We start from the raw sequence: 50,871 nt of genomic DNA, 5'->3' as shown, positions 1-50,871 counted from the left end.
CTCCACTGACACGAAGGGGGACAGTAAGTAAAGAAGCTTAGACTAGATCAGTTACCTTAAAACTGAGATTGGTATGGATTGGGAGAAAATACACGTATCACAGAGATGTTTTACTGTTTTACTATTTTAACTATACGTTGCACTTTTCACAATGAATAGAACAGTCTACAGTTATGTAGGCAATTATACAGTGACACATGGACGACATGAGAAATAAAGGCTGGCACAGGAGGACTACCAAAACATCAGACAAGGAAACAAAAAGACAGAACTAGGAATCCATAAATAAGTGGTGAATCCAGTTAAAACAATGTACCATAGGGTAACGGAATTACATGATGTGGCTTATTCATCAACCATAGCAGACGCTGATTAAAACTTCCAACAGATGAGTGTATTATGTTAAGACACATAACTTGGTTGAGCAAAAGGTTGAAATGCCCGAGCGTGACCTACTGAACAAGTCGAGCGAAGTTTCCTTATGACTGGTAAAAGTTCGAAACTTGGCACATCTGGCCTTATTAAAAGATCTTTTCTCCAATTTTGGACTGGAAATCCCGACAGACTTCATTTACAGTCGCCATTTGGGATTTTGACTTGGCAGACGATAAGCACTAAACACTTACGTCATGCTTTAGCTGATTTTAAAAGCATCACTCTATCAGCATGCTCGTCAACAGCTTAATATACTTTCTACAAACTGTACAAAGGGGAATAACTCTTAACAGAAAACTCAGCCTCTGTGACCAGTTTTTCTACAGTACACAGAGTCCCTGTCCGTTCTGGGCTATGGTGTTGCTGGGTCCAATTAATAGAGCTGTCAATCACCATCGCCTGTGTGACCATCATCATGTGTACTTGTGTTTTGTGTGCTGTGTCCAAATAACAGATCTGTCAATCAACATTGCCTGAAGATCATCAGTGTGTGAACTGGTGTTTAGAACTCTTTGTCCAAATAACAGAGATGTTATTTACCGCTACTTCTAGTGCAAAGGGGATGGGGAGGCGGAGGGAAGGTGGAAACACTAAACATCTCTCTATCAATGCTGACCATTCAGAAATAACTAGACCCTATGGTAAGGTTGGTCCAAAAAGATAAGCGAAGGGAAGCGAAGGGAAACGTATAAAAGCGACCGTCAATCCGAGAATATATCTTAGATCATTTTCTTGATGGAAATCCCGTGTTTTATTCTTGATCAAATCTAGTTTGTATTTGATTTTGTATTTTGATTAAACACCAACATGATAACTTCATAGGAGTGAAATAGAGACGAAATATGTTGAGATATTACGAATATTTAGTAAGGTACATTAGATTTTATTATCGTCCGTCTTTTTTAATCAATGAACAAATGAAAGGCTATGCGTTAAAACTATCCTGTGTCTATATGTATAATTTTATCTTTTATACATTACTAAAGAGGTTTCTACGTCGCAAATACTGTCAAAGGTAAGCAACACTTGTCATTCGATATAAATTGTGTTTAAGTAACAATTATATCCAGTCACGTCATGGGTGCGATACTCAAGAAACTCAACATTCTGCCAAAATAAATTTCGATGGAATGTTCTGAAAGCCATCCTTTTGTATGTTATGCAGTTTTGTATGTAGAGGGGTCGCAATGAAGAAGATTCGAAATACACGTTCGCTCTCTTTGCTAAATTTGATGTGTTTCCTAGTAACGTTCCCATTAGAGGTCCGAATTATTTTATTTAATAACAAAATCAATAAGTATGAAATAGATAAGATGAAAAACAAGGTCATTTCCCCCCTTACGTTGCAATTCATCATCTGTAATATTTCTTGCTTAAAACGCTATTACTTTTTTCACTTATATTTTGGTAGGTTAACAATTTTATCTACAATAAATACCGAAACGCCATGATTACCGAATTTGTAACCGTGTCTACCAATATAGATCACATTATTTTCACTAGAACTTACTTTTGCGTTTTATTGGTGCGAATTAGACTTAACTAACAAAACTCGCCATTTTTTTAAGACCAATAATCTTGCGAATTAACGCGTAATATGTGCTTCTAAAATTCAATTGATTTACACTTGATTAACACTTACTTTCTTGGATATGATGTGCGTTATCACAACTGTTACCTTCGGTGTTTTAGGACGCTTACCCTACGTTGTTTTTGTGAGGGTTCGTGACATCGTTCCATTTGTTTTGATATGTCACCCTGGTAAGATACAAGCCGCTGCCTACCGACTCGGCTAGGGAGAACTTCTCTTTGGGGTCAGAATAGTAAACTATAGGTCTCGGGTTCTACTCCTAGCGAAGACATTAAAAAAAATAATGACCTCTGTTTCATTGGCACCCAACGTGGGGCCCAGGAGATTTGGCAAAAATACTCAGCGAAAATTGCAAAGGAATCGCTCAGACCCCTGGAAAACTCGGGATAAGTTCTTTCCTGCAGGGGGAATATTTTACCCTGGTAAAATACTAGTGGATGCCTACCGACTCGGCTAGGGAAAATTTTTCTTTAGCGCATTCGGTAGATCGTAAGACTAGGAAGCCAGAGGTCCCGGGTTCGACTCCTAGCGGAGGCATTGGAAAAAAATCACTTCAGATATCTGCTCAGTTACTGTCACTGGCTGTTGTCCTTGTGTGCTAACGGCTTTGTATTTTGTCTTTTAAAGCATCGGGCAAAGTACATTGCCAGAGGTGTATGAAATGCAGATCAAAATGTGATATTTACATCAAAAAGTTTGAACTAGGCAACATAGACACTATTTAAGAAATACTGAAAGTCCTTGTAAATATCTCAGAAAGAGAAAAAGAGATTCTGAGCAGATCTCATGAGCTTTCAAATCTTCAGAGGAATCGTGACGATGTGTGTGGGTGTGTGTTTTTTAGGGGTTGTTAGGGTGAATGTGTATATGAGTATGTGTTTTTGTGTTTGTGTAACTATCACGATTTATATTTTTCGCTTTTTCGCACAATAGAGGGCGTGCCTTGGTATATGCCGAATGACACATAATCTTGTTCTATCTCCTACATACACCTACGCACAACACGACTTTATCACTAAGATAATATCATGATTCATAGTCGGCTGTGCTAGGGTCTTTATTCTTACGTATACAATCTTATATTTCCAGTGTAAAAGAAGGTGTTAAAATACAAAGACTGAATATACACGTAATACATTGTATAATGATTCAATCATAGGCCACTTTAAGAAAATATCGTGTCCCACATTTTTCACGGAAAATGTAGTATTCTTGGAATTAACGCTCCACTGACCACGGTCGTCCTCACCTTGCTACTACATGTGTCTATATAGAAGTTATGTAGTAGATACAGCCCTTTATGCAATTATATAAGGCTTTCATTAGACATTGTCCATGTGTCAGCCTAACTAAAGTGTTGTAATCTAATGAGCTGAAATGAAAATCGGTGCTCATTTCTTAAGATTGTACAATGATATCACGCTAATATTGTGCACAATCGTATAATAAAACAATCTTTCGCCTCGTTGTGCGCTTATGTCCATCAAATGTACGATTTGGTTGATCAATATTTTGAAAAGAAAACTAATCCGGAAGACTCGTATGAAAGAAGGTGTTTTTAGTATATTAATTACTTGTCAGTAAATTTTGCATTTATATTTAGTTTTTACAACACGTGCTACACACTATTGCAGTGAGTATTAAGGCCAGAATATTTGGCCTGATTCCCAGGAAACAGATTTAATTATGTTGTCAATATATTGAGAATGGAATAGTGCCTTTTTCGTTTAATGAAAGGAACGTCAGGTTGCACATTTGTGTGATGATAAACCATTTTATAAAACATTATAAGTTTCCATGAATTCATTCATTCGTATTGCTTGCTAGTGTTTCGACATCGTTTGACACTATTTTAAGTAAGCATCAGGGTTAATACTGTCCCCATGTTTCAAATACATATGTCAAAAATGTGGTTTTCTTTACTTCGGCCATTATATATTTTTGTAACTTAATGCATCACAGCAAATAGTGGTATTACTAGGTTCATATACCGCCTACACACGGTAACGTACTGTACATCACGTGGTCACGGGACCTGTAAGGAGGCTGCATTAAACCCTTTTGGTAAAAGTCGCCAATCGCACCATTTTATCTATTATTAAAATGCTTTCTGTTTGGATTCGCTGATACACAACCCTCAAAACAAAACAAAACAAAAGTGATGGGCACTGCCTTTTATTTGGTGTCTAAATGAGGAAATATGCATTTTGGATAGTACCATGATAGCATAAGAAATGTGGAAAACAAAATAATGATAGTACCTGTTACCTAAAGTAGCCTTGTTGCATTGCAGACAGTTCATTTCCTTTCATCAAATTTTATTGACAAGATGACATAGTCAAATGGACAGAATAACAGGCAAAGCCTATATAAATTATCTCCGTCAAATGGCCAAAGTGGAATAAACAATGATACATAATATTTTAGACATGTTGGAAATGAAAAAAAATAACACAAAATAATTCATATTAACACAAGGCTAAGGGGGAGTAACTCATGAAGGAAACATCTCACATACCTCATACACATTTACACACACATACAAGTACATATACAAATACATTTATTTCAGCATATATATACACTATCACTGTTACAATTCAAAATAACAAATTCAATCAATACATATAGTGTAATTAATTACAACGACAAGATAAGTACATGCAATAGCCAGTAGTCATGCTCAACTAGAATCTCATGGATGTAATATATAATAATAAAAAAAAAAAAAACATGTACATATAAGAATTAAAACGACGGGATTTTCCAATAAAAATATGCACATCGTCAAGTACTCGTCTATTTGTAAGCCCATCACAAGCAGGACAGCTCTGGAGAAGAATGTTTATATCAATGTGATTGTGGTTGCCATAACTATTGAGAGAAGTTAACAAGTTAGTTCTTTGATTATTAAAAATAGGACATTCTAAAAAGTAACGAGATACTGTTTCATGTTCAGCAGAGCAGGTACAAGCTGGACTATTAGTAAGATGGTCATGGTGTATATCAGAATTTAAATTACTACAAGAGTTTCGAAGTTGACATGGAATAATATTTGCTCTTCTGTTACCTTCTGTTTTGAAAATTGATACAGATTCACTATCAGAAACAATATCTTTATTCAAATAATTTTTTAATGCTGCAGGAGAGGGAGGATTAAGAAGATCGATATTTGCAGTGTTAATTATGCGGCACATTTGAGGGAAAAAACTGTCGAAATAGTTATTAGTTCTACATAACACTGCAGCCAGTTGTTTGATTGGTTTAACTATAGCATCACGAAATTATCACACGATCAAGCCTCTAAATATATCACGTTATAACAAAGTTAGATAAAAAGGAAATAATATCATTTCATTTGACACCTTAACCTTGACCGGTTAATATTTTTACCTCCTGTGACAATTCTACTTTGAATCCCGCTGTGTATATTCAAGAAATATGTTTTGTGTTTTTTTTAATTTCATCTGCCTTATCGTGAATTAAATGCTTACCTTAAGAGTAAACACAGACATCACCTTGCAACTGATAATGATGGGTGATGATATTTTTATGAAAAGTGAAATATTTTATGATATGACTATTGTACATAAAGTTATATAACTTACTATGAACTATCCTTTTTAATTTCATTTGAGCGATGGTTCAAGTTCTTTATTACCTTGGGTCTTTTGACCAATCGGTTTCGAAAGTGAGATATATCTACAATATCTACAGACAATACAATACAATACATGCAATACATACAATACAATACCAGCAATGTACAAACAGTATGGAGGGTGTAACAAATTAAGTTAATTGGTTTCTTCTTACATTTGCCGCTATTACATATTTGGCCAAATTGACAAGCTCTTTTGTAAATGTTTATCTTTAAAACAAAGACACCCACTTTTAACTGATAACTATTTGTAATGATAATTTAAGACAAGTAAAATATATAATATGAGAATTTCATTGAACATTGAGTATAATAAATAATAAGGAGTTATCGAATTTCATCTCATTTGGTTTATTGTGTTTCAATTGTCATATTTATGGAATATTGTTGCATGATGTACATAATGTGATAAGCCGAGTTCGACTGGGCATCACATTTTAACGTTCTCTTATATTTAAAATGTCATTATCTAAACTGTGATATGGTATTATGTAAATGATGCATGACACTGAAATAAACTATTGGTTTAAACTTTGTTTTATTCAAATTTTGATTGACAATGCATCGAAATACAAATGGTACAATTTAAAGAACAGAAAAGGAAACAAAAACAACTGTCAAAATAAACGATTGATTGGTTGGTGTTCAAAGGAAACCATTAAATGTCTTTATACATTTGTACATTTTACATGAAAATAAAGTGACCGGAGACTAACAACAAATACCCTCATCCTTACTTCCCCATCCTTCCTTCTTTGCCCCTTTAACATTCACAAATGACCCCCAAAATATCACCGGCTTATAAGTAATCAATGCGTCCATGCTATGTTGTTAATACAGATGAAATATGTCGAGGGATTATGAGATATCTTGTACAAAATCTTTGAAGTAAAAGTGGGAAATGTCATATTTTACCTTTGATGCATGCACGGACAAACTAACAACGTAATTACCATACACCCCTTTAATTTTAGGGAGTATGATTGATCATTTCTCATCGGCTGTTTAGATGATCACAAATAATTTTTGAAGTGGTATAACTATTCGAGAGAAATTATCATGTACCTGAAATACATTGCGATGTTGTTTGTTTCTATTAGTCTGGCGAATTGTTATGTTTGGTGTTCGTTTGTGAACCAGCAGCAACAGAGTCATTTGTATCGTACATGGAATCGGCTATCACATTCGTATCACCTTTCTTTCGGAAAACATCGTATGTGTTCGACAATTCATGAGAACAGTCGTACATGTTATCTCCGCCTGTGGTATCGCCTTTACCCTTAAAAACGTCATATGTATCTGATGAGGCGGCGATTTTAACGTGACTGTATTCGTCATCCTGTGTATCTACACCATTAAAATTCCCGCTATTTCGATGGTCTAAATTATTATATACACCATCTATCACCTGCCCTGTGTACATTTCGTCAACGACGCCATTGTGACGCATGTTTTCAAAATTGTCATAACTACCGTCATCGGTTTTAACAACAGGAGAATACGTATCCTTGCTAGGAAGTGTAGCCTTTTTACGACTATGTGATTTTTCCTCTCTGGCACATTCCTCGTTAAAACCGCCATTTTCATAACATCTGTCTTCAGACATGAGTGGTCCTCTGCTTGCAGACCCTGCAAATGGAGAAACTGTGGTAAATCATACTATAATAAATGGACGAAGTAGTATTATACGCCCGCTACATTAGGGTTTAATATAAATGTCAAAATTGGGACATAACGTTTAATCGATATAATAGTATCATTTGTTTGGTACATTTCTGTTTTACCATTAGTGAAAACTGGAAGTGCACTCAGGTGTATTGAGCATATCAATAGAAACATCGTATTATCTTGTTTGACGTTTCGGTAACTCAATAAAGAATGATTTTTTTTGTGCTTAATTAATTATCTTATCTAAAATGAATAAATTAATCAACTAATAATGTTAAACATCAATTGTAATTCAAATGAAAAAAAATGTAAATGTTGCATGATACTCAAACAAAAGTGGAGTTAAGCATCGAGAAAAAGATGACTGAAAACTTGAGCAAGTGGTTCATTAATTTCCGCTTACTCTTATTTACAAAACATGGAGTCAATGTTACTAACCAATTATTTCTGGTTGTTGAAGCTCATATGTCCGATTGTCCGCGTATGATCTCTCGCTTGTCGACCTGGTTTTCCTTGGACAAGAGGTAGGACAGATCATTATTTAAATCAAAGCTTTAAACGTGTTCATGATTCCCGATAAAAATAAAACGTCTGCATATTGAAGTTAAAGAGACCAAAAAAAGTAATTCAGATAATGATTGTTAAGGTATTATAAGGCACCAGTCCATATGGATATATTTCATTATTAATGCTTATATTTAAATTTCTTTTAATGGCTAAAGCGTTTATATATTTTGATTAGTTTTATAAGAGTGAATTATCTAAATCAGTACATAAAACTAGATATATTTTCCATTTGAAAATATTTTTAATGGTGATTTAACACCGAAAATAGAGGTGTTTTTAACTTTTCAGAAAACAACTTCGACAGCGTTTTCAAAAAAGTGCAAATTTTCCTCAACATTAGTTTAAAATTTAAAGTTCAGTTCCTAACATACAATCTATAAAGATCTATATTCAAACATGCCCAAAGTGTAAAATAAAATAATTAAGTTATTTCCCCTTACATTATTAAATCAGCATTCAAATAAATTCTTAAAGATATATGTTTCATCTATTTTTAAAAGTATTAGATCGAAAATCGCATAAATTGAGTAGAAATGACTTTCTACGAAAAAAGCGTTGAATTGTTTTGAATATAGATGACTCGTTTGAACAGAAAGGAGATTGAGGATATTGTACATCACGCACTCCTTAATAGTATTCTTTATAGAGAGAGCGTCACTTACTTGATTGTCACCTGGACGTTTCTAAGCGTTTTACACCCTTTGCGTTTATGCACAACTACACCAACCACTATGAGACATATGACTACGATGCTTGATATCACAAGGCCTAGTACTAGACCTATATTTGATGTGCCTTGGTTCGCTTTCTGTTCCTTACCTGCATTGCAAGGAGGTATATAATTAACACAAAACCTAAGCAAAAGTCCAGAACGTGTTTCCAAGTCTTTGCATCGTATTCCTTGCTCAAGTGAGTACTACAAATATAGACCCAGTAAACAAAATCTTATATTTGGTCGTGTGACCCATCGCAGGTTAGCACTACCATACATGGAAAACAATTGATTTTTGTTTCTTAAGACACTCTACCATGACTTTTATTCAAATATTTCCTTTACTCATTCTTTCTGTTTCTGTTTGAAACCTGAACATCAACATATTCTAGGTTCGGATAGCTTGCTCCTGATGACTTTCACCTATCAGTCAATGTGTCAAACAATTCGCGAATTTGTACAAGGATCAACAACATAAACAGAGCTACCATTATCTATCCGAAATAATCTATTACTGTCATGTGATCGAGAGAACGAATAAGTCGTTTTAATCACTATATTGACAATTAATGATTAGAAAAGTAAAACCATTAACATGTATACGCGTATAAGAAAAACAAATGTAACTTACTTTTCCCCGCACCAAAACATCGTCCATCAACACGATCACATTCGTCATCGCATGTACATTTATAACGGCATCCTGACCCGTACATTCCGCTTGGACAAACTGGAAAAAAATACTGAGTGTTATTTCTAAGGCTGAATGCAATCAATGCAGCTGCTAAGTATGTCGTGTATATGATGATAATAATAATAATTCGAGATTCTTATATACCACTTTATCACAACTTAGTTGTTAAGTCGTCTCAAAGCGGTTCACAAATTATTATCCGTGGTTATAGGGCTTTTGCAACCAGCCAATATCTGTCTCAACTCCCTGGGGAGCATACAGCCGGTGCTGCCATTAAGGCGCTCACAGCTAGCATTCAACAATTCTAGCACTGCCCAACAACGTACTCATTTACAGATGAGTAGTCTGGAACAAGCTGAGTAAAGTATTTTGTTCAAAGATACAACACAGTGCAGTACCGTGACGTGACTCGCACCCGCAACCTTTCGGTCACGAGCCAGTCGTCCTACAGTTGTACAACTAAACTACAGTGCCTCCTGTATGGGGCTAAATTATTCAGAATAAAATAATAATAATGAGTTGACAATAACATGCAATACGTTTTACAATAGTTTGCGAAATCAAAAAAAAACCACTAATGAAAATATTTCAAATCAGTTACTGACTTGCTACACATGCATATATGCTTGCAGTTTGTGCCGATAGGACCATCAATGAAACCTTTGACAGCAGAATATGGTATTAACAGATAACGAATTATTTGCGTTTCACCTTTTTGTATAATTTTTATCTAATTACATTGTATTCTCTAGGTAGTGTCGATCATAAATATATCATGACACAGTCAAAATCAATGGAAAGCATTTGATAAAGAAATTCACATAACTGACCTATGTTACTATGTCATACAGTCATGTCATAAAACCTAAATGTTCTACAATTGGTCGAAACCGTGGGAACATGTTCCTACGCAACTACAGGTACTACTTGTATTTACTATACCATATGATACATATACTATTATTCTAAATAAAATTTGAAATGTTTGTTATATCAATAATATTTTCATTGCTTTTTAAACTGTTTGTTATCAACAAATATCTGGAACTACTTTGCTCTGCGCAGAACGAGAGTATGATTTGAAGACTTTAGTTTTGATCTATAACAGTCAGCTGATAACATATGATAGTGTTTTAAGGATTGTTTTCAAATTATGAATGTTATGTGATAAATAGAATCTTACATGAGCGTGGCACTCGCCTAAAGGCTCGTGTCATATCAAATTATCGAACTCGTTTAATAAATTCATTATTCACGTAATCCGCTGAAGTCAATAGGTTGTTCTCACCATCTGTACAATTGAAACCAGTCCTGCCCGGCCCACAGTCGCATGTTCCTGTCTCCATATTACACCCTAGAGAGTGCTTCTCGCCACACGTGCATGCATGTTGGCAGTTGGTACCATAATAACCTTCAGAGCATCCTTTGACAGTACAATATGACATGCAATGATTAACAATGGAAGCGTTTTTGTGAGACTTTTCTAAAGCAAAAGTGCATGGTATCAGACCTTGTTACCTCAAAATAGAAATTTGAAAGGGGACAATGACAAATACCGTATGATTACAATAACGAAAGTGTCAAACATATTATTGTAAGAAAATAACGGAGGGTTTCTTCTCTATTGTAAACATTTCGACAATACATGTGTTCATAATGCTTTGTTTCTTGAATATAGTATATGTTTCCTCCATATATGAGTTTCATTATCTTCTTACCAAAGACACGCTGCATGTATGAGTTTCATTATCTTCTTACCAAAGACACGCTTCATATATGAGTTTCATTTTCTTGTTACCAATAACACGCAGCATATATGAGTTTCATTATCTTCTTACCAAAGACACGCAGCATGTATGAGTTTCATTATCTTCTTACCAAAGACACGCTTCATTTATGAGTTTCATTTTCTTCTTACCAAAGACACGCAGCATATATGAGTTTCATTATCTTCTTACCAAAGACACGCAGCTTATATGAGTTTCATTATCTTGTTACCAATGACAAGCAGCATATATGAGTTTCATTTTCTTCTTACCAAAGACACGCAGGATATATGAATTTTATTATTATCTTTTTATCAATGACACGCAGCATATATGAGTTTCATTATCTTCTTACCAAAGACACGCAGCAAATATGAGATCCATTATCTCCTTACCAATGACAAGCAACATATATGAGATCCATTATATTCTTACCAATGACACGCAGCATATATGAGTTTCATTATCTTCTTACCAATGACACGCAGCATATATGAGATCCATTATATTCTTACCAATGATAAGCAGCATATATGAGTTTCATTATCTTGTTATCAATGACACGCAGCAAATATGAGTTTCATTATCTTGTTATCAATGACACGCAGCAAATATGAGATTCGTTACCTTGTTATCAATGACACGCAGCAAATATGTTTTTCATTTTCTTCTTATCAAGGGCACGCAGCATATATGAGTTTCGTTATCTTGTTATCAATGACACGCAACATATATGAGTTTAATTATCTTCTTTCCAATGACACGCTGCATATATGAGTTTCATTATCTTCTTATCAAGGGCACGCAGCATATATGAGTTTCATTATCTTGTTATCAATGACACGCAGCAAATATGTTTTTCATTTTCTTCTTATCAAGGGCACACAGCATATATGAGTTTCGTTATCTTGTTATCAATGACACGCAACATATATGAGTTTAATTATCTTCTTTCCAATGACACGCAGCATATATGAGTTTCATTATCTTCTTATCAAGGACACGGAGCAAATATGAGTTTCATTATCCTTTACCAATAACACACAGCATATATGAGTTTCATTATCTTGTTATCAATGCCACGCATCATCAATGAGTTTCATTATCTTGCTCAAATAACTTACGCTGTTCACACGAGTATCCAGTCCATCCAGCAAGGCATTCGCAAAGAACTGTTTCATTACTCGGAACGCAAAATTGAGTTTGATTGGTGTCAGAATCGCATATATCTGGAAGAAAAAACCACGTGAAAACAAATATAATATAAACAAATGGAAGAATACTAAGTGTTATGGTCATGCAAAAGTGATTAACACAAACATGTACATGTATTATTAAGATTGGTTTTCATCCTGAATAATGAAAGTGTCATTTCACAAGGACTTTTTTTGGGAGTTATGTCCCTTTTACCATACCTGTATTGAATCTTGCCTGAACTCCAATTTTGTTTTGTCCCTTTTTGGTAAATTTAAGTTGATGTTTCTGTCTGAACTTATTAAAGTTAATGTCTTTTATGATATAAATATATTTTGTCCTGAGCATTACCCTCATTTCTCAGCCACTTTTTTTTTCTTTTTTTTCTTTTTTTTTTTGGTAAATTTATATGGCTGTATTTACTTGCAGTTTAAAGCCGAAAGCACCTTACTTACAATTAATACAGAAGATTATCTTATAATCTTATTCTAAACATAAAGTTTGTTTATTATTGAGCTGCAGTGCAAAAACCAGTTTCTCCTTTTCTTCCTCTTTCTGTTGACTTTCTCCGTTTTTCATTGCTATTTTTTTCCCTCCCTCTTCTTCTTTTCTATTCTATCTCTCTCTCTCTCTGTTCTCATAAAGGCAATATATGTGTACATGGGTACCATTACATGAACTTGTGTCTAATATATCAACTGATGTAAGTAAGAGTATATATGAGTCGTGTGAGGTATGAATATAAAATATGAATTGTTTGAATGTAACTATACCCATATATTGCAAAAAAGTCTTGAATAAAAAGATAATTACAAACAAAAAAATAGATTGGTTTTCATCCTGAATAATGAAAGTGTTTACTACTTGACTATCATCAAAGCTTATCTTACTTGTAAGTTATTGTCTAAAGGTAAATTCTTATTTTAACTAAATCTTACATTAAATTTATGTCAATTTTTCAATTAGCAATTATTCTATTCAATACATCTAGAAACCTTTCCTATTTAGAAAAAAATGATGCGCATTATACTTGGAATTTGTTAGTGCATATATATAAGTTGTATCTATTTCAGAATAAGATTCATCAGTTTGGTATGAATAATAAAGGCTTAGTTTGTTTTTATCACAGACGGGAATTGAAAACATTGCCGTATTTCGAAAACGTCTGTTTCCTTTGTCAAGCAATGGTGTAAATAACCGGTGTCTCGACTCCAAATCTCTCAAAACCCCGCTGAACACAACTGAAGCTTAGTGAGTTGTTTTCAGCGGTTTAGAGTCGAGAGACCGTTATCATTTACTCTCTTTGATTGATGCAGGAAACAGACGTTTTCGAAATCTTGCAAAATAAGTTTTCACTTCCTATTAGTGTTCAAAATAAACTTTGCTTTCATTGTACAATGTAAAAATTCATTTCAGCATAAACTATATAAGTATGATCAATGTATCTGTATCCAAATCTAACAAAATTATTTCAAATTGCCACAAATACCAAAGTCACCTATCCTTCCGAGGCACCTAGCCTACTCAAGGTTTTTGTTGGTTTTGTTTTAACATCTCCTTGGTTACGGTGGTTTTTCTTGTTTTGAGTTTCCATTTTATTGTACATGTATGTAGGCGGACACTGCAGTATGATAAGTGTCTACCTTGTTGTGTTTTTCAGGTTACCTTTCGGGTTGTTTAGGATATCACTAATGTTTCCCTGTAGAGGTTCTAGCGACGTGTTTCCTTGGATGTCCGTACAGTCACTTTCTCCAAATCCAAGGTCACAGTTGGCGGTTCCGTTCACACTACACAAGAATCCTGTGGGGTTTTAAAGGATACTCTTACTTGATAATTAGTCGTAGGCTAAACACTTTCTGACAATCTTATTGATCACATTATGAGAAATATCTAAATATATTGCTTTGACTACATGATTTGCATCAAAGATATCAACGTTCACTAGCAGTTATTGTTATCCTGAACATGTACACCACTTCATTGTTAAGGCATACACTATATTTACATAATCAGTTTAGTTTATGATCAGTTGAATACCCAATTCGTATTGACAATATAACATAAGCTCACTTGAAATGCATTCCCCGTTTATTGGATGGCAGACCTCGGTGAGCGTACAATTACATGTTTCCCGACACATCTCTCCGTACGTCCCAGGTTCGCAATCTGAATTGTTTGGCAACAAAATAAATAAATAATTGCAGTTTAATCAGGACAAAAAATATAGTATTGATAATACCAAATATCAGCGTGCAATGCATATTCAAATCACACAGAAAGCGTAATAAATATTGACATTGGTTTGGGAGAAACATGCACCACTCCTGGTTTTTCAGGGGGAATATAACTAGTAACACATAATATATGTTAGTTAGTTTTCATGACCTAATTATGCAACTAAGTTCACTGATACCTAACGAGTGATGACTTCTTAAACTTCCGCGTGCATTCTCTTATACAAATGAGAATAAACTAGATTTCAGTCATAATGGCCTTTCATCATCTATACACTATTTTGTACTACCTACCGATAGCACGGTAAATTCAATACCATGGGTTGTTTGTATAAGAATACATAAGAAGAAGTAAAAATCGATTTTGGAACAACTTGAGAATGGATTTTCCTATTTGTATTTTTCCAAATACGAAAGTCTTCTCGCGCCAGATGACTTCCTGAAGCAGAAATGGTAGAAATGTTTTCCGAGGAAGAAATAGTCTCCAATAAACAAATGAATACATTATTATAAAAAAAACCAAAAACATTTTGAGGATGACAGTACCATTTTTAGCGCAAACGTGTAAATTTCAAATCCAATAACGATAATATCGTTTTAAAATGTTTCTCGTGTTTTGAGGCTCAGAATTTTACAGATTGAATGCTTTTTTTAGAATTAGCTCCCGTTTCAAGACAGACTTCAACTACTGATGAATATTGCATTATATAACAAGTTAGGTATCATTCTATTTATATAATAAAGACATGACCTCCTATGTTTTTGAATTACATTGATAATACAAACAACTAAATACTAATTTAAGTAAGGGATCGAGCTGGAATGTCTCGTTCTTGAATCACACATTTGTTATATACTTGAACAGTTTATTTCAATCTTACGTCAAAACAAGAATGATTATGTCCCTTATAAAGATAAGAAGATGCATTTTTGGATTTTTTTTATAACCAGACCAGTAAGTAAGTAGTCATTTACATTCCGCACAGCTCTGTCCTGTCAGCCCAGCTATACAATCACATGTTCCATGTACAGGGTCGCAGGCTCTTGTACTGTTTGCTAAACACGTGCACGTCTGTTGACAGTCGGCACCAAAATACCCGTCATCGCAGACTGAAATTAACAGTGATGGTCATTTAAAAAAGAGTTTATACAAGGAGTATCAACTAATATATCATAATCCAAATCATTTCCTTATTCTTATTATCTGATTTTTGTTCAAAATTATTTAAAAAGTTATTTATTAAACAAGTTGAACATAAATTGGTTTTGCAATGTAAGGTTATACAAGAATTTGATAGAGTGAATGTATACGATATTTTGGTATGATATCGTAGATTTTATCACATACCTATGTAATCTTACAATAGTAATACAACAATGTTCTGTTGATGTTTTCTGTCGGTTTGTATCCCACATGTGTGATACAAGATGTTGTATAACCATAATAGCCGGAACTACTTTTTATGGGAATCCCCTTGTCATGGCGAACTGAAACATTCCCGGTATTTGCAAAAAATATCAAAGTTTAGAAAATGTTTGTATCGATCTCTACCAAATACGGAAGGTATGTAATAAAAGCAAGACCACACACTTGTGTTTTTCTAACGAGTCAGAAAGCACTCATTTATTGCAAGGACGTATATATTCACTCGTGCGCTCCGCGCACTCGTGAATATATTCGTCCGCGCAATAAACTCGTGCTTTCTGTTTCGTTAGAAAAACACAAGTGTGCGGTCTTGCATATTTATATAATAACAATACCAACTGTTACTTCAAACAATTTAAACATCCAGGAGAGCGAGTCAAATATCAGATGCGCTGTAACGGATGAACCTTTCCAAGCCCAGCACTATATGGAAACTGACTATATCAAATGGTTAACTGCGATGGTTCTTTAGGCAGAGTGTGGTGTCGAGATATGATCTATTCCGTAACAACTTACAGTTGTATCGCTCACACCAACGTGTTGAAAATCAGAGCTCTCAGGGGATATATATACAAAACAAAAGACGCATTTTTCAGCTTTACACCACTCCTTTTCTTTTTCGGGACCGACCATGATATTGGGTTAATCTCTGAAACACCAACTTCTCAGAAACAATAACTGATTTCTCCTTTATGATACAGGCATGTACAATGTAATTGACAAAGCAATTTACCTTCTGTACAGTTATCACCAGTTAAACCAGCAATGCATCGACACTCTCCTGAATGAGGATCGCAGGTTGCATTCGGGGAGCATGAACATGTTTGGTTACAGTAGTATCCGTACTGGCCTTCTAAACATTCTGTAACAGAGACAATGACCAGGCCATATTTTGGACATATACTGCAGTAATATTCATACTATTCGTCTAATCATTCTGAAACAGAGACAAAGACCGGACGATATCTAGACATGCAGTGTAGTACATGTAATACCTTTACTCCCCCTCCAATTATTCTGAAACAGAGACAAAACAGGAATACAATTAGACATAGAGTGTCGTACATGTGATACCTTTACTCTCCCTCTAAATATTCTGAAACAGAGACAAAGCAGGAATACAATATAGACATACAATGTGGTAATATCCATGCTCTCTCTCTAAATATTCTGAAACAAAGACAAAGCATGAATATATCTGGGCATACAGTGCAGTAAGATTCACACTTTCTCTCTAAATATTCTTAAACAAAGACAAAGCATGAATATATCTGGACCCTCTAAATATATCGGACAAGATACAATACAGCACTGTGCGTTGTTATAACACGACCGATCACATTTGACACCCCATGTTTTTGTTCCATACTCATGTCAGTTAAATGATTTTCGACATCAAATGCACTTGAGAGACTGCTGATCATTTGAAATATTGTTATTGTTTGACTATAACTAAATATGAGGAGAATATATAAACTTTTAGTACATACAATTTGTTTCAAATGAAGCCTTATGCTTCATTTGTGGTTACAGTTGCATATTATTAAGAGCATTTTCCAACAAATCAGCGATTATCATCGGTAATAACGTCNCTGCGCCACCCACACCCTAATCATGCACTCCTTATTGCAAGATATCCCTACATATATTGTATGCATGAAGCTGAAATTATACAATCTTACAAATACTACGTCAGTACATGTGGGACTAATACCAATTTTTGTTTGTAACGCTAGAATTTTGTGAAATTTTTTCATGATATGCTCAAAATGTCATAAACTTACTAGAACATGTATAATCACTCATTGTGACGGCAACATGAACAATACGATGATGTCATGATTGCACGGCGAGTGCAAACCTCATGGCATGTTCCTAGCATGTATCCAGTAATAAAAAATAAATATGTTCATATGCATGCGTTTGTAGAGAGTGTGGCGCAGACGAATTCGTTCCCTTTCCATGTGAAGTGTTGTTTGCTTAATAAGTCAGAGGGAACTGGGACGATAGTATATATAATACTCAATTGTCTAGTAGCTCTTCGAGTTAATACAGTTTTACCCATGAAATATTGTATGCTTTTTGAAAACTCTTCTCTTTTTTACTACTGTTTTCAGATACAGGTCATGTGATAAGTATCGTTCGAAGACAGTGACAAGGCTTACCACTGAACCTATATGTTGTCCAGGTTTTGTACCCTACAACGATACTGCTGCATTTTGCGTGAAAGGTACGAGTCGCAAATGTTGAAATTGGCCAAATTATTTATGAGTTCATACGTACATTCTTGTAATAACTCCAAAAACCCAAAACCTATTTTTACTAATATAACACATCTCCAGCACACACACAGGAATACACACATAGGAAGATATTAGTCAGGTGGCATGGGACTAGTAGTTAGCGCCTGATAAGGCAGCTCCTGCAAATACCTTAAAATTGGATTGATTAATGTATATGTTAACTGTACTGTATATCTATGTACTGTAAAGCACTTTAGAGTGGCTTATGCTAGCTTGATAGAGCGCTATATCAAATGTTGTATACTATTATTATTATTGTATGACACATTAAATTCACTAAGCATATGAGGTTGGTGGGTTGGGGGGTATCTGTGACGGTTTCTTTTACAACTACAACTAACAACTACGGCTGAAGCTTAACTCTTCCGATAGAGATATTGGAATAGCATAATGTTCATATGCATGTCTGGATGCATTTCCAAAAAGGTAATATAGCATGTTCAAACAATATAGTGTTAATCTTTTTCGTCTATTATAGAGTCGACAACGTAGATCAGATCTTTCTCCAGTGCATTTAGATTTGATAACGCAGACGACGGCTGTATATATGAACAAACGGTTCAATTGCCCATAAATACATGTTAATCGTATGGGACGTATATCTTTTGAAATGTGTCTGTATTATTGCAAAATCAAACTTAAAAAGGCATTATTTCAAAAAAAAAAAAAAATGTAAATTAAATGTGAAATATTTTGGACTTGATCACTGTATAATAGTTTTATTTGCAAACTCATCCATGGCTAACAACTAAACGTCTATATATAGTTTGTGTTTTGATACACCTAAATATACGTATTAATATTCCCTACAGGATGTGAAACCGGTAAGTATGGGGACAACTGCACACTTGACTGTAACTGTACAGGCAATACCAGACCAGACTGCGATATAAGTACAGGCGATTGCAAATGCAAGGATGGATGGACTGGACAAAATTGCACCGACGGTAATAAGAAGTCCTCTCTCTTTCCACAGCTTTCGCGATTATTTGAAAACAAATTATGCATTTTACAAAATCTCTGTAAGCAAACTCCCTCTTCAACTTGTGTTTCGACGTGTATGATATTTTTTTTATTCAAAACATAATATTAATAAACATTTTATGATGAACAAGCAACATACACATCCTATTGATAAATTACACCCCTAAAGTTCACAGCAGCTATAAAAACACTACTCAGACCTATAATATACGACACTCAGAGCTATAATATACCACACGCAGAGCTATAATATACCACCCTTCAGCTATAATATAATATATATACGTGTTTACCAGACACATAGCACCGCTCCTATTTGATACATCAGATTTCTTTATTAACGGTACATAAAATGAAAAATGATCAATGAAATTAATTGGAAAGGCGCTGCTGCACCAACGATTCGCTAAAACCAATATCATATAAGTTAATGTTTTCACGTTGAAAAGTGATGAACTGTTCACCAAATATGTATATGGGGGTCAAAAGGTCGCATCAGGAATAAATTCATCTCAATATCTTTTCTTTGTCAAAGTGATACCAAAGTACAAACGCATATCACTCACGCAGTACTATTATTTAAGGTATTCCATGTATAATACACATTTTTTTGGAGGTGAAAAAAATATATACTTTTATTTTCCATACACCACAGTGAAGTATTTCCAAATTTTTATGAACTTCTACCGCATATTTTTCGAGTTTTGATGCATTTTATAAGTACACTCCACTGGGTCCGCTTTCTGTTCAAAGTCCAATAAAATGACAAAAACCTTCTATATGCAGACAGTTATGTAGAATAAAATGCATTTTTGTTGTTTTCGATGATCAGCATGACTTTAAACTGAGCAACAAGTAAGAGTCGGAGTTATCGCAGCTTCCCAACCGTTGCCATAGTTATGTTTTCATTTGCTTTTCAATGTTAATTAGCTAGTGTATTCAATTCATTTTTTTCAGTATGCGATGAGGGGTTTTACGGTCACAGCTGCGAAAATGCATGTGCGTGCGAAAACAACAGCACGTGTGAACACGTGAATGGAACGTGCAACTGCACAGAGCCAGGGTGGATAGGTGACACTTGTGACACAGGTACTGCATAACGATATCCCACACAGATAAACATATGGATAAATGTACACCGATTCACACATTGACATATTTCTGTATTATGTTCTCCTTCGTACATAAATCATTTTGTATCTTTTTTTGCAATAACATAAAACAAACACATTTTTGATAACCTAGTAGCATGCGAGCTGCGTGTACAGCAGTGTGTCCATACCAAAATGTTTCTTACAATATCGATAATTCGTTTTGAAATTCATGAATGCACTTCAAAGTCCAAGCTATCAGAACAATACACATTTCTGATCGCCAAACTGAAAAACAACATCCTGTCATTGTGATACGAATTCTATCTCAAGCGTGAGTTCTACATACATAAAAACAATAATTAAAACAGAGATAATATGAAAATACGCTCTTAAACCCATTCTATAATATCTATCTTACATTTCAGGAAAACGCATTTTTATGTATACAAGAATAATCACTTTTTGTACGTAGTTTTCCTTTTTGACGTGGTTACAGTTACATATTATTAAGAGCATTTTCCAACAAATCAGCGATTATCATCGGTAATAACGTCGCTTATTGACGTTATTACCGATGATAATCGCTGATTTGTTGGAAAATGCTCTTAATTATATGTAACTGTAACCACGTCAAAAAGGAAAACTACGTACAAAAAGTGATTATTCTTGTATACATAAAAATGCGTTTTCCTGAAATGTAAGATAGATATTATAGAATGGGTTTAAGAGCGTATTTTCATATTATCTCTGTTTTAATTATTGTTTTTATGTATGTAGAACTCACGCTTGAGATAGAATTCGTATCACAATGACAGGATGTTGTTTTTCAGTTTGGCGATCAGAAATGTGTATTGTTCTGATAGCTTGGACTTTGAAGTGCATTCATGAATTTCAAAACGAATTATCGATATTGTAAGAAACATTTTGGTATGGACACACTGCTGTACACGCAGCTCGCATGCTACTAGGTTATTAAAAATGTGTTTGTTTTATGTTATTGCAAAAAAAGATACAAAATGATTTATGTACGAAGGAGAACATAATACAGAAATATGTCAATGTGTGAATCGGTGTACATTTATCCATATGTTTATCTGTGTGGGATATCGTTATGCAGTACCTGTGTCACAAGTGTCACCTATCCACCCTGGCTCTGTGCAGTTGCACGTTCCATTCACGTGTTCACACGTGCTGTTGTTTTCGCACGCACATGCATTTTCGCAGCTGTGACCGTAAAACCCCTCATCGCATACTGAAAAAAATGAATTGAATACACTAGCTAATTAACATTGAAAAGCAAATGAAAACATAACTATGGCAACGGTTGGGAAGCTGCGATAACTCCGACTCTTACTTGTTGCTCAGTTTAAAGTCATGCTGATCATCGAAAACAACAAAAATGCATTTTATTCTACATAACTGTCTGCATATAGAAGGTTTTTGTCATTTTATTGGACTTTGAACAGAAAGCGGACCCAGTGGAGTGTACTTATAAAATGCATCAAAACTCGAAAAATATGCGGTAGAAGTTCATAAAAATTTGGAAATACTTCACTGTGGTGTATGGAAAATAAAAGTATATATTTTTTTCACCTCCAAAAAAATGTGTATTATACATGGAATACCTTAAATAATAGTACTGCGTGAGTGATATGCGTTTGTACTTTGGTATCACTTTGACAAAGAAAAGATATTGAGATGAATTTATTCCTGATGCGACCTTTTGACCCCCATATACATATTTGGTGAACAGTTCATCACTTTTCAACGTGAAAACATTAACTTATATGATATTGGTTTTAGCGAATCGTTGGTGCAGCAGCGCCTTTCCAATTAATTTCATTGATCATTTTTCATTTTATGTACCGTTAATAAAGAAATCTGATGTATCAAATAGGAGCGGTGCTATGTGTCTGGTAAACACGTATATATATTATATTATAGCTGAAGGGTGGTATATTATAGCTCTGAGTGTGGTATATTATAGCTCTGAGTGTCGTATATTATAGGTCTGAGTAGTGTTTTTATAGCTGCTGTGAACTTTAGGGGTGTAATTTATCAATATGATGTGTATGTTGCTTGTTCATCATAAAATGTTTATTAATATTATGTTTTGAATAAAAAAAATATCATACACGTCGAAACACAAGTTGAAGAGGGAGTTTGCTTACAGAGATTTTGTAAAATGCATAATTTGTTTTCAAATAATCGCGAAAGCTGTGGAAAGAGAGAGGACTTCTTATTACCGTCGGTGCAATTTTGTCCAGTCCATCCATCCTTGCATTTGCAATCGCCTGTACTTATATCGCAGTCTGGTCTGGTATTGCCTGTACAGTTACAGTCAAGTGTGCAGTTGTCCCCATACTTACCGGTTTCACATCCTGTAGGGAATATCAATACGTATATTTAGGTGTATCAAAACACAAACTATATATAGACGTTTAGTTGTTAGCCATGGATGAGTTTGCAAATAAAACTATTATACAGTGATCAAGTCCAAAATATTTCACATTTAATTTACATTTTTTTTTTTTTTGAAATAATGCCTTTTTAAGTTTGATTTTGCAATAATACAGACACATTTCAAAAGATATACGTCCCATACGATTAACATGTATTTATGGGCAATTGAACCGTTTGTTCATATATACAGCCGTCGTCTGCGTTATCAAATCTAAATGCACTGGAGAAAGATCTGATCTACGTTGTCGACTCTATAATAGACGAAAAAGATTAACACTATATTGTTTGAACATGCTATATTACCTTTTTGGAAATGCATCCAGACATGCATATGAACATTATGCTATTCCAATATCTCTATCGGAAGAGTTAAGCTTCAGCCGTAGTTGTTAGTTGTAGTTGTAAAAGAAACCGTCACAGATACCCCCCAACCCACCAACCTCATATGCTTAGTGAATTTAATGTGTCATACAATAATAATAATAGTATACAACATTTGATATAGCGCTCTATCTAGCTAGCATAAGCCACTCTAAAGTGCTTTACAGTACATAGATATACAGTACAGTTAACATATACATTAATCAATCCAATTTTAAGGTATTTGCAGGAGCTGCCTTATCAGGCGCTAACTACTAGTCCCATGCCACCTGACTAATATCTTCCTATGTGTGTATTCCTGTGTGTGTGCTGGAGATGTGTTATATTAGTAAAAATAGGTTTTGGGTTTTTGGAGTTATTACAAGAATGTACGTATGAACTCATAAATAATTTGGCCAATTTCAACATTTGCGACTCGTACCTTTCACGCAAAATGCAGCAGTATCGTTGTAGGGTACAAAACCTGGACAACATATAGGTTCAGTGGTAAGCCTTGTCACTGTCTTCGAACGATACTTATCACATGACCTGTATCTGAAAACAGTAGTAAAAAAGAGAAGAGTTTTCAAAAAGCATACAATATTTCATGGGTAAAACTGTATTAACTCGAAGAGCTACTAGACAATTGAGTATTATATATACTATCGTCCCAGTTCCCTCTGACTTATTAAGCAAACAACACTTCACATGGAAAGGGAACGAATTCGTCTGCGCCATACTCTCTACAAACGCATGCATATGAACATATTTATTTTTTATTACTGGATACATGCTAGGAACATGCCATGAGGTTTGCACTCGCCGTGCAATCATGACATCATCGTATTGTTCATGTTGCCGTCACAATGAGTGATTATACATGTTCTAGTAAGTTTATGACATTTTGAGCATATCATGAAAAAATTTCACAAAATTCTAGCGTTACAAACAAAAATTGGTATTAGTCCCACATGTACTGACGTAGTATTTGTAAGATTGTATAATTTCAGCTTCATGCATACAATATATGTAGGGATATCTTGCAATAAGGAGTGCATGATTAGGGTGTGGGTGGCGCAGTGGATAACGCACCCGCCTTTCATCGGGATTATAATCCCCAATCGGATGTGAAAAGGTACGAGGTCACCTTCCCGGACACATGGTATTTTTCCTTCCTCATAAGATCGCCTGCGAGCTAACACACGAGCCCACAAGGTTGACTAATATTAGTTAAGAGAACTTGGTTCAAAATTATTGTGATCAAAATAGAATTGAAATTATTTTTTTCAAGTGCATAATAAGGTCCATTACTTTTGACAAGGACATGTTTATAAAAATGTTTAACAGCCTTAGATATGACTGTTACCACAAATCTTTTATCCATAAATTAAAGTATGATCAAATGTGGTATCCAATATGAAAGCATATTATTTTGGATAATAGTGCATGATTGGAGGCTTGTAATTTTTGGATGTACACCTTTAAATTGATGTCGCTGCATGAATAAGCGGTATACCAATACGAGTTGTCTTTAACTATTTGGCGCTTAAAATATCTGGATATTTTCTAACAAATAACAGACTCTACAATAAACCGTTTTTAAACTGATTCATGTAAGCGTTATTTCACAATACTTTTAATACAATCTAAAATAAATCATTCCTGTTAACGGATTAAGGTATCGGCGTTCCTATCAAAGAAGATAAATCTGACAGAAGAAATATATTTTTAAGAATAAATCAAAAAGTTCATTTACTAATGCAGCTATAAAAATAAAAAGTTGATATCCCTTGAAGACAATATGGTTCATCAATAACGGATTATACTCACACATCTTTTTGGCGGCACTTCTTCCAAAACCAGGCACCACTACACGTTTGTTGTCGTGTTTTGCATTTGGCTTTGAAGGATTCCTTTACAGTAACGGTGCTCCTGTTTGAAATAAAGTATGAATATATATATAGAGAGCGGCACAAGTAGAGCCAATATAGCTACACTTACCACGACACCACAGCCAACTCATTTAACAGAAATCATCAAAGCCTCGATCATATCTTACGGTCACGCACGTAGTTGACCGTAGTGGGGGATGACCGTAGTTGACTGTAAAGGGGGATGACCGTAGTTGACCGTAGTTGGGGATGACCGTAGTTGACTGAAGTAGACTGTATGTGACCTTAGTTAAACGTATGAAACGTAGTTATTATAAACATAGTTTGAACTTCAAGAAACCAATGATTTGGCCGTGGTTAGCCCCAAAATTTCAACATGTTCACAGTATCTCAACGGTGAGGTTGGATACCAAGACCCTACTGTGACCGTAGTTTGAACGTAGTTGACCCTATTTGACCGTAATTGACGTTACCTGACAGTACTGTTTACCGTAGCTGACCGTAGTACTATGACACTACGGTTAGTTTAAACTTTATTTTATTATCGGTATAATATTCCAGTAATACAAACATGATATACATATAGGATTCGAAAACAAGTACAAAGCACTTATGTTAATCTGTCTCCTTTTTTTGTAAAACGGCGATTGGACGGCACTGACCGAATATCATGCATATATATATAAGTATATGGAAGAGAAGAGGATGGGGAGGAAGGAGGGAAAGAGATACTAAGGGTTTTTAAGAAAGTAGTGTTGGGGGTAAAATATATAGGGGAGTACATTACACTACGGTTAAAACTACTGTCAAGTAGGGTCAAGCAGGATTAAATAGGGACAATTACTAGAGTTGGACTACGTTTGAAGTACGTTCACATCACCCATACTTCCTTATTGACAGTAAATTCTGTTATCCATCTGTGAAGATAAGGGATGTTGATGACCTAACATAAGGAAGAAGAGAATTATAGTGTAAACTGTACTTTATGTATAAGTACAACAGTACATGTTTCGCAGTCATCTGAATGATATGTCTATGTAATTGTACATGTTTATAGATATGAATAAAATATGGTTTAAACTAAACTGTACTTTGTTTTAGTCAAACATACGTTGGCACAGTTGTCTGCAAATTAAACGACACTACAGGTAATGACAATCAAATAAAACCTATAATCTATTTAAAACAAAATCTTCTGTGTATCGACCTTGTAAATAATTCCCGATTAAGATTGTAATCTCGCAAATTAAGAGGAAAATGCATACCTGGACGTCTCAATTTAATTTAATATTTGTAAATATATCTTTCAACACGTCTTATTAGTATTTAACGTAACTGAATATACTGATATATATTATCAGCAAGTTGATTATCGAATACATTCAAAGGTGATTTACTCAGGTTTAGTCTTACATTTTTGTTCGTGTACAATTTTTGGGTTCAAGGAATAAGTCAGTCTCTGTTTCAGAAGAACTTGTAGCATTGACTTGTAGAGGTGGTGTACTTCCATTTGACGTCATTTGTGTGTTTTGAAGACTGGTCGTTGTTCCTGGTTTTGCCGTTGTATCATCTGAAGCATCCAATCCATCTAACACAAAGTAAGTAGCTAGTATAATCAAATACAGTACACGTCTTTGCACTGACATTGTTGGTTTTTGTAATTATGACGTTCACAACAGGTGCAGAACTGAAATGTTAAAGAAACAAAATTAAAACTTCTGATTGATATTTGTATCAAAATATTTAAAACATTATACCGAAGAATCCGTGTGTAAATCACTATTTAAAAATTATCTTATCAAATATGATAATCGCGAGGAATTATCCAAGTATCAGTGAAACACTTATGCAATTTATAGACAACAACAGTATGTCTGCTAATTACCGAATGATGAAATATTTTAAGGTAACAAACAAAAACAAAAACAAAAAAAAGTAAAAATATTTAAATATTTGTTTATCAATACATATTAACATTTCGTTGCTATGAGTGTAGATCATAATACCAATTAAAATATTTTTATGATCACATACTAAGTACTTAAAGTGAAAACTGCACCTTCAGATGGAAACATGTGTGGTTATCATTTACGTACAAGAGAAACAAGGGAGAAATATATCCGGATCGATATTGATAAATCATTTACATTTGATGGATGCTGTATTGAAATATATGACTCGTATGTCACTTGAACCTCTACTCGTGTGTTATTTAGGGTTATTCGATATCACATTATCAGTTGACAAATATCTTCAATCAGAAAAAATAATCGTCGTCACATTTATGAAATATTTTATTGACATCGTGTTATTTCAAAACAATTTGTAAAAGAAGGTGTTGTTTTTTGGCTTATTTTAATTAGAGTACATTATTAGAATTGAAATACATATATTTATCATATAATATGGTACGTAACGCAGTTCTGGTCATTCCTATTATATTTGTTATGTTATTCGAATTTGAAGTCAGACGAATTTTGGACCCTATCACTCTAGCAGTATGACGGAAAAAGCTGAGCGTTTCCAATTATAAAAACTTTCACGCGTATCAGGTCTTGCTGCTATTGGTTTAAAAGAATATTTTGGTCATGGATTTATTTATTGAGAACTGTTTTGTTTCTCCTTCTATCATGTCCATTTTTAAATGGTTACGTTGGACACCTTGAATTATAATAGAGCGAATCAAAACATTAAAAAATAAAGAAATGTTTCGTAAACATTTAACGTATTATTATGAAAATATTGCAAATGTCTAAAGCAAATATGTCAGTTATTTGTCAAAAGGATTAAGACTCTTTGAGTTGAAAATGCTTAGCCATGGTGTTATCTTATTACGGTGAGACAGACGCCACAGCGAGAGTGTTAAAAAGTAATACAATGTAATTCATATAAATTCTAATTAAAAACCAAAATAAACGATAAGTAATAGTTGCTTTTATAAACATTGAAAACATTTATCTCACTTACAGCATCACATATGACATATGTTTGTTCAAAGTGCGTGTAAATGAATACAACAATGACCTAAAGGAAGAATTATAGAATGTAATAATATTGATACATTGTTTGGAAACGTTTTTAAGCCTGAATACAACTCCATTCACTAAGTAAAATGTCTGGACATATACAGTTGTACCATACATAATATTTTAACTTCCTTGTTATGTAGAAACGTTTTAAAACAGTCAGTTTGTTTGTATCATTGTATGAATCACACTATGTGATCATCATCAAGATGGCGTCTTTGCAGAATGCAAAACAGTCTTTTAATTGTGAAATATATTCATTTCGTCCTATATATAAAGTATACATCTGTATAAATATGATAACATAATTGATAATAAAGCTGCGAATAGTTTCTGTGTGATTTCGAAATGTTCAACTATGATAAACAAATATAAGTGTATACTGATATGCTACTTACCTGAACAATAAAACGCGAACAAGTGTATACTGATATGTTACCTATCTCAACAATAAACCGCGAACAAGTGTATACTGATATGTTACTTACCTGAACAATAAACCGCGAACAAGTGTATACTGACATGTTACTTATCTCAACAACAAACCGCGAACAAGTGTATACTGACATGTTACTTACCTCAACAATAAACCGCGATCAAGTGTATATTGACATGTTACTTACCTGAACAATAAACCGCGAACAATTGTATACTGATATGCTACTTATCTCAACAATAACCCGCGAACAAGTGTATACTGATATGTTACTTACCTCAACAATAAACTGCGAACAAGGGTGTACTGATATGTTACTTACCTGAACAATAAACCGCGAACAAGTGTATACTGATATGTTACTTACCTGAACAATAAACCGCGAACAAGTGTGTACTGACATGTTACTTACCTGATCAATAAACCGCGAACAAGTGTATACTGATATGTTACTTACCTCAACAATAAACTGCGAACAAGGGTGTACTGATATGTTACTTACCTGAACAATAATCCTGTAGCCCTTCCTATTGCTTCACATATATATACTGTGTACATACACAGGACGAGTCTGTGTCGCGCATGTACTCCACTTCACTGAGAGGGTTAGGGATTGTCGTTCACTGACTACAGCATACGTCAAGTGCTCGTATTTTGCTGATCAATGTACCGTGAGTCTCACAACGTAGTAAACAGGGGTATGCGGACACAATCACTGTTCACATGATCTTGGCAGAGTATACGTAGAATATATGTTCATGATTTTTTTCAAGTTATTTACGAAAAAGCATACAAACACAGTAAAACTTTCCCGCTCATTGTGAACTTCCTCTTTCCGAGAAATGTGCTCTATTTAACTACATGTGTAGTAGGACTGACCCTAGGACACTCAATGTTCAACACAGATTCTAGTCTGTGGTTTCGTGGAATAAATATAAACAACTCACCTGTAACATTTAACGAACGAGAGAAAACGATAACAGCACGATAACACTCCTGTGTAGACTGATGAGTGAACGTGCGGTAATCGAGGGTGTTTCTCTTTCATTGAAGAATAGACGGACAGTAAGAGGTCAGTTAATAGGACAGTTAAGAGAAAGCGCTAGGAGAAGAGTGACAGTGATAAAACCCGGATGTTAACAAAGACTGTCCAACTTTACCTTGCCAGAACTCTTGCATTTCGGTAGGCGTACAATAAACAACGATGACAAACTGAATATTAATCAACATTACAGAGATATTATACATTCAAGTACACACACACACTAACAACACGACCGGGTCTAACACACGGACGCATCTCGGCGATCACACATGTACACACGTACGTGCTTGAATTTTGCAAGGGTTTGTCATAAACAAACTGGTTTTGCGTCGTGTATTTGATTCATACAATTTGAATTTATCTGGATTGAAGTAACTTATTGATAGTTTAGAGAAGGAAGTAGAATATTTTCAACATTTCACTTAATGAAAACATAGTTTGCTTATGCACAACTACAAACAAACGCTTAGACTTAATACCATGCATTTACCAGTTGCTATTAACTACTGCCATCAGCCCTGGGAACGAGGTCACTCGGATAATCTTGCAGCAAGCTAGTTTGATAATGTTCTTTGATTGCACCGATTTGGATTTCCATTTCTTTGTCCCTAGCATTATCGATGAGTCCAGTAAGGAAGATACAGCTGTATTGTGCAGAGTTGTTTATTTTTGACACACTTTATCTATTACCAAATGTTATAGGTGCGATAAAATATGTATGTTTTATTCTTTACATACTTTATCTATTGCAAAATGTTAAAGGTGCTATCCCATGTTTATGTGTTATTTTTGACGTACTTTTTCTATTACCAAAAGTCATACGTGTCACGTACTTTATCTCTTACCAAATGTTTTAGGTGCGAGCACATGTGTATGTGTTATTTCTAATAAACTTTATCTATTACCAAATGTTATAGGTGCGAGCACATGTGTATATGTGTTATTTCTAATAAACTTTATCTATTACCAAATGTTATAGGTGCGAGCACATGTGTATTTGTTATGTTTTAAATACTTTGTCTATAACCAAATGGTATAGGTGCGATCACATATGTATCTGTTATTTTTGACTAACTTGTTCTATTGCCAAATGGTATAGATGCGAACACATCTATATCACAGCTATATTTATACTGAATAAAAATTAAATCTCGCTGGTCCCGATCATTGTTTACAATATCAGCTGTTGCTTGACCATCCTTGACCGAGATGTTCTTAAGGTGATTGGCCTTATCAGTGATTAGCGCAAATTTTATCTTTTTCTATCTTAAAAAAACAACAGTTAACTGAGTTAAGATAGCAGATATTTAAGTGGGTATTAATACCTTCAAAATAACTTGCTTACCTTGTTTATTGATCAACTTACTAGAGGTTGACATTGTCATTAATTGGTGATAAATCATCGTTTGAACAACTGGGCACAGGTTAATACTGATAACGTCATCAGTTGCTAGATCATATTCATTACTTATTACGTCATCAGTTGCTAGATCCCATTCATTATTTATTACGTCATCAGTTGCTAGATCCCATTTATTACTTATTACGTCATCAGTTGCTAGATCCCATTCATTACTTATTACGTCATCAGTTGCTAGATCCCATTCCCATGTCATCAGGTGCTAGATCCCATTCCCATGTCATCAGTTGCTAGATCCCATTCCCAAGTCATCAGTTGCTAGATCCCATTCCCATGTCATTAGTTGCTAGATCCCATTCCCATGTCATCAGTTGCTAGATCCCATTCCCATGTCATCAGTTGCTAGATCCCATTCCCATGTCATCAGGTGCTAGATCCGATTCCCATGTCATCAGTTGCTGTATCGTGATCATTGTTAAACACGTCAAAACTTGCTTGGTCTTCGTGAACATTACTTATGTCATCAGTTGATTGATCATCACCAGTATCATCAACATTGTCAGTTGCTGCTTAATTCTTCATCATTAGCTACGGGATACCTTATCAGTATTTTTACTTCATCACCAGAAACTGAATACTGGTGATCTTTTATTACGTCATCAGTTGTTGGATAGGGATCACAAAACATGACTAGTATCGTGAGATACATTTTATTGTGAAATTATACGTAAAATATATAAACAAATATACATCCATTAAATAAACATAAATAATACCCCTCTATGTATACAATTCAATACCACACATACAAAGTTTGAGTTCCTAAAGTATTTACAGATTACATAATTTTTTGTTCATTAAACGATTCTTTGGTAGGTTCTCTATATGAATGTAATTGACAATGAACTTCTCTTTAGATATCTCATACACAGTAATGTTTTACTTAGTAGTGCTATGAAAAATATCGAGAAATACTGTATATAGATAATATATTCTCCTCTTTACAAAACACAAAACAAATCGTCTGTACACGACTTTTGTCGATCTCGAGGCATTTTCAGGCAACTGGCGTTTGATTGTGACGTCATAGTTAAAAGTTCACATGTAAATGATATCAAAAGAAGGTAACGCCACAAAGATAGCATAATATAGTACCAAAATAATGTGCCTTAATAAGTGCAAAATGATCACCAATACATATATAGATTTTGAAAAATATATTAATTTACTTATGAATATAGCTGCCATTACAATTATTATATATTTGTATCTGCCTACAATAAAGAGAACGTTAATGCAGTTAGGGATTCAATGGCGTATTATTTTGCGCCATATTCAAATTAAGTCAGGCTTGACAACAGGACAGCACGCCATTTTGAATGGGCTACTCTTCGGGCGGACGGAAAAAGTCGAAACAGGCAGACAGGCCTATCAGTCAGTCTTGTGTGTTTGTTATTTTATATCATATTTTACTTTGCAGGTAGTTGTCACTTTGTTAGTTGCTTTCTAACGTCTCCAATGACTAGCTTATGTGACATCAATGCTAGGTTATGGTGTCTGACAATGTAGAATTACCATCTTTGATCGTTGAACTCAAGCATTGGGGAAAAGCTATATTTACAACTGATGATTAGAAAGTACAACTTATATTTGTTATCATGCCTTATTGTTAAATAGGATATGACATATTTACAAACCAAAAATGGAAATATATGTAATAAAATATGTATTTGTCCACAAAGTATACAATAAAAAAAAGAATTGTAAATATATATATATAAATAAAACATGTGCTTGTTCACAAAATATACGATACCAACACAGAACACATATTAGGTTATCAGTTTAGATTTCGAAACAAAAACATATGTTAACATAGGAAAGAGGTAGCAAATATTTTAAAACTTGCACTATTTGTAGATACAGCAAACATAGATAAATCATTAAAACGAACAGGAACTGTAGAAAAGTAAAACGAGGTACATGTTTTAACATACAATATGTTGGCTTTTAAAGCATGCCTTTTGTTCAATGTTAATCACTTATCACTGACATGTTGTGTGTGATCATATGTATCGTCAATATCATTGACATTTTTGTCACGTGACCTCTGTTCTAGTTTATCATATACGTCATCACCATTTCCTGCTTTGTTCTGATTCAACTTCATGTGATCATATTGGTCTTTTCCGGGAATTGCGTCTGTCACGTGTCTGTCCTTTCCGAGTTCATCATAAGCGTCCTCCTTATTCAAAGCCTCGTTTACATATGCCGTAACTTGTGATGAGTCATCACTCCCCAGACAATGATCCTTATCGGCATTCTCTATAATGCTACCAGTACCATTATCCTTGATACTGGTTCGCTTTATGAAGATGACACTCGAGTCCTGGTATGGAGCTAACCGTTGTTTTGGTTCGTTTGGCCTGTCCACCTCCGTATAGAGACTCCCATTAGGAGCCTTTGATCGTCTCGGACTATGGTGTCCAGGCTGTTTCCTTTTCTTCTGAAGTTCTTTCACGGAAAGGTTACTATAGTAATCAGCCAGGATGGTATTTGTATTACCTTGAACGCAGAACATGATTGTTATATGCTTAAATATAACATTGTATCAAATCTGGACATTTTAATTTATAAATGTTTTGGTTTATTTGAGAACAAGTTCAGTAATGTAAACTATGAATGGAAAGTAGAATGTAGAACGTAAAGTAGAGTATAACATACGGAAAAACAAGTTCAGGTAATGGAGTATAATACAAGGGGGGGGGGGCATTTTTATAAAAGAAGATGATATATAGAATATAATTATCAATGGAGAACAGAGTAAAAATAGGGAGTTTATGTAATATATGGAGAATAATCTGATATAAGGAAAATGGAAAACTATATGTTGAGAAAGGGGAAATGTATCGCAAATTAAGACAAAATTGGTGCCTTGTAATATATGGAGAATAAAAGGAAAAGATAAAAACAAGTTGTCAAATTTAACAAGAAAACTCTTTAAACACAAACTTTTCAAATTTTGAAAACTAGAAGCAATAATAAGAGTTTAATGGTATTTCATACACAAGAGCTTCATCAACCTCTTCAATACCCTCATCATATCCTTTATGTTTAGTCGGTCAAAGGCACTAACTTTGATTATTGTTTTACTGTATCTGATCGTAGCACACCTACCTGTCACACTGCCTTCAGTACAGTTATGAGACCTGTCACAATATAAAACAGCATCTTTACACATTGCAAAACATGATAGCTAGACAATAAAAGCAGGATTTCAATTCACTGATAACCTCCGACGACCCACTGACTCAATCACCGTCTCAAGTTGACAAGTTTATTGTTTTTCCTCAGATACATTTAAATGTACAACATGAGGTATCAGAGTATAATAATATACATGTGATGACAAAATGGATGGCAAGTACACAAAACAGTAATCATGATACATATTACAGCAGTTTGTTATTTTTTTCCAACAAAAGACAAATTCCATTTAATACTGTCGTGTTACAAAATGACAACAGACCACTCATTTTAATTTGAGACGGATTTTTTTCTATAATACAGAGGAATATATTTTTCTCTAAGCTCTACAATTGTTTTTACATAGAGTGCATTTTCCGTCTTGTTTTTTGGATATTATGCCACCTACCCGTTTCAATGTGAATTTTCATATCAGAACATCTAAATTTGCATAATATTGATCCGGTTTTTTTCAGAAAGGCGAGTCAAATAAGGCTCAAGTACGTGTTTCTTCTTAAAATTACCATAGAGTTCACCTCGTGATGAATTTTGAATGTTTGCATGCCATCTTTGTAAAAATTGATCAATAAAAATTTGTTTGACAGTGTTTTTAATATAAAATTTACTTATAGGTTCCTGTTTGATAAAAATAGAACTTTGTCCGACTTCATCAAAACACATTTTTATATATTCTAACCATTTAAACTTACACAAATGATTGGCTTGAAGTTTGAACATTAACCTATACATATGGCAACTAAGTTTAGAGGTATTCGTTTAGAGTGAGACACGATGATAAAATCCACCGACTCATTGACTCAATCAAGAACTCAATGACTCAATCAAGAACTCACTGACTCAATCAAGAACTCACTGACACATTTATCATCTCAACAACTCACTGACTCATAAATGGACTCACTGACACACTGATCACCTCGCCTAAAGTTCACGCAATATATTCACTGATTCACTGAATTACTGACTAAAACGACCCCTAAACCTCACTCACGTTTTCCCGTAATTCCCGAGGACGGTACGGTTTTGCAGTTTGACCAATGAATCTTAGTGCGTTTGATAAGTGGATTTTCCCCTAAAAAAGGTGAATAACGAAATGTATATGTGTATGTTGTATACAGAGATAATGTCTGAATGAAGAATAGTATCAGACTTACTTGCGGAGATTCTTTTTCCGGACAAAGTGTATAATGAAAGCCAGTATAACGACAAGTACAATCACAGCAAGTATCACCTGTATGACGATCAACAGGTAATCTGGAAGGTCATCCTGTGTTTTTGCTAATGGTACTATACCTGAAAGAAATATCAAATAGGAAATAAAACGAATAACTGAAAGAAGTAAATTAGGAAAAAAACGAATAACTGACAGAAGTAAAAAAGGAAATAAAGTTAGCCTTAAAGAATGGACTGATATTTTAAGGCACACGAAAAAGTCAATAAACATATACACGTGACCCTAAAGTATGCACATATAGTAGAAATACGCGCAATCAAATGATCATGAAATCAGATTAAAAAATGAGGCTACACAACAAATTAATCCAGTCTTACGTTCAGTACAGTACACTCCAGTATATCCGGTGGTGCAAGCACAGTCTCCAGTCTCTGAATCACACGTCTGGTTAGTGGAACAATTACACTCATTTCCACAATCGAATCCAAAAAACCCTGGAGGACATTCTAGATAAAACAGGGCATCATTTCAATTACAATGATAGGCGCAGAAACACAAAAAATAACAGTACATTTATTGATAAGGTAATGCTACTTGTCCATTGGCATGCGCGTTAAGTTCTTTTACACATTCGTTACTAATAAGTATAATGTCGTCTATTCAAAGACAATATGGAAATAAGCAATGTTAAAATATTCGATGGCAGATAGCGAAGGTGTTACATGTAGGTTTCTGAAAATATTTAAATAAAAACGGAATTTGAAATAAAATGAATGCATATATTAGTACATGAATCTATAGTTGGCAACACACATAAATGACCTCTCCTCCTTACGAAAACAGAGACATAGAAACTGAGAACACAACAAAACATAAACAAAAGACATTATGAACCCCAGTGATAAACAAAACTAGGTGTTCTTCCGGAAGAGTACATATTGCGCGTGTTAATTTGAGATAACACGGTTTTGTGTGATGTGTCATTGTTTGCTTACTGCAGTATTCTGTCTTCTCTGCATCAGTTGACTTTATAATATACTATATTTACATTTGCTCTGCATCCTTCCATTGTAATGCATTGCGAAGGCAAATGTTGTTATGAGACTATAACAACATTGCTATTTTAACGTCATAAATCTCTATTGTGACGTCATCAATTTCAATTGCTGTCAACACTTGATTTGCGGTTCAAAAACTGTTCGAAATAACTAAATAAAGCATGATTACTCTATCAAATGTAAATATAAATAATAAATATTTTAGCAAATATTGTTATGGCCCTATAACGGGCTTTATTAAATTTGTCATCAATAGCTATGTGTGTTATATGACCATAACAATATTTGCCGAAACAAACAATGTTCCTATTTATGATGTAAGGAAATACTACTTCGGTTCATTTGAGTTTATTTTTTTGTGTTGAAATTTAATATATAATTAAATTTATTAAAATGAGTTTTAAAAAATTTAATATATCCATACCCCAGAGATATTTTTATAATCAATGTGAAACGTTATGGATGTAGATGATTGTAGTTTAACGCTAAATAAATCTGCTGCACCCATTGCAATATTTGGGATATTTCTGTTTCTTTCTACTTCTTACTATCTTTTATTTTCTAACGCCTTGTTTGGCAACATTTCACGTTTTGCTTTAATATTGAATGTTCGTCTAGGTGATGAAGGCAATGGATTCCTTCCCCAGGCCGGGACATACCAAAGTCCTTAAAATTCACTGCTTAACGTTCAGCGTTTTGGTAATGGCAACAACTGGTTCACCCGTTTTCAGTATAATGTGACCCGGCGGAATGCTGTGCTTGATGCCTTCGGCATGGTATTCAGTGAGATAGCACTATAAAGTCGGCATCAGATCCGCGCTATCACAAGGAGGCAAGTACATAAACATCCCCTGTCTCCGGCACACATACACACATGCACACATACACAACACAATTAACCTTAAATGTTAATAGGACGTTAAAAAAATAAAACCAAACCAAACATTAACGCAAAATAAAAATTCGAATGGCAGTACAGTGTGATAAAACATCACTTGACTTTACTACTTAAAATAATTCAGGATATCAACTCTTTATATTTAGCGACATCTAAAATCTTTATCAATGCAGGTTGACAAGGACTTCGAGTCCTTTTCCTTATGCGATGTGACGGTCGAGGTTTCTTATAACGCTTATCAAGTTCTGATTTGGCATTACTTCTACTTAACCTTAATTTACATAACTGATGGCATCGATGATTCACAAGACGTTGCAACCCCCATACACACACTTACATTGCAACACCCCACCCCCCATACACACACTTACATTGCAACCCCCCCATACACACACTTACATCCCCCCCCCCATACACACACTTACATTGCAACCCCCCTCCCACCAAACATACACACACACACACACACACACACTAACATGTATCTATATATAATGATAACAATCATGTTTTACAAGGGTACCTGTTTGACATGCTACACCAATCCAGCCTCGTTTGCACCAACACGCGCCGGACACTCCGTCACATGATATTGTGTTGTTCCACTGACAAATACACAATTCTTTACAGTTTACCCCGTACGTTCTCTGCTGACATACTGCAAACAAAATGCATACATGTCTTTATTTCCATTTTGTGAGCATTGGGGAGAAGTCTAAAATAAATACATGCTCTTTATCTTTAGGTATAATTCTCACACAATGATAATGGCAATTTATACTTGGTACACGGATGGCCTCGAAATATTCAGTTTACACTGTATAGTTATCTTAAAGTACAACGATGCACTTCAAAGAAGCTAGCATAACTTAACTAAACAGGACACATGAGCTGATACTTGAACCATGATTTGGTTGCAGATGACGAAGTAAATGACTCTGGTTACGGAGAAAGATGGTGACTGAAGGTATACATATATTGCATTGACCAGACAACCTGTGCAGGTTCGGGGAAAGAATATGTCTGCTGAACCCCACTGCATGATCGTAAGAGGCGACTAATGACGGTCTCTGCAGTATTGGCGGGGTTTTTGTCCTTGTCTTCTACGAATGGGGATATGGGAGAACAGAACTGATCTGCTGACCCCATAACATCACTGAAAAAATTGTAATCAGAGTAAGTTTTCTCCCCGCAATTGCTAAATCCAATGCAAAAAAGTTCCCTGTTAATTCCTTGTTATTTCCTGTCAGTACCCCCGTTCAAATTTGTTGTTTATCACAATCACTTACCTTCCCGAACTCAACTCTCGGTACGTCATTAACTTCGATTTTATTATTATTTTCAGCAACGCATCTACTGTCTAATGGGATGATGTGATTTTGTGATAATAAATTTCATTCATCAACATAGGTCATGTCTCTTATCTCCTTATATAAAGCTGTTATGATAAGTTACTCCGGAGCCAGAACAGGAAAAGTCACTTACAAATCATTCACATTTACAACTTCACAAAACCAGATTTCCGGACCATGTTAGTCAGACTGACTTAAATACATGTAATTATAATATACGAATAAACACTTCAACACAGCGATCTGTGTTGTTACATGGTTATCAATGATTGATGCATCATTTGATGGTTATCAATGGTTGATATGAATTGTTATATCAGTTTTCGTTAAACAAAATAACAAATATAGTATGAATAAGCTAATGAATTGTAATATTTTTCAACTAGTTTATCATTTTATTCATTTTTTTATGGATCTGCCGTTTTTGCAAAACGTCTTGTTATAAGGTATTCTCATTTCTTTTATTACTATAGAGTTTTGTGTTACTCTTGTTGGAGTTTTTCGCACAATGTGATGGTATTTTGGTTTTCAGATTGTTCCTATGTAACAAAAAAACGTAAATAGTCTGTACAAGTAAACATCGATCGCACATCAAGATCTTTATAACCAAGAAACAATAGGAAAATATCAAAGTTTTAACAAAATTGCAATTCAAACTCGAAATCTACAAAACTACGGCAAAATATGAACCAGGGAAATATGGAGAGATAAACGTCCTCTGCTTCACCGACGACAACCACCATGTAAATCCATGTAAAATCTAAGTGCATACCGGGATATATATACAATTAACACTTCCAGACCTGTATGATCGGGTTAACACACCATTAGAACATACAGATATACATAACCGTGTATTAAAATTCACACAATTAGAACATCCTGACCATTGTGACTGTGTGTAACATACCATTAGAACATACAGATATACATAACCGTGTATTAAAATTCACACAGTTAATACATCCTGACCATTGTGACTGTGTGTAACATACCATTAGAACATACAGATATACATAACCGTGTATTAAAATTCACACAGTTAATACATCCTGACCATTGTGACTGTGTGTAACATACCATTTTACACATGGAAACCCTAAAATAAGGTTTAACATACAGATGACACAACCAGACAATATTTAACCGGGTTTACAGGCACACATTGTTAATACATCCAGGACCTATATAACCTGATTTAAGGTATAATCAGACCCTGTAGTTAGGAAGAACATTGGTCAAACATCTTAACCCGGTTTAACCAGGTTTACATATCGCTGACACATCAAAACCCTATATAACCGAGTGTACATACAATAAACACAGTCAGGCCATATATAACCGGGTAAACATGTACATACCATTGACACATCCAGGCCCTGTATAACCGGGTTTGCAGGCACATGTACCTGTATAAGGGTCACAGACCTGAGTCGGTAAACACGTACATGCTTCTGAGCAGTTGTCTCCAAATTTGTCAGACGGACATACTACAATATAAATATACAACCATTATTAAAAAGCGCATACCGTGATGTACCATACAACTGTTGTCGTCTTCCGTTATGTGGGTTAGGTGGTAGGATTCAAATAACGAAGGTGATGTCAAAGGGCGGCACATAAAAAACGACGTTTTCATTTCCTAGTATAAGAAAGATGTATATACGGTCCTTTCGAAATTTCCAAGCATGATCATCACGTTTCTTTGTAATTCGGCAACAAAATTACTAAACCTTTTTAACAGAATGTACAAATGTATGAACAAATATTAATTTTATCACGATGGACTGTATCTCGTTAGCGCTATGCTGTTTCTCTCATATATTGTACGATGGTTTTGTTTTTAAACAAGGGGACAGTAAGGTCTAAGTATACCTTGCCATGTAGAATTTAAGAATACAAATACAATTTGTTTTCATCTTTTGTTTAGCCTATTGAACAACATCAATAACGTGACAGGTTATAATAAGTAGACTAAATGTCAGTTCTACGGCAGTCAATGAATTCGGATGAAGCCTTATGTCGCTAGTCGACAGCTAATAATCATGGATCTAGCCTATGGCCTCTCTACGACAGTTAATTACATTGACTCAGCATATGGCCGCTCTACGACAGTTAATTATCATGGACCCAGCCTAGGCTACTCTACGACAGCTACTTTTTATGGTCCTAGCTTATTGCCGTCTACGATAGCTTATTATCATGGACAAAGCCTAAGGCCGCTCTACGACAGCTACTTTTTATGGTCCTAGCTTATTGCCGTCTATGAAAGCTAATTATCATGGACCAAGCCTATTGCCGCTCTACGACAGTTAATTATCATTGACCTAGCCTAAGACCGCTCTACGACAGTTAATTATCATTGAACCAGTCTAAGACCGCTCTTCAATGGCTAAGTATCATTGACCTAGCCTAAGACCGCTCTACGACTGTTAATTATCATTGAACCAGTCTAAGACCGCTCTACGACGGTTAAATACCATTGACCCAGCCTAAGACCGTTCTACGACAGTTAAGTATCATTGACCCAGCCTAAGACCGCTCTACGACAGTTAATTATCATTGACCCAGCCTAAAACCGCTCTACGACAGTTGATTATCATTGGCTCACTCTAATACCGCTCTACGACGGCTAAATATCAATGAACCAGCCTAAGACCGCTCTACGACAGTTAATTATCATTGGCCCAGTCTAAGACCGCTCTACAACAGTTAATTATCATTGGCCCAGTCTAAGACCGCTGTACGACGGCTATGTATCAGGGTTTCAGTTACAGCTTCGTTAGACAGCTGATGATCATGAGTCGAACCTATATGTATGTCAGCCCCACGACAACGTATTACCATAGACCCAGCCAATGTCAGCTACACAATAACCCTAATCTCAGCTTTAATATAACAGTAATACGACCTTTATCTTTACACTTAACCCAACTATAACTTCCGTTAATCACAGCTGCAACACTTGTGTGAAATACTCGTACCAAGTAAATCTGCGCCATAAATATGATGCCCACCTTTGATATCATATTTACGTATTCATAGCAAACAGTACATGTAAGGCCGTCAGCAATGTAATTTAGAAATAGATATGATTATAGAAAGCATGAAAATGCCACTATTTTATTTATGTTTTAACATTATAACCTCAGGACATATTTGGTCTACAAAACCAAATAAAAAATGACGTTATCCTTTGCCTATGGTCACTTCTATATGGAAATGACATAGTTTATGATTCACTACGGTTTAAGTGCTGATATATATATGTTTTAGGCCTGAAGGTGGAAGATTACAGATAATCCCTCCCCATGAACTTTAACCAGATAACATTGTTGAAATAGCTTATCCAAATACGGGTTGCCAACACATTATCGTACATCCGTTATATTTTTCTTAACATAATCAGCAAGCAAACTTGAAATAAAGTAAAGAAGCAACGTATACCTATAGTTGTGAATGAACGAAGTCTTTCGTCTTGGATAAATTAAAGGACTGATTTAAGATAAAAGAAACTGCTATGTTATTATTTATCAGGGATACATTTTATGTTTTAAAGACTGCACGTAACGGTGGGTATGCTGGGTATTCAAGCCCCAGGAACGTCTTCTCAACGCAGTCTTATATCATGATATAACGTTATATAACACAAAGGTCATAAGTCCAACGATTGTAAAAATATTGAAAAATTCTTTGCAAAAGAGCTCTTTCTGAATTTTGTTTTAGTTTAGGATGTACATTGATCATGAGTTAAAAAAGTGATTGATGTTGCAGTGATCTCCTACAAAACGATAAAAACAGTTTTTTACTTGTTCACGTGGACTCTCCGTTTGTGCATTGTGTTTACCTCTGATACAAACGTCTTGAATGGTATCCAGAATATAGCCATGACAACACACTGCAGTGCTAGAAGTCTTGTAAACTTCCTTATATCTCAGCTGACTGCAGAAACTTGATCTACAATGAGACAGGAAATATTAAAAATAACATTCGACGACTGTTAATCGTTTAGTCAGGACTGCAGGATGGCTTAAAACATCTTAATAATTCCATAGTTTGATTAATGTTATTACACAACTGATTCATAATTATTAAACACAGAAGTGTAAAGAGGAACAATTGCATAAAACAACATCATTCAGCATTTCGAATATAATTATATCCATACAAAATACAACTATTTTTTCTGCAATACCATGTTGTTAATAAATCAACTTTGGACAATTCTCTTTTGATAAATAGGTTTCAAGCTACATTCCCCCCAAGGGGATTTTTCGCATGTATGCTTACCACCAGTATAAATAAATCACAAAGAAATATATCTATATGGTGTATGCATAATAATAGAAGCCAGAAGAGGCAGTGGGGTGTAAATATTGGGTTCTTTTTTCAAAAACATAAATGTGGTACCCTTGATGACTCATATGAAGATTTTATACGGTTGAAATATAATAATGGCGATGGTGAGATATTTGTTATATGTATGTGTGTCTTCCTCTAAATATACCTCTTGAATTCTTGACGCATAGACTTTTTTTTAGTAATTTGACAAAAAAATACATGTACCGAAGTATGGATCATATTTATACCATGGGAGACTTAACGCGAGACTCGATGACCTTACCGATTATGTAGAGGGTGTCGCTGGTATGGTTATATATTAGCTGTTAGATTTTCAATTTGAGAGAAACTTTGGTACTGCTTTTCCCAAGCTTGATCCAGAGAAAAGTCTGTAGTTGATTACTTACATATACCTCATGGAGACCTACCAATCTCAATGACTTTAATGTTAAACAATGGTTAGTGCAAAAATGTCATTACGCCATATCGGCCGTATTCATGATCACTCCTTAGTATAATTCAATATCCAGTATTGTAATGGAGAATACCAAACCGGCGTCACAAAAATCAGGTGTAACGGACCTCAACGATATAATACTTAAGTTATTCCAGAAACATTTTTTATGAAATATGATGAAGCAATGAGACAATTTCTAACGGCTTTTGACAAAATAGAATACGACTAAGCGGTCTTTTCAGCCCAAATTAAACAAAGTGGCTTGTATGGACACAATGTAATATAATGTCCTCCAATACCCAGCTCTTAAAAAACTGTTTTTGTTAACTGTTTTAACTTTCGCAGACATCCGGATATGTGGACCCAAATTACTACATATCCAATCCTAGAAAAAGGAATGGATCCACTGGATCCATTTAGTCTAAGGGGGATTGCGCTCATATCAATCCATTGATTTTAAAATTTAAATTTTAAATCATCGGTTATCCAAATGGTTAGAAACAAATGACTTACACACATGTACTTACTAATGAGCAGATTGGTTTTAAAAAGAACATTAGCTATTTAGACCACCAGTATATACTATAATATGTATTAAATAAAGACAAATCAAGAAAAATATCCACAGTTGTATATTTTGTTCATGTGAAGAAAACGTTTGATTTTGTAAACTGATATCTGTTATGGTCTAAATTAGAACATTTTGGTATACATGGATGCTTTTTAAATGCAATTAAATCATTGTGTTTTCACTAAAAATGTTTGGGTATAATGTGCTGATGACATTGCTCTCTTTGCCCCCGATGAATAATCTATGCAACGGAAGATAGATGTAGTAGATAAATGTGTAAACAGTAGAAAATTGAAGTTTATCAAGACAAAACCAATGTAGTCCAATTTAGAAATAATTCCAATCCTGCTACAGATGATAATTTAATATGTGGTGGTATAACGGTCGCCTAAAATAGCAAACATAAGTATCTAGGACTCTGGTTTGAAGAGTATTTAGACTTGCATTTTTCTATCAGAGAACTATGTAAATTTGCTAGTAGACGACTTACAACGTAATATGTAAAATATCCACACGTCCGTGAAATGTCCTATGAAGTGTTTACCAAATAATTATAGCTTTGATTGCGCCGGTCCTTTTATAGATGTGGAATATCTTGGTGTCTCCCGTCGAAATGATTTGGGATAGCACTTTTGCTATGTTAAAGTATTTTTAGATAAAATACATATTTTTTTTAGTTTAAACCTTGTGGTGATGACAGATTCATGAAAAACGTTTGGTCTATAAAGAGAAATCGTAGAATTTTAGGTTTTTGAAAAAAAAAACAATTACTACAATCAACTGGATGAAATTGTAAACTTTTTCAATTAACAAGATCAGACGAGTGAAAGATAAACTTATAATTTCAAATTCTGATGATGGTTCGAATCTGTATGGATACAAATATAGATAGCGGAGAACTAACAGAACTTTCAAATCAGAGTTTACACCAGATACAAGTATCAAGTTCATTACTATTGAATTTGAAATTGCAGAACTTGGCTAGGTTTTTGCAACCAGTCTAGATAAACTCATCAATAAATTTAGCCTTATATGAAAACAAAAGTAAACCGTCTAGAAGAGTGGCGCAGTTTGATGTAGTAGTAAAATATTCCTGTCTATATAAATATGTAATAAATATTATTAAGAAAATCAAATTCGAATTCGATCTTCACTAGAGTTAAAAGAAGTATGTGGATTGTGAATTCTTTTTAACACTCGGTCTCCTCTGTTGCTGCTGATGTCTTTTCGTATCAATTTTTGGCTTCCCATTTCTTATTGACGCTTCGGTATGTATTCTAGCACAATACGGCTTTGATCAACATCTTATCGTATATCAGTTCATATTGATGAATTGTGTATAAATAAAAATTATCAATACTCACATTTTCTTAGTTGAACACATAAATGGAGCTTCTGGATCACATGTTCTGTGCTCGCTGTAGCAGACGGAACTGAAGTATTCCGTTGTAACTATTTTCTTCCTGTGTTATGAAAAAAGACACTTTTAATGAATGAAATTTTAAAACTAAAGGGATTCTCATTCAGCTACGTCATACGATTGTCTCATCATCGAACCAGCTTAAGTTTGCAGACAGTGTTTTGTGGAGTTTTTTTTCTATATCAAGTAGTTTTAGTTTTAAGGCCTGCTGTTTTACAAATAATGAACTTAACATGGTATCTCTTCATTAAAATGGTTTGATTATTTAAAATTGTTCATGCACACAGAGGTAAGAAACATATACTACACGTATACCGCTGTGGAGTCTTAAAGCAGTATTAAGTAATTGCATTCTATATCGTGTTGTTTAGCATTATCATCAGGTACATTATCCGCTATAAATAATTAATGAATGATCATGTGGATATACGTTTGTGCAAGCAATTGAGAGGATCAAAAGTTTACATAACATAAACTAAACTTCCATTTGATGTGGCAATACTCTAATATAGCCTTGCTATGGGGAGGTTAGATTATGAGAGCATAAATGCTACTGTTTTACGCAGCTTATAAATACACTAAGCACTAATGTAACGATTGCGGGAGTATAAGCTCGGAGTTCTTCTCAAAAAGACATGTTTAAAATGCTCCCCGGCACTTTAATCGACCCTCATTCAATATGAGTGTTCTATTAATTTCAGATGATATTTATTCTGATGCAGTTCAGGTTTGATTACCTGGCCACATCGAAAACAAAGGTTTTTCTTTATTTGTAGTGGACAATATCAATCCTAATAGCATTTTATACGTCATAAACTTAAGAATACATTCTCGTGAAAAACGTTACCGAGTTATGATTTAAAACAAAACTCGCCGCTCAAATGGATATCAACCCTCATCAATTATCAGTTGTTAGGAAATCCTCTTTAGTTTTATTGATACATATATGATATATATTACATTAGAGTTATATTGCACTAGTTAAGGTACAGGATATATCAATTTGCTAATAATGCTGTGGGATTGACATTTTTTAATCTGATGCCGTAGCTAGTGTGGTTCTAAACGTGAGACTTTTGAGTACATACGTGCCCCTTTGAGAGGTAATAATAGCATTAAGGGCAAGCGAGCAAGCACGCTGAGTTATTTCAAAATATTTGAATAATCAATTACCACTATATAGAATGGCCACTATTTAACCCCAAAACTTCCGATGGCACTTATATCAGCTGATCATCCCTTGTATATAGTTGTTACATTCATTTAACAAACATCTACAAGGGAGGATCAGTGTTCTAGCTAAATGTTGCAAAATGATTTATGAATATTATATTATATGACATCAAAATCAAAATTAAAGAGGTAATATATAAATATTGATCTTCTTGCAGTTGGCATTAAGTTGAATATATTTGCCAAACTAGCACGTTGTGTAACATGTCAGTTCTAATTGTCATTCATAATGATTATGAATGCCAACTGAACTGAATTCAGGCACGTGTTTGAATAAATCAAATAAAATACCGTCCAGGGATCGATGTTCCTTTCCTTCAATATGTCTTTACAATATGATAAATTTGATCAATTTGACAACGTTCAAAGTTTTTTTATGAACTAGTGTTATCATTGCTATATGTCAATACTCATCAAAGTATTTATGTCAGGATTTAATGATAGGTTGGTTGCTGACGTGATTTTTAGAATAAAATATGTAGGTACAATGAAACTCATCAGAACTAGTTCAATTTCTGGATGAATACTTTGTGTATTATTATACTCACGTCTCCTTTTCTGTACAGTTTTTCCCAGTGACATTCGGGGAGCTTACACTCGAGTCTCCTACTGATGTTACTGTTGTTGTCGATAGTCCGTTTGCAATATGCCACACGTGCAATACATTAAATAAATTGACACAGATAATAACATGTGTTATCAAAGGAATGGGTCTCGCCAACATTTTGTCACCTTGATACTTGGTTCAAGTTAATACGCTGAAATGAAGGCAAAGATAACGAGCTAGCAGCTTTCATCCTCGATCTTATAGCCTTCCCTGGGAAGTCATGTGTAACGTCAGAAAATAACTATGTATACCCCTTGGCAATTGTGTCACAATTTCTGCTTTCCCTCATTTATAAGAAGCATATCAGTAAACATTAACATATCACTGTACATATTACCAGCTGGAATGCTGTATCCGTCAAAACAGTAAGTACAATAATTGAATCCTGTAGTCTGTAGATTGCTTTTGTGCATGGTTCATTGACCTTTCTGCTTACTTAATTTATATACAAGCGTCATTCACAATGTAAGCTACGGTTTATAAGACAATGGTCATGGTTCGTTGCTCCGAAGGATATAAAGGAAAATAGACCAGGGGCATATAGATTACTGAAAATAGCAATGTATATAGAATTTTAGATTGAGATATAAACTTTTTTTCCGAATATTTAATGTATAGCTTGAAGGGAAAACGAATCATGTGTAATAGATGAACTGTATCAAAACAATATTCTGTGTCTATTCTCACCACAGAAAATAGTGTTGCATATTTAAGATAAGTTTGTAAGACGCTAGAGGTCATTAAACCATGCCCTTCAAATGGAAACATATCCGTTCTGTTTAGGCTAGATTATATATAAAATAAACGTTATATACATTCATAATAAAGGTGCTTTATTAACAAAAACAAATCAAAATGCTAGTAATGAAAGTCATCAACTTAGATTATAAAATTATTTTTTTCGTGTTTTCTCTCTTAAAGACATATTTTAATATACTGCAGCAATGGGATTTTTGTGATTTTAAGCATTTTTGCTGACGGTTGAGTAGTATCAATATTAAGTCATGACATTAGTGTTAAATCACCATTTATTCATGCTGTAGTAGTTATTTACTTTATCGTAAAACAATTTCTATTCTTAACCATTGTTTTCTTACAAAGATAAGTGTTTGTGATTCCAATTGATCAAAGTAGCAGATACAGTTTCCCACATAATGACCATCGTTTGAATGTAGGATGATGACTAGCGATTGACATTGTATTCGGTATAAACATTTTTTATTTTTTTTTATTTTTTTTATTTAGCATGACATATAGGACGACAGTTGGTATCTATAGTAATATTATGGAAGAATAACAACAATGTCCAAATAAGGGAAAAGAAAACACATTGAAAAGTTATCGGGAAAGTACAAACGTGTTTTGTCTCCTCAATATCCTTGCAGGGCACTACGCTAGTCGCTCTGACGAGTGAGATGCAGCAGACCAAAGTTGTTCTCCACAGTTAAAAGAATGCCTTATTTGACAATGTTTTGTTGTCATATTCATTGTTTGTACTTCAATTAAGCGACAACTTATGTAGGTCCTGTTATCCGTATTTTGTTCACAAAGTAAAATTCGACAACAATTGTCAGCAAAGCGAGGTGTTTACGTGTCTTTATAAACAAGATCCTTTTGCCTTGATATGAATTGAAGATCCTAAACCTATAATGCATAGGGCTACCTACATCATAAAACTATAAAACAATATCTTTTTAAAGAATATAACATTTCACGCAAATCAGATTTTATTTAATGTATACCTTGAGTTGACATCTTAAACCTCGTAATATCCCCCTTTTATTCCGCAGACAGAACATCATTAGCGACTGGATCATTTTTTTAGAGCTAGACGTTTTAGTGGCTAAAGGCTGATATCAAACTCCGTTTAATTGTTCTCTTCCACGACCAAAATTGCAATACTCCATCTTACATGTGCATGTTTTGTAATTATATGCAGGAATTACTGTATGAACTATATCGATATTACACATACGCCATATCATTCAGCTCTGGGTTGGCTAAAACAGATCTCATTTGCTACGTTACAACTTATCTCATACCGTATGGATGTTGTACCACGGATTGATGACACAGATGCGATAAAAACTAATTGTTTTAACAAATAAGGGCGAAGGGATAAGATAGGAGCAAAATATGTTACATATGTTTTTTAAAAGGCACTTTTCATTGGTTAATAACCATTTATTGTTGGATATAATGTGCGAGCATGCATAAGAGATAATAGATATTCGTTTGTTAATTGAGTCGAAATGTTTTATACAAGATTCAAACATTTTCTCACTCATGTCATAGATTCAACCAAAATACATTCAGTGCATTGTTTCATTGTTACGTTGGGTAAGAACAGTTAATTTGATCAAAAATAAATATATGGACAATTGCATATGGTTGAGAATGCATCAATGTACTCGTCATACCATGTAATACAATTTATTCTTCACCCCAATATTACATGGTATTTTCTGGTACATAGATTTACAATCTTGTCTGTTTTCTTATTTTAAGGTACACAGATTTATTATCTTGTATGTGCCTCACTGTTTTCTGTATTAACAGGTACACATATTTATAATCTTGTCTATGCCTCACTGTTTTTGGAATTTATAGGTACACAGATTTATAATCTTGTCTATGCGTCACTGTTTTCTGTATTTACAGGTACACATATTTATAATCTTGTCTATGCGTCACTGTTTTCTGTATATACAGGTACATAGATTTATAATCATGTCTATGCCTCAATGTTTTCTGTATTTACAGGTACACAGATTTATAATCTTGTCTATGCCTCACTGTTTTTGTTGTTTACAGGTACACATATTTATAATCTTGTCTATGCCTCACTGGTTTTGGTATTTACAGGTACACATATTTATAATCTTGTCTATGCGTCACTGTTTTCTGTATTTACAGGTACACAAATTTATAATCTTGTCTATGCCTCAATGTTTTCTGTATTTACAGGTACACATATTTATAATCTTGTCTATGCCTCACTGTTTTCGGAATTTATAGGTACACAGATTTATAATCTAGCCTATGCGTCACTGTTTTTGGAATTTATAGGTACAGAGATTTATAACCTTGTCTATGCCTCATTGTTTTTGGAATTAATAGGTACACAGATTTATAATCTAGTCTATGAGTCAATGTTTTCTGTATCTACAGGTACACATATTTATAATCTTTCTATGCCTCACTGGTTTTGGTATTTACAGGTACACTTATTTATAATCTTGTCTATGCGTCACTGTTTTCTGTATCTACAGGTACACAGATGTATAATCATGTCTATGCCTCAATGTATTCTGTATTTACAGGTACACATATTTATAATCTTGTCTATGCCTCACTGGTTTTGGTATTTACAGGTACACATATTTATAATCTTGTCTATGCGTCACTGTTTTCTGTATTTACAGGTACACAGGTTTATAATCTTGTCTATGCCTCAATGTTTTCTGTATTTACAGGTACACATATTTATAATCTTGTCTATGCTTCACTGTTTTTGGAATTTATAGGTACACAGATTTATAATCTTGTCTATGCGTCACTGTTTTCTGTATTTACAGGTAC

The 50,871-nt window shown here is 34.4% G+C and overlaps 2 protein-coding genes and 1 long non-coding RNA gene across 6 annotated transcripts; 1 reads left to right on the top strand and 2 right to left on the bottom strand.

Annotated features, from left to right (window-relative positions):
• Positions 1-4,566: 4,566 nt before the first annotated feature.
• LOC110453153 (multiple epidermal growth factor-like domains protein 10) lies at positions 4,567-29,763 on the bottom strand. 4 transcript variants are annotated; one of them, XM_021502001.1, is made up of 16 exons: positions 29,667-29,763; positions 26,458-26,731; positions 24,983-25,084; positions 23,595-23,707; positions 22,576-22,710; positions 21,450-21,581; positions 16,682-16,810; positions 15,498-15,632; positions 14,359-14,454; positions 13,954-14,088; positions 12,219-12,323; positions 10,617-10,751; positions 9,266-9,364; positions 8,585-8,741; positions 7,794-7,867; positions 4,567-7,316 (listed from the first exon to the last, which is right to left on the bottom strand). In XM_021502001.1, the coding sequence occupies exons 2-16, from the start codon at positions 26,688-26,690 to the stop codon at positions 6,784-6,786; spliced, it is 2,313 nt and encodes a 770-aa protein (XP_021357676.1). In that variant the 5' UTR covers positions 26,691-26,731; positions 29,667-29,763; the 3' UTR covers positions 4,567-6,783. The 4 variants fall into 4 exon arrangements, with proteins under 4 accessions (XP_021357676.1, XP_021357675.1, XP_021357674.1 ...); XM_021502000.1 differs by lacking the exon at positions 29,667-29,763 and adding an exon at positions 29,454-29,595; XM_021501999.1 differs by lacking the exon at positions 29,667-29,763 and adding an exon at positions 29,009-29,432.
• LOC110453156 lies at positions 18,072-20,818 on the top strand. The gene is made up of 3 exons (XR_002463260.1): positions 18,072-18,178; positions 19,064-19,198; positions 20,193-20,818. It is a non-coding gene; the product is annotated as an uncharacterized LOC110453156 (long non-coding RNA).
• Positions 29,764-32,707: 2,944 nt separating the features above from the next.
• On the bottom strand, positions 32,708-38,626 carry LOC110453139 (platelet endothelial aggregation receptor 1-like). The gene is made up of 7 exons (XM_021501986.1): positions 38,598-38,626; positions 38,346-38,464; positions 37,832-37,966; positions 35,730-35,858; positions 35,333-35,471; positions 34,089-34,120; positions 32,708-33,476 (listed from the first exon to the last, which is right to left on the bottom strand). Exons 1-7 carry the CDS (start codon positions 38,624-38,626, stop codon positions 32,950-32,952), a joined length of 1,110 nt encoding a protein of 369 aa, XP_021357661.1. The 3' UTR covers positions 32,708-32,949.
• Positions 38,627-50,871: the final 12,245 nt, after the last annotated feature.

The sequence above is a fragment of the Mizuhopecten yessoensis genome, unplaced genomic scaffold, assembly GCF_002113885.1.
Source record: "Mizuhopecten yessoensis strain PY_sf001 unplaced genomic scaffold, ASM211388v2 scaffold7147, whole genome shotgun sequence".
Lineage (NCBI taxonomy): Eukaryota > Metazoa > Mollusca > Bivalvia > Pectinida > Pectinidae > Mizuhopecten > Mizuhopecten yessoensis.
The sequence above is the reverse complement of the archived record's forward strand: the minus strand, read 5'-3'. Positions and strand labels throughout refer to the sequence as shown.

Excerpts from the sequence above, each read along its gene's own strand:
- LOC110453139 (XM_021501986.1), bottom strand. The coding sequence starts at position 38,626 with ATGACGTACCGAGAGTTGAGTTCGGGAAG. Across the intron at positions 35,472-35,729 it reads TGGAGTGTACTGTACTGAAC|GTATAGTACCATTAGCAAAA; the intron begins GTAAGACTGGAT and ends TATTTCTTTCAG. Across the intron at positions 34,121-35,332 it reads CGGAAAAAGAATCTCCGCAA|GTCTCATAACTGTACTGAAG; the intron begins GTAAGTCTGATA and ends ATATTGTGACAG.
- LOC110453153 (XM_021502001.1), bottom strand. The coding sequence starts at position 26,690 with ATGTCAGTGCAAAGACGTGTACTGTATTTGATTATACTAGCTACTTAC. Across the intron at positions 25,085-26,457 it reads AATTGTACACGAACAAAAAT|GAGCACCGTTACTGTAAAGG; the intron begins GTAAGACTAAAC and ends TATTTCAAACAG. Across the intron at positions 21,582-22,575 it reads TGGACAAAATTGCACCGACG|TATGCGATGAGGGGTTTTAC; the intron begins GTAATAAGAAGT and ends CATTTTTTTCAG.